This window comes from Coregonus clupeaformis, chromosome 9 (assembly GCF_020615455.1).
Source record: "Coregonus clupeaformis isolate EN_2021a chromosome 9, ASM2061545v1, whole genome shotgun sequence".
Taxonomy (NCBI): domain Eukaryota; kingdom Metazoa; phylum Chordata; class Actinopteri; order Salmoniformes; family Salmonidae; genus Coregonus; species Coregonus clupeaformis.
Window position 1 is genome coordinate 3,615,056 of NC_059200.1, and position 61,965 is coordinate 3,677,020.

The following is a 61,965-nucleotide window of genomic DNA, read 5'->3' on the forward strand; positions in this document are numbered from 1 at the left end:
ATCACCACTTTATTTTAAGAATTTGAAATGTCAGAATAATAGTAGAGAGAATGATTTATTTCAGCTTTTATTTCTTTCATCACATTCCCAGTGCGTCAGAAGTTTACATACACTCAAGTAGTATTTGGTAGCATTGCCTTTAAATTGTTTCACTTGGGTCAAATGTTTCGGGTAGCCTTCCACAAGCTTCCCACAATAAGTTGGGTGAATCTTGGCCCATTCCTCCTGACAGAGATGGTGTAATTGAGTCAGGTTTGTAGGCCTCCTTGCTTGCACACACTTTTTCAGTTCTGCCCACACATTTTCTATAGGATTGAGGTCAGGGCTTTGTGATGGCCACTCCAATACCTTGACTTTGTTGTCCTTACGCCATTTTGCCACAACTTTGGAAGTATGCTTGGGGTCATTGCCCATTTGGAAGACCCATTTGCAACCAAGCTTTAACTTCCTGACTGATGTCTTGAGATGTTGCTTCAATATATCCACATAATTTTCCTTCCTCTATTTTGTGATGTGCACCAGTCCCTCCTGCAGCAAAGCACCCCCACAGCATTATGCTGCCACCCCCGTGCTTCACGGTTGGGATGGTGTTCTCCGGCTTGCAAGCTTCCCCCTTTTTCCTCCAAACATAACGATGGTCATTATGGCCAAACAGTTCTATTTTTGTTTCATCAGACCAGAGGACATTTCTCCAAAAAGTACGATCTTTGTCCCCATGTGCAGTTGCAAACAGTAGTCTGGCTTTTTTATGGCGGTTTTGGAGCAGTGGCTTCTTCCTTGCTGAGCGGCCTTTCAGGTTATGTCGATATAGGACTTGTTTTACTGTGGATATAGATACTTTTGTACCTGTTTCCTCCAGCATCTTCACAAGGTCCTTTGCTGTTGTTCTGGGATTGATTTGCACTTTTCGCACCAAAGTACATTCATCTCTAGGAGACAGAACGCATCTCCTTCCTGAGCGGTATGACGGCTGCGTGGTCCCATGGTGTTTATACTTGCATACTATTGTTTGTACAGATGAACGTAGTACCTTCAGGCGTTTGGAAATTGCTCCCAAGGATTAACCAGATTTGTGGAGGTCTACAATGTTTTTTCTGAGGTCTTGGCTGATTTCTTTTGATTTTCCCATGATGTCAAGCAAAGAGGCATTGAGTTTGAAGGTAGGCCTTGAAATACATCCACAAGTACACCTCAAATTGACTCAAATGATGTCAATTAGCCTATCAGAAGCTTCTAAAGCCATGACATCATTTTCTGGAATTTTCCAAGCTGTTTAAAGGCACAGTCAACTTAGTGTATGTAAACTTCTGACCTACTGGAATTGTGATACAGTGAATTATAAGTAAAAGAATCTGTCCGTAAACAATTGTTGGAAAAATGACTTGTGTCATGCACAAAGTAGATGTCCTAACCGACCTGCCAAAACTATAATTTGTTAACAAGAAATGTGTGGAGTGGTTGAAAAACGAGTTTTAATGACTCCAACCTAAGTGTATGTAAACCTCCGACTTCAACTGTAATTCCAGCCATTTCTGACTGAAAAGTTGTTACCGAAATCCCTCATTTGTTTAGGAAAAACTTTCCCTATTCCCTCAACCCTTGCTCTCTTTACGTGGCACATGTATGCATCACATGCATGTGACCAATAAGGCCTGACCTATAGCATTTCATAATCACATCAATAAATTGGTTATAACAAACTCTGAACACAGTAACACATGTGACTGCAAAATGGATGCACAGGACTTGACAAATAAACTTGAAAAGGGGCAAAACGGGTTGCTCAGGAAGTAAAGGGGAAGTCAGATGTGTGGAATAAATTTGACTAGTGGAAAATACTGTAGATCAAGAAAAGGTAAGGAGCAACCGCTACCTGCATATTATGTGTACCAAACAGGTGCTGTTAGATTACAATATAATTTTTCTGACCTTTTGGAACAATATAAACAACACTAAATAAATTATAAGAGTACCAGAGAGTATTTTTGTAAAGCCTTTATTACAGCAAAGACTAAAAACAGTCGCATTCTGTCATGCCTACTCCCGCTATCCCACTCCGGTGCTCGACTTCCACCTGTCCTGGCAACCCACATTATGCACACCTGGCAACCATCATTGCGCACATCTGCTGCCCATCGTTACGCACACCTGGATTTCATAATCACCCTGATTACCCTCCCTTTATTTACGCCCTCAGTAGCCTCAGTCTTCAGGCAGTATTGGTTTTGTTTACGTTCAGTACACTACTCCTGTTTTGATTATCTTCATGTTTCTTATTATTAAACTCACCTTCTGCACCTGCTTCCTGACTCCCTGTGTATACGTTACACATTCATTCGTGAATGCAATTTCTGAAATGGAACGGTTTAGGCCTATTTATTGTTTACGCAAATTATTCAATGGTCGCTTTGTTATGCTTGATTGCAGTTAAATTGCAGTTAACATCATGAATGACTTGTATACTGTGTGATGACATGAACAAATCAATTATTGATTTATACAGTAGCCTATATAAGTAAGGAAATATAGGCCTAAATAAATTATGGTATTAAGACTAAACAGGATGCGCTCTTAGGCCTACAGCTCGATTGTGGTTACACAAGGCTGCTATACTAAGCCTACTAATGATAATTACATTCCTTATTATTATAATGATCATCATAATAATAATAGTATTAATAACAATAACAAGGAGATAAAGGAAAAAGGAGGGTTATTATTGTAAATACCTTATTTACATAACTATTCAGACCCTTTGCTATGAGACTGGAAATTGAGCTCAGGTGCATCCTGTTTCCATTGATCATCCTTGAGATGTTTCTACAACTTGATTAGAGTCCACCTGTGGTAAATTCAATTGATTGGACATGATTTGGAAAGGCACACACCTGTCTATATAAGGTCCCACAGTTGACAGTGCATGTCAGAGAAAAAACCAAGCCATGAGGTCGAAGGAATTGTCCGTAGAGCTCCGAGACAGGATTGTGTCGAGGCACAGATCTGAGAAAGGTACCAAAAAACCTCTGCAGCATTGAACATAGTGGCCTCCATCATTCTTAAATGGAAGAAGTTTGGATCCACCAAGACTCTTCCTAGAGTTGGCCGCCCGGCCAAACTGAGCAATCGGGGGAGAAGGGCCATGGTCAGGGAGGTGACCAAGAACCCAATGGTCACTCTGACAGAGCTCTAGAGTTCCTCTGTGGAGATGAGAGAACCTTCTAGAAGGACAACCATCTCTGTAGCACTCCACCAATCAGGCCTTTATGGTAGAGTGGCCAGACGGAAGCCACTCCTCAGTAAAAGGCACATGACAGTACGCTTGGAGTTTGCCAAAAGGCACCTAAAGACTGTCAGACCATGAGAAACAAGATTCTCTGGTCTGATGAAACCAAGATTGAACTCTTTGGCCTGAATGCCAAGCGTCACGTCTGAAGGAAACCTGGCACCATCCCTACGGTGAAGCATGGTGGTGGCAGCATCATGCTGTGGGGGTGTTTTTCAGAGGCAGGGACTGGGAGGCTAGTCAGGATCGAGGGAAAGATGAACGGAGCAAAGTACATAGAGATCCTTCATGAAAACCTGCTCCAGAGCACTCAGGACCTCAGACTGGGGCAAAGGTTCACCTTCCAACAGGACAACGACCCTGAGCACACAGCTAAGACAACGCAGGAGTAGCTTCGGGACAAGTCTTTGAATGTCCTTGAGTGGCCCAGCCAGAGCCTGGACTTGAACCTGATCGAACATCTCTGGAGAGACCTGAAAATAGCTGTGCAGCGACGCTCCCCATCCAACCTCACAGAGCTTGAGAGGATCTGCAGAGAAGAATGGGAGAAACTCCCCAAATACAGTTGTGACAAGCTTGTAGCGTCATACCCAAGAAGACTCAAAGCTGTAATAGCTGCCAAAGGTGCTTCAACAAAGTACTGAGTAAAGGGAATATTTATGTAAACGTGATATCAGTTTTATTTATTTTGGAAGGCTTATATTTAGCCTATGTATAATTTCACAAGCCCTGAATTCATTAGATTATTATTGACTGCTTGAAATGCAGTGTATTTGACCTTCAAATTGTACAACAAAGCTTATTTAGAAAAAACATAGGTAACACTTTACTTGACACCATAACCATATGTCATAACAGCTGACAACTTGTCATAACCTGTCATAATATGGTCATAACACTGTCATGACATATCTTTAGACCTATTGTGACATACACTACCGTTCAAAAGTTTGGGGTCACTTAGAAATGTCCTTGTTTTCCATGAAAACATACATGAAACGAGTTTGAATAGGAAATATAGCAAAATCTTCTTACGTACCATACGGTCAAGCTGCTCCCACAACAGCTCAATATGGTTGAGATCCAGTGACTGTGCTGGCCACTCCAGTATAGACAGAATACCATCTGACTGCTTCTTCCCTAAATAGTTATTGCATAGTTTGGATCTGTGCTTTGGGTCATTGTCCTGTTGTAGGAGGAAATTGGCTCCAATCAAGCGCCGTCCACAGGGTATGGCATGGCGTTGCAAAATGGAGTGATAGCCTTCCTTCTTCAAGATCCCTTTTACCCTGCACAAATCTCCCACTTTACCACCAACAAAGCACCCTCAGACCATCACATTGCCTCCACCATGCTTGACAGATGGCATCAAGCACTCCTCCAGCATCTTTTCATTTGGTCTGCGTCTCACAAATGTTCTTCTTTTTTGTGATCCGAACACCTCAGACTTCGATTTGTCTGTCCATAACACTTTTTTTCCAATCTTCCTCTGTCCAGTGTCTGTGTTATTTTGCCCATCTTAATCTTTTCTTTTTATTGGCCAGTCTGAGATATGGCTTTTTCTTTGCAACTCTGCCTAGAAGGTCAGCATCCCGGAGTTGCCTCTTCACTGTTGACGTTGAGACTGGTGTTTTGCGGGTACTATTTAATGAAGCTGCCAGTTGAGGACCTGTGAGGCATCTGTTCTGTGAAGGGAGTAGTGCACAGCGTTGTACGAGATCTTCAGTTTCTTGGCAATTTCGTGCATGGAATAGCCTTCATTTCTCAGAACAAGAACAAACTGACGAGTTTCAGAAGAAAGTTATTTGTTTCTGGCTATTTTGAGCCTGTAATCGAACCCACAATTGCTGATGCTCCAGATACTCAACTAGTCTCAAGAAGGCCAATTGTATTGCTTCTTTAATCAGCACAACAGTTTTCAGCTGTGCTAACATAATTGCAAAAGGGATTTCTAATGATCAATTAGCCTTTTAAAATGATAAACTTGGATTAGCAAACACAACGTGCCATTGGAACCCAGGACTGATGGTTGCTGATAATGGGCCTCTGTACGCCTATGTAGATATTCCATTAAAAATCAGCCGTTTCCAGTTACAATAGCCATTTACAACATTAACAATGTTTCCACTGTATTTCTGATCAAGTTGATGTTATTTTAATGGACAAAAAAAATGCTTTTCTTTTTCGAAAACAAGGACATTTCTAAGTGACCCCAAACTTTTGAACGGTAGTGTACATAAATACATGCATACATACAAACTTTTGACTGGTACTGTGTGTATGTATGTACAGTGTCTTGCGAAAGTATTCACCCCCCTTGGCATTATTCCTATTTTGTTGCCTTACAACTTTACAACTCTTTACAACTCTTTACAACTGCCTTACAACTCCGTTGTGTCCTCCTCCCAGAGTGCAAAGAACCTTGGCGTGACCCTGGACAACACCCTGTCGTTCTCCGCTAACATCAAAGCGGTGACCCGATCCTGTAGGTTCATGCTCTACAACATTCGCAGAGTACGACCCTACCTTACACAGGAAGCGGCACAGGTCCTAATCCAGGCACTTGTCATCTCCCGTCTGGATTACTGCAACTCGCTGTTGGCTGGGCTCCCTGCCTGTGCCATTAAACCCCTACAACTCATCCAGAATGCTGCAGCCCGTCTGGTGTTCAACCTTCTCAAGTTCTCTCACGTCACCCCGCTCCTCCATACACTCCACTGGCTTCCAGTTGAAGCTCGCATCTGCTACAAGACCATGGTGCTTGCCTACGGAGCAGTGAGGGGAACGGCACCTCCTTACCTTCAGGCTCTGATCAGTCCCTACACCCAAACGAGGGCATTGCGTTCTTCCACCTCTGGCCTGCTGGTCCCCCTACCTCTGCGGAAGCACAGTTCCCGCTCAGCCCAGTCAAAACTGTTCGCTGCTCTGGCACCCCAATGGTGGAACAAGCTCCCTCACGACGTCAGGACAGCGGAGATACTGACCACCTTCTGGAGACACTTGAAACCCTACCTCTTTAAGGAATACCTGGGACAGTATAAAAGTAATCCTTCTACCCCACCCAACCCCCACAACAACAACAACAACAAAAAAAAATATATATATATATACAGTGGGGGAAAAAAGTATTTAGTCAGCCACCAATTGTGCAAGTTCTCCCACTTAAAAAGATGAGAGAGGCCTGTAATTTTCATCATTGGTACACGTCAACTATGACAGACAAAATGAGGAAAAAAAATCCAGAAAATCACATTGTAGGATTTTTTATGAATTTATTTGCAAATTATGGTGGAAAATAAGTATTTGGTCAATAACAAAAGTTTCTCAATACTTTGTTATATACCCTTTGTTGGCAATGACACAGGTCAAACGTTTTCTGTAAGTCTTCACAAGGTTTTCACACACTGTTGCTGGTATTTTGGCCCATTCCTCCATGCAGATCTCCTCTAGAGCAGTGATGTTTTGGGGCTGTCGCTGGGCAACACGGACTTTCAACTCCCTCCAAAGATTTTCTATGGGGTTGAGATCTGGAGACTGGCTAGGCCACTCCAGGACCTTGAAATGCTTCTTACGAAGCCACTCCTTCGTTGCCCGGGCGGTGTGTTTGGGATCATTGTCATGCTGAAAGACCCAGCCACGTTTCATCTTCAATGCCCTTGCTGATGGAAGGAGGTTTTCACTCAAAATCTCATGATACATGGCCCCATTCATTCTTTCCTTTACACGGATCAGTCGTCCTGGTCCCTTTGCAGAAAAACAGCCCCAAAGCATGATGTTTCCACCCCCATGCTTCACAGTAGGTATGGTGTTCTTTGGATGCAACTCAGCATTCTTTGTCCTCCAAACACGACGAGTTTAGTTTTTACCAAAAAGTTCTATTTTGGTTTCATCTGACCATATGACATTCTCCCAATCCTCTTCTGGATCATCCAAATGCACTCTAGCAAACTGCAGACGGGCCTGGACATGTACTGGCTTAAGCAGGGGGACACATCTGGCACTGCAGGATTTGAGTCCCTGGCGGCGTAGTGTGTTACTGATGGTAGGCTTTGTTACTTTGGTCCCAGCTCTCTGCAGGTCATTCACTAGGTCCCCCCGTGTGGTTCTGGGATTTTTGCTCACCGTTCTTGTGATCATTTTGACCCCACGGGGTGAGATCTTGCGTGGAGCCTCAGATCGAGGGAAATTATCAGTGGTCTTGTATGTCTTCCATTTCCTAATAATTGCTCCCACAGTTGATTTCTTCAAACCAAGCTGCTTACCTATTGCATATTCAGTCTTCCCAGCCTGGTGCAGGTCTACAATTTTGTTTCTGGTGTCCTTTGACAGCTCTTTGGTCTTGGCCATAGTGGAGTTTGGAGTGTGACTGTTTGAGGTTGTGGACAGGTGTCTTTTATACTGATAACAAGTTCCAACAGGTGCCATTAATACAGGTAACGAGTGGAGGAAAGAGGAGCCTCTTAAAGAAGAAGTTACAGGTCTGTGAGAGCCAGAAATGTTGTTTGTTTGTAGGTGACCAAATACTTATTTACCACCATAATTTGCAAATAAATACATTAAAAATCCTACAATGTGATTTTCTGGAGAAACAAAATCTCAATTTGTCTGTCCTAGTTGACGTGTACCTATGATGAAATTTACAGGCCTCTCTCATATTTTTAAGTGGGAGAACTTGCACAATTGGTGGCTGACTAAATACTTTTTTTCCCCACTGTATATATTTTTAAATACAATAAAAAATCATGATATGTAGAAATATACTCTAAAAATAAATTGTAAAGCGGTTGTCCCACTGGCTATCATAAGGTGAATGCACCAATTTGTAAGTTGCTCTGGATAAGAGCGTCTGCTAAATGACGTAAATGTAAATGTAAATGTAAACAACCTGGAATTAAATTAGAGGGGGTTTGTATCATTTGATTTACACAACATGCCTACCACTTTGAAGATGCAAAATAAAAAAATGTGTGAAACAAACAAGAAATAAGACAAAAAAACAGAAAACTTGAGCGTGCATAACTATTCACCCCCCCCAAAGTCAATACTTTGTAGAGCCACCTTTTGCAGCAATTAGCTGTAGGTCAGCTGGTAGAGCACGGCGCTTGTAACGCCAAGGTAGTGGGTTCGATCCCCGGGACCACCCATACACAAAAAATGTATGCACGCATGACTGTAAGTTGCTTTGGATAAAAGTGTCTGCTAAATGGCATGTTATTATTATAAGTCTCTTGGGGTATGTCTCTATAAGCTTGGCACATCTAGCCACTGGGATTTTTGCCCATTCTTCAAGGCAAAACTGCTCCAGCTCCTTCAAGTTGGATGGGTTCCGCTGGTGTACAGCAATCTTTAAGTCATACCACAGATTCTCAATTGGATTGAGGTTTGGGCTTTGACTAGGCCTTTCCAAGACATTTAAATGTTTCCCCTTAAACCACTCGATTGTTGCTTTAGCAGTATGCTTAGGGTCATTGTTCTGCTGGAAGGTGAACCTCCGTCCCAGTCTCAAATCTCTGGAAGACTGAAACAGGTTTCCCTCAAGAATTTCCCTGTATTTAGCGCCATCCATCATTCCTTCAATTCTGACCAGTTTCCCAGTCCCTGCTGATGAAAAACATCCCCACAGCATGATGCTGCCACCACCATGCTTCACTGTGGGGATGGTGTTCTCGGGGTGATGAGAGGTGATGGGTTTGTGCCAGACATAGCGTTTTCCTTGATGGCCAAAAAGCTAAATTTTAGTCTCAACTGAGCAGAGTACCTTCTTCCATATGTTTGGGGAGTCTCCCACATGCCTTTTGGCGAACACCAAACGTGTTTGCTTATTTTTTTCTTTAAGCAATGGCTTTTTTCTGGCCACTCTTCCGTAAAGCCCAGCTCTGTGGAGTGTACGGTTTAAAGTGGTCCTATGGACAGATACTCCAATCTCTGCTGTGGAGCTTTGCAGCTCCTTCAGGGTTATCTTTGGTCTCTTTGTTGCCTCTCTGATTAATGGCCTCCTTGCCTGGTCCGTGAGTTTTGGTGGGTGGCCCTCTCTTGGCAGGTTTGTTGTGGTGCCATATTCTTTCCATTTTTTAAATAATGGATTTAATGGTGCTCCGTGGGATGTTCAAAGTTTCTGATATTAGTCAGAAGAGCAAATGAAATGGTAGGAGGGACATCCCAGCTTCAAGTGGTTTCAGATTTCACATCCTACATCACTCAGAAAAAATACTACATGTCCGTGGGAACCCTAAAAAGGGGACCTTATAGCTAAGAGGTTTTAATGATTCAAACAGCTGACCAATCAGCCTGTTACTGGTGCTTAGCAAACTTTTGAAAACAAATGGTGTTTGACCAAACACAGTGTTATTTTACAGAAAACAAATTAACAACAGACTTTCAGCATGCTTATAGGGAAGGGCACTCAACATCCTCGGCACTGTACACAAATGACTGATGATTGGCTGAAAGAAATTGATATTGATTGTGGGAGCTGTTTTGTTAGATTTCAGTGCAGCTTTTGATATCATTGATCATAAACTATTGCTGAAAAAACGTAGGTGTTATGGATTTACATACTCTGCCTTATTATGGATTGAGAGTTACCTATCTAATAGAACACAGAGTGTTTTCTTTAATGGAAGCCTCTCTAATGCAAATTCGGTTGTGTGTGGTGTACCGCAGGGCAGCCAGCCCTTCGACTGACCTCGAATAAAGCCTGTGTGTCTATGTAGCTGACGACCCAACCATATACACGTCAGCTACGATAGTAAAATAAATAACTGACACCCTTAACATAGAGATCCAGTCACTTTTAGAGTGGGTAACTAAAAATTCAAAAGGCACTTGTACATCTGAGCTATCATTTTTGCAGGTGCATGGTAACAGTTGAATAAGATGAGAAAAAAAGAAGAAACTCGCACACTGCTCTTGATAATGAGGACGTCGACCCACTAAGCAAGTTTTCATAAATCATTGGGTACAGCGCAAGAAAAACGTCAGAGTAATCTGAAATGGGGGCATTAATTCATATTCACATTTACAACATAACATACATAGGCATTTCATCATTAAGTCCTTTAGGAAATAATGTCTGGAGGGTGAAAATCCAAAAACATTCTGAGTATTATTTATATCACCTCCCCTGTCTGATATTTTAACTTTCTCTATGCCACAAAATCTAAAGGTAGAAATGTCATGTTTTAGGTCATTAAAATGTACTGCAACTGGATAATCCCTGTAGTTTCTCCTGATTTAATTTTTATGTTCACTAATTCTCTGTTTGAGAGAACGAGAGGTTTAACCTACATAACAAAGCCCACATGGACATTTAATCATGTAGATAACATGGGTGGTGGACCACGTAATAATGTCATTTATTTGGAACCGTTTTCCTGTATGTGGGTGGCAGAAATATTCACACTTCATCATATTGTTGCACTGTGCGCAACCTCTGCATTTATAACTACCATTCGGAACAAGGCGTAAAAGAGCCTGGATTATTTTCTTTTGTGGCTGGCAATTGGAATGGACCAATTTATCGCGTAAATTGCGACCTCTCCTATATAAAATAAGTGGTGGATTCTTCAATTCAGCTGGCAAAGCTGGGTACGACGATAAAACATGCCAGTGTTTCTTGACAGCATCTCCCACTTTTCGCGAGTTCAAAGTATATGTGGCGGTAAACATTACAGATTGTTCTTTTGCTCTAGTGGGTCTTTTATGTAGGTAGTTCATCTCGTGTTTTGTGTTTTCCCCAATGCCAAATTAAGAGCTTCAGCCACACATTGTGGAGAGTAGCCTCTTCTTAGAAACCAATTGCGCATCTCCGCTGCTTTTTCTAGATAGTCCTCTGTGGAGTGGCATATACGGCGCAGTCTGAAAAACTGGCTTCTTGGAAGTCCTCTTTTTAATGACTCAGGGTGGAAGCTTGTAATAGAGTATTTCTGTCCGTTTCTTTTCTATACAGAGTTGTAAACAGGGTTCCATTTGATTTCTCAATCCACATATCGAGGTAATGAACACATTTAGAGTGGGTAACTAGCAATAGGCTGGAGCTAAATAAAATAAAAACTAAAAGCATAGTTTTTGGGACAAATCACTCACTCAACCCTAAACCTCATCTAGATCTAATACTGAATAATGTGGCAATTGAGCAAGTTGAGGAAACTAAACTGCTGGGTGTAACCCTAGATAGCAAGCTGTCATGGTCAAAACATATAGACTCAATGGTTGCTAAAATGGGAAGAGGTCTGTCCATGATAAGGCATTGCTCTGCTTTCTTGAAATTTAAATCAACCAGGCAGGTCCTACAGGCCCTAGTTTTGTCGCACCTGGACTACTGCCCAGTTGTTGTGGTCATGTGCTTCAACGAAGGACATAGGAAAATTTCAGTTGGTCTAGAACAGAGCAGCACGTATTGCACTTAGACGTACCCAGAGGGCGAATGTCAGTGGTATGCATGTCAATCTCTCATGGCTCAAAGTTTAGGAGAGATTCACTGCATCACTATTGGTCTTTGTGCGAGGTGTTGATGGGATAAAGGTACCAAACTGTCTGTTCAAGCAGTTGGCGCACAGTTCTGACACTCATCGGTACCACACAAGACATGTAGCCAGAGGTCTCTTCACAGTCCCCAGGTCCAGAACAGAGGCTGGGAAATGCACAGTATTAAATTGAGCAATGATTACATGGAACTCTTTGCCACCCCACATAACTCAAGCTAGCAATAAAACCAGATTTAAAAACCAGATAAAAGAACACCTTAAGGCACAACGGGGACTGTGAAGAAACACAGACATTTTTATATATTTTGCATTGTATTTAGCATTGTATTATGTAGAGTTATGTATATTATGTATTTTATGTATTTTATTTGTTGTGTTTTGTTTCCTGTTTGGACCACAGGAAGAGTAATTGGGGGTCCTAATAAAATACAAAAAAACTAATGTCAAATCTTTTCAGCGTTCTGAGGGGAAAAAGGTGTTGTCGTGCCCTCTTCACGACTGTGTTGGTGTGTTTGGGCCATGATAGATCCTTAGTGATGTGGACACTGAGGAACTTGAAGCTCTCGACCCGCTCCACTACAGACCTGTAGTCCACGATCAGCTCCTTTGTCTTGCTGACATTGAGGGAGAGGTTGTTGTCCTGGCACCACCCTGCCAGGTCTCTGACCTCCTCCCTATAGGCTGTCTCATCATCGTCGGTGATCAGGCCTACCACCGTCGTGTCGTCGGCAAACTTAATGATGGTGTTGGAGTCGTGTGCTGCCACGCGGTCGTGGGTGAACAGGGAGTACAAGAGGGGACTAAGTACGCACCCCTGAGGGGCCCCCATGTTGAGGGTCAGCGTGGCGGATGTGTTGTTGTCTTCCCTCACCAAATGGGGGTGTCCCATCAGGAATTCCAGGATCCAGTTGCAGAGGGAGATTTTCAGTCCAAGGGTTCTTAGCTTAGTGATGAGCTTGGAGGGCACTATGGTGTTGAATGTTGAGCTACAGTCAATGAACAGCATTCTCACATAGGTGTTCCTTTTGTCCAAGTGGGAAAGGGCAGTGTATAGCGCAATAGAGATTGCATCATCTGTGGATCTGTTGGGGCAGTATGTGGATTCAGGGTGTCTGGGATGATGGTGTTGATGTGAGCTATGACCAGCCTTTCAAAGCATTTCATGTCTACAGATTTCAGTGCTACGGGGCGATAGTCATTAAGACAGGTTACCTTGGCATTCTTGGGCACAGGTACTATGGTGGTCTGCTTGAAACACGTAGGTATTACAGACTGGATCAGGGAGAGGTTGAAAATGTCACTGAAGACACTTGCCAGCTGGTCAGCGCATGCTCTGACTACGTGTCCTGGTAATCCATCTGGCCGTGCGGCCTTGTGAATATTAACCTGTTTAAAGGGCTGCTATGGTGACCGCCACACCGGCAGTCAAGAGTCATGACCGCAGTCAAATTACACTTGACCGTAGTCACGGTAACTAGGCTTCTCCAAGCTCTGATGCTGCTGATGGTTATTAGTAGCCTACCAAACTTGCTAAATGCCAGGTACTCAGCACTCTATTGTCCCTCTAATCACTCTGACATCAATGCAAATGTTTTCGAAAATCAAATCAAACACTTCATGAGTGCTCATGTTGCGCAACATTTCTATAGGCTTTGCAATTGTGTGAGGAAACAGAGTTTTGATGGCCTCTATTAAAAAGAGGATCACAAACAGCTTTCTATAGGTTAGGCCTACTATATTTATTTATCAAATGTCCTAATATTAAGCACATTGCTTTTCTTTACAAGAGGAGTATAGCCTACCTGGCTGGCATAAAAAGGAACCACGGAAAAAGCGCCCTCCATTCGCTATTTAAGTGCATAGATGACATGTATTTTCTTCCCCATACCCCTGTTCTGAGATAGGTCAAGTGAAGGGCATTGTCTAATAAGAATTGAAATATCTGAGAGAGCCATGTGAGTGAGAGATGCTTTCCCTTCTCCCGGTGGCAGCCGTGAGAAGTGAATTATAATAATTATATTCAAAGCCTAACACAACGAAATGGACAGTGCTTTCTAAGGTGATGTGTCACGGTCGTCGACAGATGAAGCGGACCAAGGCGCAGCGTGATAAGCGTACATACTTTATTTGTGTACACACACGAACCAAAACAATAAACCAAACGATACGTGAAGTCCTAGGTTATACACAAAACCCTACGGAACAAGATCCTACAAAACTAACATGCCAAAAGGCTGCCTAAGTATGGTCCCCAATCAGAGACAACGAGCTACAGCTAGGACTTCACGTATCGTTTGGTTGATTGTTTTGGTTCGTGTGTGTACACAAATAAAGTATGTACGCTTATCACGCTGCGCCTTGGTCCGCTTCATCTGTCGACGACCGTGACAGAAGATCCCACCATCAGAGGACCAAGCAGCGTGCCCAGGAGGAGAAGTTGGCGATGTCCCAGGTGGGCGAATGGTGGTCTTGGGAGGACATATTCGCGGGCAGAGGGCCATGGGCAAAAGTGAATGCCCAGGCAGGAGAGGAGAAACGGCGCCAACCGTGCCAACGACGGACACGCGAGAGGCAACCCCAAGTAATTTTTTTGGGGGGGCACACGCCGTGGACGACGGGGCTGCTGGAGGCAGCTACAGGGCGAATCGGCGGACTAGGAGAGGAGGCCACCAGGTTTGGGGGGCTGGAAGGGTGGTTGGCGGAGCCTAGAGGTAGAGCAGAGCCAACTCTCCGTACTCAGGCTAGGCAGCGTGAGACTGGGCAGGTTCCGTGTTATGCGGAGCCACGTACTGTGCCGTGAGTGTTCCGGCACAGTCCTGTACGTCCTGTGCTAGCACCACGCACGTGTCGTGCTAAGGTGGGCATGCAGCCAGGACGGAGTGTGCCGGCTCAACGCTCGTGGCCTCCAGTACCCCTCCTCGGTCCCGGATATCCTGCGCCAGTGCCACGTGCTGTAGTGCCAGTATGAGTGCACAGCCCTGTACGTCCTGTGCTGATGCCTCACACAGATTGTGTGGAAATAGGCATTCAGCCAGGACGGGTTGTGTCAGCTCTCCGCTCCAGACCTCCAGTCCGTCTCCACAGTCCAGCCCGGCCTGTTCCTGTCCCTCGCACCAAGCCTGTGGTGCGCGTCGCCAGCCCGGTCCGGCCTGTTCCTGTCCCTCGCACCAACCCAGTGGTGCGCGTCGCCAGCCCGGTCCGGCCCGTTCCTGCTCCCCGCACCAAGCCAGTGGTGCGTGTGGCCAGCCCGGTCCGGCCTGTTCCTGTCCCTCGCACCAAGCCTGTGGTGCGCGTCGCCAGCCCGGTCCGGCCCGTTCCTGCTCCCCGCACCAAGCCAGTGGTGCGCGTCGCCAGCCCGGTCCGGCCTGTTCCTGCTCCCCGCATCAAGCCAGTGATGCGCGTCGCCAGCCCGGTCCGGCCTGTTCCTGTCCCTCGCACCAAGCCTGTGGTGCGCGTCGCCAGCCCGGTCCGGCCTGTTCCTGTCCCTCACACCAAACCAGTGGTGCGCGTCGCCAGCCCGGTCCGGCCTGTTCCTGTCCCTCGCACCAAGCCTGTGGTGCGCGTCGCCAGCCCGGTCCGGCCTGTTCCTGCTTCCCGCACCAAACCAGTGGTGCGCGTCGCCAGCCCGGTCCGGCCCGTTCCTGCTCCCCGCACCAAGCCAGTGGTGCGCGTCGCCAGCCCGGTCCAGCCTGTTCCTGCTCCCCGCACCAAGCCAGTGGTGCGCGTCGCCAGCCCGGTCCGGCCTGTTCCTGTCCCTCACACCAAACCAGTGGTGCGCGTCGCCAGCCCGGTCCGGCCTGTTCCTGTCCCTCGCACCAAGCCTGTGGTGCGCGTCGCCAGCCCGGTCCGGCCTGTTCCTGCTTCCCGCACCAAACCAGTGGTGCGCGTCGCCAGCCCGGTCCGGCCCGTTCCTGCTCCCCGCACCAAGCCAGTGGTGCGCGTCGCCAGCCCGGTCCAGCCTGTTCCTGCTCCCCGCACCAAGCCAGTGGTGCGGCGTCGCCAGCCCGGTCCGGCCTGTTCCTGTCCCTCACACCAAACCAGTGGTGCGGCGTCGCCAGCCCGGTCCGGCCTGTTCCTGTCCCTCGCACCAAGCCTGTGGTGCGCGTCGCCAGCCCGGTCCGGCCTGTTCCTGCTTCCCGCACCAAACCAGTGGTGCGCGTCGCCAGCCCGGTCCGGCCCGTTCCTGCTCCCCGCACCAAGCCAGTGGTGCGCGTCGCCAGCCCGGTCCAGCCTGTTCCTGCTCCCCGCACCAAGCCAGTGGTGCGCGTCGCCAGCCCGGTCCGGCCTGTTCCTGTCCCTCGCACCAAGCCTGTGGTGCGCGTCGCCAGCCCGGTCCGGCCTGTTCCTGCTCCCCGCACCAAGCCAGTGGTGCGCGTCGCCAGCCCGGTCCAGCCTGTTCCTGCTCCCCGCACCAAGCCAGTGGTGTGCGTCGCCAGCCCGGTCCGGCCCGTTCCTGCTCCCCGGCCAGCGGGGCCAGACCAGACCAGGGGCGCTACGGGGGGGGTAGAGAGAGAGTGGTGGTCACGCCCGGAGCCGGATCCGCCTCCGAGGCGGAATGCCCACCCGGCCCCTCCCCTGTTGTGTTTGGTTGGCGCGGTCGCAGTCCGCGCCTTTGGGGGGTACTGTCACGCCCTGGCTCTGGGGACTCTTAAATGTTGAGCCAGGGTGTGGACTTGTTATGTTTAGTTTTCTATGGGTTTTCTTCTAGATCGTTTATTTCTATGTTGGCCAGGGTGGTTCCCAATCAGAGACAGCTGTAGCTCGTTGTCTCTGATTGGGGACCATACTTAGGCAGCCTGTGTTCACTAGTTTATTGTGGGATCTTGTTCCGTATGGTTTGTTGTTATTACCTAGGACTTCACGTATCGTTTTGTTGTTTTTGTTCGTGTTGTTTACACTTAATAAAAGTATGTTCGCCTATCACGCTGCGCCTTGGTCCGCTTCTCATAACGATCGTGACATGATGATTAATTCAAAACAAGCATATGCATATTAGAGGTTATGCATAGGCTTATGAGCCCAAGCCCGAAAAAAAAACCTGAATTAAAATTATGATTGTGCAGTTATACAACACATAGCCTACCAGCATATTACCCGAGGCATAGAAACGTGAAAGAAAACTGATTTAAGATGTAATTGGTACATAATTGGTCTAGCCTTTGAGTATGGACTGTATTATTATGCATACTGGATGGGCCATTCTAAATCGAAAGACAAGATTAAAATGAGAATAGTCTGATGGGTGAAAATATGATCACTTGATGAGAGAACAGCTGTGCAGCCTGAGGCAAGGAACAGAGCACACAGCCTTTTTTGGCTACTTTCTCAAATCATCAATAGCCTAGTCGCACCATGCAGCCCATATATGTTTTGATTTCTAAGACATTCTAAGGTTTGTAACATTCACAACTAAAGTTGCCAAATAATTCTAAATCTAGCATATAGGACCTGTTTCAAATGATCACTTTTACACTCAACATAGCCACTTCATATGTGCACTCGCTCCTTAATGGGAAAAATATCCTTTCTATTTTATTCAGCTAAGTTCAATTATATTCTTCTTACTATAAAATCATATAAAATAAAATAATGGTAAGGGACTTATAAGCATATCTTGTCAGCTAAATGAACAAGCCTACAGCCTATGGCATGGAGCATAGTCAGATAACTAACATACAGTAGGCCAACTCATATTCTGTTCTTCTGAAATACATTTTCTTCATATCATAATGTTTCTTTAGACTTGACTAAAATAAATAATGGATTTATTGTGATGGTGTATATTCAAGTGATTTTATTAGACTTTTTGAAATGTAGATGTTCCAAAATCACGCATCAGCGGCTGGAATGCATGGAGGCCTGGACATGCTAAATGTGTTTATGTTCATTGACGGTCAATTACCATGAGACCGGCATGCTTTTGCATGACAATAACCGGCTGACAAAATGTAATGAACACCACAGCCTTAGGATAGCGTTATGGTCAAATTTGACAAATGCAGGGCGAGGGAGAGCTTTGTATGTGTCTCTGTGTGTGGAGTAAAGGTGCTCTAGAGTTTTTTCACCTCTAGTTGCACAGGTGACATGCTGGTAGAAATTAGGTAAAAAGGATTTCAGTTTTCCTGCATAAAAATCACTGGGCACTAGGAGCACCGCCTCTGGATGAGCATTTTCTTGTTTGCTTATGGCCCTATACAGCTTGTTGAGTACGGTCTTAGTGCCAGCATCAGTTTGTGGTGGTAAATAGACAGCTATGAAAAATATAGATATAGAACTCTCTTTTGGTAAATAGTATGGTCTACAGCTTATCATGAAGTATTCTAACTCAGGCGAGCAGAACCTCGAGACTTCCTTAATATTAGAGATCGCGCACCAGCTGTTGTTAACAAAGAGACACACACCACCCCCTTGAGCTTACCTGACGCTGCTGTTCTGTCCTGCCAATGCATAGAAAAACCAGGTAGAATATTATCCATGTCCTTGTTCAGCCAAGTTTCAGAGAAACATAGGATATTACAGTTCTTCAGGTTCTGTTGATAGGATAGTCTCGACCGGAGCTTGTCCAGTTTGTTCTCCAGTGATTGTACATTTGCCAATAGAACAGAGGGTAGAGGCATATTAAAAAAAAAACACAATTTAATCAATTTTAGAATAAACAACAAAATAACAAAATGTGGAAAAAGCAGAGGGGTGTGAATACTTTCCAAATGCACTGTATCCCCCCCAAAAATGTTTTGATCCCGTATGCATTTATAAGACACTGATGTTCTCTTTGCATGGAGATTTACATTCCCTTTTCAAGTTTAATCATAGCACTGTCAAATAGAGGTATTATATAAGGAGGCAATATATCCTTGTCAATTCTAGTTAGCTTTGCGTAATGAAAATCTACAGCTGAATGCAATTGGAATAAGTATCTGAAGACATCAATTAACCTCTATGGGATCGGTGTCCCGTATACGGCACGGTTGAGCTAAGGTGCGCTAATGTGATTAGCATGACTGTTGTAAGTAACAGCAAACTTTCCAGGACATAGACATGTCTTATATAGGCAGAAAGCTTAAATTCCTGTTAATCTAACTGCACTGTCCAATTTACAGTAGCTATTACAGTGAAAAAATACCATGCTATTGTTTGAGGAGAGTGCACAACAACAAAAAACTTATCACGGCAATTGGTTTGATACATTCTCTGAAGGTAAATAATGTACTTACATTCAGTAATCTTGCTCTGATTTGTCATCCTGAGGTCCCAGAGATAAAATATAGCATAGTTTTGTTTGATAAAATCCATTTTTATATTCAAATGTAGGAACTGGGTTCTACAGTTTGAACCCTTGCTGTCTCAGGCTCCACACCCACCCCGCCCAGCCATCTAGATGTGTGAAAGTTAGTGTATAAGCTAATGATCCATCATGTATGACATTCCTGGGAGTGTGTAAACTTACATTTTGAATTACCATATCATTTTTGTATGTTCTCTATAGTTATGTACTTGAAAATGTATCAATTGACCAATTCGGCACATTTGGGCAGACTTGATTCAAACTGGTCCAGTCTTGCAATGCTTCACTGGATCAATCTGAAACTTTGCACACACACACTGCTGCCATCTAGTGGCCAAAATCTAAATTGTGCCTAAACTGCATTTGTGGCCTTTCTCTTGCATTTCAAAGGTGATGGAACAAAACAAAAAATAGAAAACGCATGTTTTTTTGTTTGTATTATCTTTTACCAGATCTAATGTGTTATATTCTCCTACATTAATTTCACATTTCCACAAACTTCAAAGTGTTTCCTTTCAAATGGTATCAAGAATATGCATATCCTTGCTTCAGGTCCTGAGCTACAGGCAGTTAGATTTGGGTATGTCATTTTAGGCGAAAACTGAAAAAAAGGTTCTGATCCTTAAGAGGTTCACATGAATGGTTGCCTTTTATCTAAAACACATGGCATGTTTCGTGTCTCCTATTACGGTAACTGTTTTTATACTTCTTTTAGTGCTGAGTCACTCTCAATAATGAGTGCTCTCTATGCCAAGAGTCTTGATCTTCAATAATATGAGAGCATCTGTACCGTATCTATGACGATGTTTGACTGACTTGATTTTGAGGGAAAGCGCCATAGAATTACCTGTAATTTTATTTTTCTGGAAAGCACCCGTAATTTATACATATTTCTCCACTCAACCACCTTCCATAACCTCCCTTCACCAGTTCCCCTGATCACCCATCTCACCCATCTTACAAGTTAGTCTTTATCTGGGATGTTGCTGCAGTGCATGCCTCTGCTATCTCCCAGGCAACATGTCTCAGGACACATTCTAACTGCCCCGGAGCGCCGGCCCAGGCACCTGCTCCCAGCAAACAACAAAAACAGCATTTAACAGCACATTATGCTGGGCCCTATTTACAAAGGGCAGGAGGGTGGGGAGTGGCTCACAAAAGTCCATTTAAGGTACGGGTCAGTACATCTCAAAGCCTTTACCACTCCAGTCAAATTCTTTGTCTCCCTCATTCACAGCGAGTATCTAGACCAGAGGGCACACAAAGGCGATTGTCATTATATGGTCTCGGCTGACATTAACCCCCGAAGATTTTCACTGCTGTCCATTAAACTCTCCTTTACCCTCTCGATTACAGGCCAACTCCCACAGAGCCACCCTGGCTAAACAGATACTTTTGGAAAATACATGGAAACGTAAACGTCAGTGACAATTAGTTCCGGGTTGTTTTGTTATTTTTAGAGGACAATGATTTTTAGCGGCCTTGGACTATGGTGTTCTAAAGCTGCTGTATGTGGTGGTGTTAGGCTGAGCAACAAAGCTGCCTGGACATTCTGTTCACATTAGCTCACAGCTCCTCCTCTGCTTCTCTCTGTGCTTTGTGTGGAGAGAGAAAGAAAAAAGCCAGAATGCGCAACAAGTTTATTTGCATTCCTTTAGCTACTAGTGGTCCGCTCTAAAAATGGATAGAATTGACTATGCTTTCATGGCTTATCTGAATTGTTTCGGAAAGTGAAAGTGTTAGTTAAACCTTCTTTGTTTCTGTGCTTCTGTGAGATATTTCAAGCTCATTGTTCAATCAGATGTTTTAGAGAGGTCAGAAAGAGGTCAGTGGAATTGTAGCATGCAGACAAAACTCAGAACTAAATTATTCTAAAGGCATTGTAGATCTCTGGTAGTAAATTTCAGTGAATGAATTTCAACAAGACTATTATCATAATAATTCAGTATTGTGTTCACGTTGTTGTTTTTTATATTGAGCATACATTTAGGGGATTTATAGACTTATACAAGTAAATATTTAATTACGTTGGTAAATGGTTCATGTCACTGTTAGCAAAGGGGCAATGTCTTTAGCTTTGTGTTCAAGAGGTCAAGTGGAGGCCCTGTGAAAGTTTGACATTTACTATTGTTGTCAAGAGTCACCATACGGCCATACACCGTCCCTTCACATCAAACCCACACACGCACTCTATGACAGCATGGCTTTGATGGCCTCATAAGCTCTTTGACAGCCATAGTTGTCAGATCCAGGGTTTGTAACCCTTGGCGTGTCACTGGCCCTTAGGTTTGGCCTGCTACATGGAGGGCAGCTTGTGTGTCCTCACTCATCAGGTTAGCCTCACTTATGTGTTGGCAGTGGCCCCACCGACAGACAACAGACGGCACACATGCACAAGTGCAAGCGCACGTGCACACACACACACACACACACATATCCTCCTTCCCCCTCCCATCCAGCTGCCAGCCTAGGGAATGCCACTGACTGAAGGGTCCTTGAGGCTGTCGACAGGCTAGGCTGTGTGGAGCGAGACCTCCACTCACCTGCACAGAGTGCTCCCCATTCTTTCCCTCAGACCTCTAACCTTTCAACCCCACCCTCCTCCTCCTCCAACCCCCATTTACCTCCCACACCTATTCCTCATCATGACAGATTGTGTCCATCCTCACACACTGGCACTGCATTTAGAAGGCTGACAGATAGGTTCACAGGACAGCCTTTGAAGGTCCTAAGTAGATAGTGTCCATTGTTGAACCCTTCTACACTTTTTCTATGTATGTACTACCTGTTGTTTTCATTGGCTGATGTAACACAGCATGAAAAGGGGGTTATGTATCCATGAGACTGGCTTGTATCTGGAATTCATTTTGCAGTGTATTTCTCATAATTCCTAAAATATAACTATTTTAATCAGTTAAAACATGCCTATCAACCAATTGTTAGCAGTAGTTGAAGGCTGCAAACAAAAACCAAGCTCATAAAAGGCCTCCAAACAGCTAATGTAACAATGATTGAAAAGTTTTAGAACACCTACTCATTCAAGGGTTTTTCTTTATTTTTACTATTTTCTACATTGTAGAATAATAGTGAAGACATCAAAACTATGTCTTCATTTTCAATGCCCTGGCTGAGGTAAGGAGGTTCTCACCCAAGATTTGACGGTACATGGCCCCGTCCATCGTCCCTTTGATGCGGTGAAGTTGTCCTGTCCCCTTAGCAGAAAAACACCCCCAAAGCATAATGTTTCCACCTCCATGTTTGACGGTGAAGATGGTGTTCTTGGGGTCATAGGCAGCATTCCTCCTCCTCCAAACACGGCGAGTTGAGTTGATGACAAAGAGCTCGATTTTGGCCTCATCTGACCACAACACTTTCACCCAGTTCTCCTTTGAATCATTCAGATGTTAATTGGCAAACTTCAGACGGGCCTGTATATGTGCTTTCTTGAGCAGGGGGACCTTGCGGGCGCTGCAGGATTTCAGTCCTTCACGGCGTAGTGTGTTACCAATTGTTTTCTTGGTGACTATGGACCCAGCTGCCTTGAGATCATTGACAAGATCCTCCCGTGTAGTTCTGGGCTGATTCCTCACCGTTCTCATGATCATTGCAACTCCACGAGGTGAGATCTTGCATGGAGCCCCAGGCCGAGGGAGCTTGACAGGTCTTTTGTGTTTCTTCCATTTGCGAATAATCGCACCAACTGTTGTCACCTTCTCACCAAGCTGCTTGGCGATGGTCTTGTAGCCCATTCCAGCCTTGTGTAGGTCTACAATCTTGTCCCTGAAATCCTTGGAGAGCTCTTTGGTCTTGGCCATGGTGGAGAGTTTGGAATCTGATTGATTGATTGCTTCTGTGGACAGGTGTCTTTTATACAGGTAACAAGCTGATATTAGGAGCACTCCCTTTAAGAGTGTGCTCCTAATTTCAGCTCGTTACCTGTATAAAAGACACCTGGGAGCCAGAAATCTTTCTGATTGAGAGGGGGTCAAATACTTATTTCCCTCATTAAAATGCAAATCAATTTATAACATTTTTTACATGCGTTTTTCTGGATTTTTTTGTTGTTTTTCTGTCTCTCACTGTTCAAATAAACCTACCATAAAAATTATAGACTGATCATTTCTTTGTCAGTGGGCAAACGTACAAAATCAGCAGGGGATCAAATTCTTTTTTCCCTCACTGTATGCTCCGCTTGTGTAGGTTGGAGCCTCAATGTGTCCAAGCTCAGCATGGACCAAGATGCTTAGCTTCAAGCCCTCCATAGTTATTTCTGTCTGTTTAGAATCATGAAAACTACAAAGCAACACAAGGCTTGGTCAAAGGGTTATATTTCTGCCTTATAGTGTGCCAACTGCCAAGATCTGTTCCTTTGACTAACAACCTAACCCTTTGTATCAAAATAAATTAGAAGTATTTTTGTTGTCCCCCACAATGAAATCAGGGAGAGGATTGAAGTTCTGTCTCCGTCCATCTGTCATCTGTCCGTCCGTTCGTATGTTAGTCACACGCGATATCTCAGACAACACTGGCCCGATTTTAACGAAACTTGGGTGAATTATGCATTTTACCATAGAGATCCGGCATTTACAAAATTACACTGATTGGTCAGTGGCACTATAACAAGAGATTGAAAATGCAAACTCTGAAAGGTCACACCCCTCACCCCGTTTGACCTAAAGTCATGAAATTCGGTACATAGGTACCTCTCCTCACAACAAACAAATTTTCCTCAGTGATCCATAAGGTCTGCCATGATGGATTTTCCGCCATTTTGAATTTTGTGAAAAACATTTAAAACTTGACTCTTCTGGCACCGAATGACTGATCCGCATGAAACTTGATATGTGGCAATATGGACAAAGGTCTGTCAACGCAATATTTTCCAGACTAGTACCTGGGTGAATGATGTGTCTTGCCATAGAGCTCTGTCATTTACAAAATTACACTGATTGGCCCAAGGGGGAGCTGAATCATACACCCAGCAGTCATACGAGACAAAACTTACTTAACAAGCTGTCACCAAGCTCTCTCTCTCTCTTAAGACTGATTGGGAGGGCTCTGTCCTTTTTCTTTTGCTTATTTCTTTCTAAAACATCGTTATTGTCCCCCATGATGAAATTGGAGGGGGGACTATGGATCTGTCGCCGTCCGTTCGTACGTTAGTCACACGCAATATCTCAGACACCAGCGTTTACAAAATTACACTAATAAGCCCAAGGGGGGCGCTATAGTAATCAACTGAAATTCCGAACTTAGAACAAGCATATCTCCTGCATCATTCGTGGGGCACAACATGTTTACTGTTGCCTTGTTTTTTAATAGGAGGTTTAGCCCAATCCAAGATCTCTCATCATCCAGATGAACGTTTGAGGGTTAGGCTAGAATCATAATGAATAGCCCATGTGACATCGAGGAATGTCCAAACAAACACTTGTAATCGAGAGGTTGATCCAATTGGCCTTCTGATTGAACACTAAAACACATTACAAATGTGCTAATTTATCTCACAGTCACAGGTCATTGTGTGAAATTGTTATTTTCTTAACACTTTGAGATGTTATTAATTACAGTAAAGCTTCGGTCGGAAGAAATATAGCTAGTCTATTTCAAAAACATCAGCTTGTGAGGTTATGTATTTCTCTTGCCAAGTTTCTTCTAAATTAGACCAAAAAAATGTGCCATGATGATGATGATGAGTTGTGGTCTTGGGAAAGGAAAAATGTGTAATTTCCATCTAAAGAGCTTGTTAACGATTCTTTAATTAGTTTATAAATATTTATTTATTTAATTCAGCATACAAAAAGACAGTATGTACAGCCACACAAGAGTGGTTCATCATAACACGGCATTATAGGAGACCCATGTGTTCTGTTCACATGCTCTGAGTGTTAGGCTTTGGACTACCTGCATGTCAGACATTATAGGGATAATGTGCTGTTTCTAACAATGGGAGTTCTTTGTCCTTATCCTGAGGATGCACACGGAACTGTCTGTCTGCAGGTGAGTCCCCAGTCAAGCTCCAGTGCTCAAGTGTCCAGAGTTCAACACCAGTTACTAAAAAAGTTCCACGACTAAAAGTACTTTAAGTTCCCTTTGTGTGTTGAGCACCCTTTTCCTCACTTTCTCTTTCTCTGTTGAAAAAAGGACTACCATTTGAGGAAAAACACGATGGATCCTTCAGAACCCTTTGAATTCCGTGGAATGGTTCTGAAGTAAACAGTGAATGTCAACATCAGAACGAGGTTGGAAGTACACCCCCAACAGCAAACGAGGAGACTACCGTCCCTCTCCTCAAAAAACCCAAATCCAATATCATTTATTTTAATAAAAGTATACGAAAATAGACATTTGATATCCGAGTACGGCAAGTGTAATGCACATTTATGAAAGGAAAGAAAAAAGAAAAAACCCTCGAGGACGGTGGTCTTCACGTAAACCGATAGGCATTGTCACAACACCCATGTGTCTGCGTTCGTAAAATGGAAAACGTTTTAAGTCCAGCTTGTGAGTCAGAGTTTAATTAAAAATAATGAACAAAAATAAACAGTTTCTTGTCAAAATATACATGCTAAAGCTTAAGACAAAAGTAAGCCTTCTTGGTAACGTAGTGCTTTGGTTATCTGTGGCCCCAGCCCAGAGACGTGGGGCAGTTAGGTGGGTGGGTGGATGAAGTAGACAAAATGGACTCATTTGCAGACGTATCTCTCCACGATCCTCTCACACTTTTTACATGTGACATAGCAGCACCAGTGGTACTTGCAGTGGCAGCGCTCCACCAGCTTCTCTGTGTAGGGGTTGTAGCCACGCCCACAGCACATCATGTCACAGCTGTCGCTGCCGATGGACGTCTTGTTGCATTGCCTGGAATTAACAGACAGAAAGAAAGGGATAAAAGTTACAACTATGTTTGAGAACTTTTTGCATTCCTAAATGACACTCATTCTGCTCCCAAACAAATGAAAGAAAAACAAACCATTCTACACATTGTGGTTTATGGAAAGACCTCAAGGTCCCCAAAACATTTACACACACATGAACCCGGTCTCCCCAATAGATTCCCCCCTCAAACAACCCCGTTGACCTTAGAAGAGTTCCTCTCTCAAAGATCAACCCCAAAACGTATTGTCCAATGTTTTGGACAACTCCGAGACCATCTCAAGCCTCACAAAGGTCTCTAAAAGGGGGAGCTTGACGAATGCTTATTGTGCATTCACCCAAACATTTTCCCCTTGTGTTTTGTCTTAGGGCACCGAATGCTTTGCTTGGGACCCTTTCTTAAGCCTGGGGGCATCTTAAGTGAGCAGAGAATAGACCTATCATAAATCACAGTGAATACACACGGGAGCCCTCCCTCTATTTAACCCACTCTCGCTCCACATAATTGCATTGTTTTATAATACCAGAGTGTTAATGGCCAGCTTGGTGAGAGACAGAGACACTGAGAGGATGGCTGAAGCCTGCTGACAGAGAAGGGATGAGGAGGGAAGGGGTGGAGGGGCGGGAGGGAAGGTAGAGTCATTGGGAAAAGTAGGACAGACTCATTACAATAGTGGCCTTTGGAACAGGCCAATTAACAATAGCTCTACACAGATATGTTTTGTCAGGGAAAATCTGCCCTTTCAGTCTGGTGCCTGGTGTAAAGTTAATGGATCAAAAGGACATGACCATCTGTAAACTCCACATCGCTCTCACACAGCTGTGTCTCACAGTCAGAGCTACTAATCCAATTCTGAACTAAAACACATCCTTCGATGGTGCCGTCCCTCGTGAGACCCACAGCGCTTGTTGCCTTTGAGATACTGATCATCCCTCAGCTCTGGGGATGTTATTGAGATTTAACTTGTTATGCATTTCTTATTAATACAGAACACATTTTAACCCCACAATGAACATTGCTACAAGGCTCACAGTGGCACAAGTGTATATCACTGGACAGCTTTCTACAGAAGGAGGCTTCCAACATTTATATCCTTTACTAAGGAGGAGGCTACATATGTTTGCTGCTATTACACTCCAGGTATTATCAACGGGGTCAAAGCTATCCATGGCGAGGAGTAGTGAGATTAGAACTCACTTGAAGGGTAAACACAGATAAGGCCACCCTGAAGTGTGTACCATTGAACACGGCTCCGTCAGGGTCACCCAAAGTGCACTATCCCTTATGGAGTGGCTAGGGATCGTGGGAGTGAGGTGGATGGTGCTGAGGCCATGTGATGGGGAGGAGGTGGTGTGGGATGGAGCGGTTAAAACATCCCCCAGACCCCTGGGACCCTCTTGGAAACACACACCACACGGCACACATAGCCACGCAGACGGCCACCAACAATTGCAGGAGCCTGATGGTGCCTTGTGACTCAGCGTAAAGCACTGAATATATGCTATAGACCACGTGTGACGGGCCCCTTATCAGGTTGGGGACAATAGATGCATGGAGCACAGTGACTGCACCTGACACAGAGCATGTCTTCAGGTTATCTGTTAAGTGTCCTAAAGAGACATTTGCATGAATTGTTTTCAATGTTCCGCATTTCCAGCTACAAGAGCCCTAAACCCTATTCCTTATTGAAATTCGTCATACATCTTCTGCAGTCCAAAACCAAATAGCAGAGATTTAGCTACACTACTAAAATGAATATCCATGGCAAAAGATACAAAAGGCTGAAAATCCACTAGGCTGCCAAAGATGGCTAGCACATTTTTGTAGAAGGGGGGTGGTCAGACCTCTTTATATCTGGCCCTTACCTCAGACAAAGAAAATACCCCTTACTTCCCACTAAGTTCTCACAGTGGTCCGACCGACAACATGCAACATATATTTCCTAATAAAAACCTTCAGATGAATAGAGAGAGTCTTGTGTTATCTTTCGGGACCATTACCCATTTCCCCTCTGTGTCGTGCTCTCAAATCGATATCAGCTGAATGCACTCAGGCTCTAAGAATAACCACATTACTCACCCCTGTCTGATAGCAACACAAGGGCACCAGTCACAATGGGCATGTCAGTGACACGTGCTCAGACATACCACAGACAGGCCAATCTCAGGGACCACTTGCTTTATCAGGGATTCTCAAAACAAAATGGTGCCTGCCACCAGGGAGGGCAGCAGCTAATTAAATCAACATCCTGGACGAACTCCCTGCTTGAGAAAACAAACAGGATTGGTAATTTCCTAAATGTCAGCTGGATGGGCTGTGGAGCGGGAACCAGGCAGAGCCAGGCCAGCATACTGAGTATGTAGAGCTTTCACAAAAGAGTATCAATGTTTTTGTAAGGTCCTATATTCCAACCTGGATTCAGGGGTAGACGTAACATAGTAAATGTATATTTGGGACACTCCAACTAGTATGATATGTTACATTTCGCATGGTATGTATTAATTTATGGACGTCCGTCATCCATTTCGTATGTATGTTACGAATTACAATTCGTATGATATGTTCCAAATTGCAATTCATACAATATGTTACGAATTGCAATTCTTACAATATGTTACGAATTTGCAAAACATATGATATGTTACAGATTCTAATTTGTTGTGGGTAACGTTAGCTAGGTGGCTAATGCTAACGTTAGCTAGATGGCTAACATTAGCTTGGCTAGGGTTTAGGGTTAGGGGTTAAGGTTAGGGTTAGGTTAGGGTTAATGTTAGGTTTAGGAGTTATGTTAAAGGGTTAATGTTAGGTTTAGGGAAAGGGTTAGCTAACATGCTAAGTAGTTGCAAAGTAGCTAAAAAGTAGTAAATAGTTGCAAACTTGTTAATTAGCTAAAATGCTAAAATTGTCCGTGATGAGATTCGAACATGCAACCTTTGGTTTGCTAGACATTCACGTTATACGTCTACCTATCCACCCTGACCAACCACCCTACTTTCGTTTTGCTTAAGTAACATTCTGTCTTATGTAACCATGCCAAACGTAACATATCATAGTCATTTGAGTGTCCCGGATTTACGTTAACTATGTTACGTCTAGTCTATAAGATCAGGCTGACTATTCCTCCACAATGCACCACCCATGACACTAGGGCTGTGGCGGTCACGAAATTTAGTCAGCCGGTGATTGTCAAGCAAGTAACTGTCGGTCTCACTGTAATTGACTGTTAATTAACATAAACACATTTTGCATCTCCTGGCTTCCACACATAGCCTACAAGCCACTGATGCAGACCTTTGGAACATCTACATTTAAAAAAGTCTAATAAATCCATGTAATATAGCCTACACCTTCACAATAAATCCATTATTTATTTTAGACAGGTCTAAAGAAACATGATATGAAGAAAATGTAGTCTATTTCAGAAGAACAGAATAGCGTACTCTGAGTTGTCCTTATATTAGGTCCTGATCTGGCTATGCCATATGGCTGTGGGCTACACTAGTTCATTTAGCAGACAAGATTTGCTTAGAATTCCATGGCATTATTTTATATTATTTTATAGTATGAAGAATACAATTGAACAAAGCTGAATAAAATATAAAGGATATTTTCTCCAAACGATTTGAGGGAGTGCGCACATGTGGCTATTCTGTGTTGAGCGGTTAACAAATAAATAGGTACTCCTATATGCTTAATTTAGAGTTGTTAATGTAACTTTAGTTGTTCTACAAACATTGGGCTATATGTTTTGATTTTTAATACATTGTAAGGCTGCGTGATGCGACTCTAATGATGATTTGAAAAAAGTTGCTTGAAAGGCATCAGCTCTGCTTTGTTTTTTGCGCAGGCTGTATGCACTTCATCAGTCTCCCATTCACAATTTGAGAAGCACTTGATAATGCCTTGAATTTCCCGGCGGCATCCCCTTTGTGTGGCCATAAAAATCCATGCCTTTTGCAGCCCTTCTCCCTGAGTGCTGCCTGCTCAGAAGCACCTCTCAGCTCACTCACACGGCTCTCCATCACGTGATCGGGTCTTTCTCACAGGCTACAAGTGAAGACAGACACATCGGGGACGCAACTGCGTGCGTCCTTATCCAATTCCGAGGTGCTTATTGAAGATATTGGAAGAACTGTGCACATTTACATTTCATCAGCCAACAAGATGAGTAGGCCTAACGAACAGCAAAAGCACTAGCCTATGTCAATCTACTATCCCCCATAGTACAAAAGTTGACCTATTCTATTCTGTGCGAGAAATACATATTCCAAACATAGTCTGGGACAGTTGTGGGATGCGATAGATCCCAAATTAATACAACCACTAGCATCAAATAAACTTTTTTACGTAATGAGGCTGACGCAACAGATCAGAACATTTAGCTTAAAATGTTGATAAACTATTAGGCTATTTCTTCACATTACAGTGAGGGAAAAAAGTATTTGATCCCCTGCTGATTTTGTACATTTGCCCACTGACAAAGAAATGATCAGTCTATAATTTTAATGGTACGTTTATTTGAACAGTGAGAGACAGAATAACAACAAAACACTCCAGAAAAACGCATGTCAAAAATGTTATAAATTGATTTGCATTTTAATGAGGGAAATAAGTATTTGACCCCCTCTCAATCAGAAAGATTTCTGGCTCCCAGGTGTCTTTTATACAGGTAACGAGCTGAGATTAGGAGCACACTCTTAAAGGGAGTGCTCCTAATCTCAGCTTGTTACCTGTATAAAAGACACCTGTCCACAGAAGCAATCAATCAATCAGATTCCAAACTCTCCACCATGGCCAAGACCAAAGAGCTCTCCAAGGATGTCAGGGAGAAGATTGTAGACCTACACAAGGCTGGAATGGGCTACAAGACCATCGGCAAGCAGCTTGATGAGAAGGTGACAACAGTTGGTGCGATTATTCGCAAATGGAAGAAACACAAAAGACCTGTCAATCTCCCTCTGCCTGGGGCTCCATGAAAGATCTCACCTCGTGGAGTTGCAATGATCATTAGAACGGTGAGGAATCAGCCCAGAACTACACAGGAGGATCTTGTCAATGATCTCAAGGCAGCTGGGACCATAGTCACCAAGAAAACAATTGGTAACACACTACGCCGTGAAGGACTGAAATCCTGCACCGCCCGCAAGGTCCCCCTGCTCAAGAAAGCACATATACAGGCCCGTCTGAAGTTTGCCAATGAACATCTGAATGATTCAGAGGAGAACTGGGTGAAAGTGTTGTGGTCAGATGAGGCCAAAATGTTTTTCTGCTAAGGGGACAGGACAACTTCACCGCATCAAAGGGACGATGGACGGGGCCATGTACCGTCAAATCTTGGGTGAGAACCTCCTTTCCTCAGCCAGGGCATTGAAAATAGGTCGTGGATGGGTATTCCAGCATGACAATGACCCAAAACACACGGCCAAGGCAACAAAGGAGTGGCTCAAGAAGAAGCACATTAAGGTCCTGGATGGCCTAGCCAGTCTCCAGACCTTAATCCCATAGAAAATCTGTGGAGGGAGCTGAAGGTTCGAGTTGCCAAACGTCAGCCTTGAAACCTTAATGACTTGGAGAAGATCTGCAAAGAGGAGTGGAACAAAATCCCTCCTGAGATGTGTGCAAACCTGGTGGCCGACTACAAGAAACGTCTGACCTCTGTGATTGCCAACAAGAGTTTTTGCCACCAAGTACTAAGTCATGTTTTGCAGAGGGGTCAAATACTTATTTCCCTAATTAAAATGCAAATCAATTTATAACATTTTTGACATGCGTTTTTCTGGATATTTTAGTTGTTATCCTGTCTCTCACTGTTCAAATAAACCTACCATTAAAATTATAGACTGATCATGTCTTTGTCAGTGGGCAAACGTACAAAATCAGCAGGGGATCAAATACTTTTTTCCCTCACTGTATAAGCGCAGCAATGCGCACACGGCAGTAGGCTATAAGCGCAAATGTTCCATTAGCGGGAAAACACCATTATCAAAAGTGACCACAAATACGATTATGCATGTAATGCTTTATTATAAAGGTGCATTTTAATGGTGAAAATACTCTTGCCAGTTAGGCTCTACACCTATTGTAAAGCGGATTAATGTGCTTCATTTTAAGAAGTTATTTGGCCACTTTAGTTGTGATACAAACCTTATATACATATAGGCCTATGGGCTAGGTTACATGAGGTGTGCGACTATGATTTGAAAAAGTCACACAAAAAGGCATTGTTTCTTGCATTAAGCTGGGCATCATTCACAAGTGATAATATATAATTCACAAGTGAGAGGCTAATATTGTCACCCATCAGACTATTCTTGATTTAATCTTTTCTTTACATATACTAAATAATATACACTGCTCAAAAAAATAAAGGGAACACTTAAACAACACAATGTAACTCCAAGTCAATCACACTTCTGTGAAATCAAACTGTCCACTTAGGAAGCAACACTGATTGACAATACATTTCACATGCTGTTGTGCAAATGGAATAGACAACAGGTGGAAATTATAGGCAATTAGCAAGACACCTGCAATAAAGGACTGGTTTTGCAGGTGGTGACCACAGACCACTTCTCAGTTCCTATGCTTCCTGGCTGATGTTTTGGTCACTGTTGAATGCTGGCGGTGCTTTCACTCTAGTGGTAGCATGAGACGGAGTCTACAACCCACACAAGTGGCTCAGGTAGTGCAGCTCATCCAGGATGGCACATCAATGCGAGCTGTGGCAAGAAGGTTTGCTGTGTCTGTCAGCATAGTGTCCAGAGCATGGCGGCGCTACCAGGAGACGTGGAGGAGGCCGTAGGAGGGCAACAACCCAGCAGCAGGACCGCTACCTCCGCCTTTGTGCAAGGAGGAGCAGGAGGAGCACTGCCAGAGCCCTGCAAAATGACCTCCAGCAGGCCACAAATGTGCATGTGTCTGCTCAAACGGTCAGAAACAGACTCCATGAGGGTGGTATGAGGGCCCGACGTCCACAGGTGGGGGTTGTGCTTACAGCCCAACACCGTGCAGGACGTTTGGCATTTGCCAGAGAACACCAAGATTGGCAAATTCGCCACTGGCGCCCTGTGCTCTTCACAGATGAAAGCAGGTTCACACTGAGCACATGTGACAGACGTGACAGAGTCTGGAGACGCCATGGAGAACGTTCTGCTGCCTGCAACATCCTCCAGCATGACCGGTTTGGCGGTGGGTCAGTCATGGTGTGGGGTGGCATTTCTTTGGGGGGCCGCACAGGCCTCCATGTGCTCGCCAGAGGTAGCCTGACTGCCATTAGGTACCGAGATGAGATCCTCAGACCCCTTGTGAGACCATATGCTGGTGCGGTTGGCCCTGGGTTCCTCCTAATGCAAGACAATGCTAGACCTCATGTGGCTGGAGTGTGTCAGCAGTTCCTGCAAGAGGAAGGCATTGATGCTATTCGACTGGCCCGCCCGTTCCCCAGACCTGAATCCAATTGAGCACATCTGGGACATCATGTCTCGCTCCATCCACCAACGCCACGTTGCACCACAGACTGTCCAGGAGTTGGCGGATGCTTTAGTCCAGGTCTGGGAGGAGATCCCTCAGGAGACCATCCGCCACCTCATCAGGAGCATGCCCAGGCATTGTAGGGAGGTCATACAGGCACATGGAGGCCACACACACTACTGAGCCTCATTTTGACTTGTTTTAAGGACATTACATCAAAGTTGGATCAGCCTGTAGTGTGGTTTTCCACTTTAAATTTGAAGGTGACTCCAAATCCAGACCTCCATGGGTTGATACATTTGATTTCTATTGATAATATTTGTGTGATTTTGTTGTCAGTACATTCAACTATGTAAAGAAAAAAGTATTTAATAAGATTATTTCATTCATTCAGATCTAGGATGTGTTATTTTAGTGTTCCCTTTATTTTTTTGAGCAGTGTATATGTGAAATTCGTTTTGATTTACAATGGACCATTATCATGCACCTGTCTCGAAACAGGGGCATGGGAAAAAATTAATGTAATCTCTGCACTTAAATAGCGAATGGAGGACGCTATTCCTGTGGTTCATTTTCATGCCAGCCAGGTAGGCTATACTCCTGTTGTAAAGATAAGCAATGTGCTTAATATTTGCTTAATATTAGGAAAGTTGATAAATAAATATAGTAGGCCTAGCCTATAGAAAGCTGATGGGATCCTCCTCTTTTTAATAGAGGTCATCACTCTGTTTTCTCGCTCAATTGCATAGCCTATAGAAATATTGCGCAACATGACCTCATGGGCTCTCATGAAGTGTTTGATTAGATTTTCGATTACATTTGCATTGATGTCAGAGTGATTAGAGGGACAATAGAGTGCTGAGTACCAGACAGTTAGCAAGTTTGGTAGGCTACTAATGACCATCAGCAGCATCAGAGCTTGGAGAAGCCTAATTACGGTGACTAAACGGTCACATGGAATTTGACTGCCTTCATGACTCGTGACCACCGGTGTGGCGGTAATACAGTCACCGCAACAGCCCTACATGACACCATGCTTTTATGAACATAAAGCACATAGTGCGCGCGCGCACACACTCTCTCACACACACACACACACACACACACAGTGAGTGTGGAAAGTGAGTGTGGAAGAGGTGAACATTGTTGTTGTTATTTATCAGGGGGTCTGACAATTTGGATGGAAAATTACTGAGGATAATAGTGGACGATATTGCCACATCTTCAATCTAAGCCTACTCGAAAGTATGTGCCCTCAGGCCTGGAGGGAAGCAAAAGTAATTCCGCTACCAGAGAATAGTAAAGCCCCCTTTACTGGCTCAAATAGCAGACCAATCAGCCTGTTAGCAACCCTTAGTAAACTTTTGATAAAAATAGTGTTAGTCCAGATACATTGCTATTTTACTATAAACAAATTGACAACAGACTTTCAGCACGGTTATAGGGAAGGACATTCAAAAAGCACGGCACTTACACAAATGACTGATTGGCTGAGAGAAATTAATGATAAAAAGTGAGAGTTGTTTTGTTAGACTTCAGTGCGGCTTTTGACATTATCGATCATAGTCTGCTGCTGGAGAAACGTATGTGTTATGGCTTTACACCCCCTGCTATATTGTGGATAAAGAGTTACCTGTCTAACAGAAAATTGAGGGTATTCTTTAATGGAAGCCTCTCCAACATAATCCAGGTAGAATCAGGAATTCCCCAGGGCAGCTGTCTAGACCCCTTACATTTTTCAATCTTTACTAATGACATGCCACTGGCTTTGAGTAAAGCCAGTGTGTCTATGCATGCGGATGACTCAACACTATACACGGCAGCTACTACAGCGAGTGAAATCACTGCAACACTTAACAAAGAGCTGCAGTTAGTTTCAGAATGGGTGGCAAGGAATAAGTTAGTCCTAAATATTTGTAAAACTAAAAGCATTGTATTTGGAACAAATCATTCACTAAACCCTAAACCTCAACTAAATCTTGTAATAAATAATGTGGAAATTGAGCAAGTTGAGGTGATTAAACTGCTTGGAGTAACCCTGGATGTTAACTGTCATGGTCAAAACAGATGGGGAGAAGTCTGTCCATAATAAACGTCATTTTAACAACACTATCAATAACGCAGGTCCTACAGGCCCTACTTTTGTCGCACCTGGACTACTGTTCAGACGTGTGGTCAGGTGCCACAAAGAGGGACCTCAGAAAATTTAAATTGGCTCAGAACAGGGAACATACACATGGATTTTGTATTGTAGATATAGTGGGGAGAACAAGTATTTGATACACTGCCGATTTTGCAGGTTTTCCTACTTACAAAGCATGTAGAGGTCTGTAATTTTTATCATAGGTACACTTCAACTGTGAGAGATGGAATCTAAAACAAAAATCCAGAAAATCACATTGTATGATTTTTAAGTAATTCATTTGCATTTTATTGCATGACATAAGTATTTGATACATCAGAAAAGCAGAACTTAATATTTGGTACAGAAACCTTTGTTTGCAATAACAGAGATAATACGTTTCCTGTAGGTCTTGACCAGGTTTGCACACACTGCAGCAGGGATTTTGGCCCACTCCTCCATACAGACCTTCTCCAGATCCTTCAGGTTTTGGGGCTGTCGTTGGGCAATACGGACTTTCAGCTCCCTCCAAAGATGTTCTATTGGGTTCAGGTCTGGAGACTGGCTAGGCCACTCCAGGACCTTGAGATGCTTCTTACGGAGCCACTCCTTAGTTGCCCTGGCTGTGTGTTTCGGGTCGTTGTCATGCTGGAAGACCCAGCCATGACCCATCTTCAATGCTCTTACTGAGGGAAGGAGGTTGTTGGCCAAGATCTCGCGATACATGGCCCCATCCATCCTCCCCTCAATACGGTGCAGTCGTCCTCTCCCCTTTGCAGAAAAGCATCCCCAAAGAATGATGTTTCCACCTCCATGCTTCACGGTTGGGATGCTGTTCTTGGGGTTGTACTCATCCTTCTTCTTCCTCCAAACACGGCGAGTGGAGTTTAGACCAAAAAGCTCTATTTTTGTCTCATCAGACCACATGACCTTCTCCCATTCCTCCTCTGGATCATCCAGATGGTCATTGGCAAACTTCAGAAGGGCCTGGACATGCGCTGGCTTGAGCAGGGGGACCTTGCGTGCGCTGCAGGATTTTAATCCATGACGGCGTAGTGTGTTACTAATGGTTTTCTTTGAGACTGAGGTCCCAGCTCTCTTCAGGTCATTGACCAGGTCCTGCCGTGTAGTTCTGGGCTGATCCCTCACCTTCCTCATGATCATTGATGCCCCACAAGGTGAGATCTTGCATGGAGCCCCAGACCGAGGGTGATTGACCGTCATCTTGAACTTCTTCCATTTTCTAATAATTGCGCCAACAGTTGTTGCCTTCTCACCAAGCTGCTTGCCTATTGTCCTGTAGCCCATCCCAGCCTTGTGCAGGTCTACAATTTTATCCCATATGTCCTTACACAGCTCTCTAGTCTTGGCCATTGTGGAGAGGTTGGAGTCTGTTTGATTGAGTGTGTGGACAGGTGTCTTTTATACAGGTAACGAGTTCAAACAGGTGAAGTTAATACAGGTAATGAGTGGAGAACAGGAGGGCTTCTTAAAGAAAAACTAACAGGTCTGTGAGAGCCAGAATTCTTACTGGTTGGTAGGTGATCAAATACTTATGTCATGCAATAAAATGCAAATTAATTACTTAAAGATCATACAATGTGATTTTCTGGATTTTTGTTTTAGATTCCGTTGAAGTGTACCTATGATAAAAATTACAGACCTCTACATGCTTTGTAAGTAGGAAAACCTGCAAAATCGGCAGTGTATCAAATACTTGTTCTCCCCACTGTATGTGGTAGTAGAGTAGTGGCATGAGGGCACACACTTAATGTGTTATGAAAAGTGTTATGAAATGTAATGTCATGTAATATTTTTAATTTAATGTTGCTGGCAGCAGCTAATGGGGATCCTTAATAAATACAAATGCACACACACATACACACAATTCCTGTAACAGTCTCACCTGTCCTGGGTGCCGACGGAACCCAGCTTGTCGTTCTTGGCACAGAAGTCCGGAGAGCTCTGCAGGTAGACCAGCTCGTTCTCTCTGACGGGCCTGATGTCGATGTCCTTGGGGACCAGCTGCTTGCGCGTACCCATGGGTCTGTGCACCACCTTGGTGGCTGACAAGTACTTGGTCTTCAGGTCCATGGCGATGTCCTTCAGGTCCTGCAGGCCTCTCCAGCAGGTCCGTATGGAGCAGGAGCCAGACACACCGTGACACTTACACTTCATCACCAGCGCATCTCTCAGCGCCTGGAAGAAAGATGGAGGACGTGAACGTAAAACACTGTTCCTATTGAGGCTAATGCTATAGCAGAAAATATGTCAAAGATTGCACAAAGGGATTGATTTACAGTAATAGGCCCTGACAAGAGCTATATACAGCATTCGGAAAGTATTCAGACCCCTTTACTTTTTCCATATTTTGTTACATTACAGCCTTATTCTAAAATTGATTAAAAAAATTAAAAAATCTCAGCAATCTACACACAATACCCCTGTGGTAAATTCAATTGATTGGACATGATTTGGAAAGGCACACACCTGTCTGTATAAGGTCCCACAGTTGACAGGGCATGTCAGAGCAAAAACCAAGCCATGAGGTCAAAGGAATTGGCCGTAGAGCTCCGAGACAAGATTGTGTCGAGGCACAGATCTGGGGAAGGGTACCAAAATATTTCTGCAGAATTGAAGGTCCCCAAGAACACAGTGGCCTCCATCATTCTTAAATGGAAGAAGTTTGGAAGCACAAAGACTCTTCCTAGAGCTGGCCGCCTGGCCAAACTGAGCAATCGGGGGAGAAGGGCTTTTGTCAGGGAGGTGACCAAGAACCCGATGGTCACTCTGACAGAGCTCCAGAGTTCCTCTGTGGAGATGGGAGAACCTTCCAGAAGGACAAACCACTCTGCAGCACTCCACCAATCAGGCCTTTATGGTAGAGTGGCCATACGGAAGCCACTCCTCAGTAAAAGGCACATGACAGCGCGCTTGGAGTTTGCCAAAAGACACATACAGGACTCTCAGACCATGAGAAACAAGATTCTCTGGTCTGATGAAACCAAGATTGAACTCTTTGGCCTGAATGCCAAGCGTCACATCTGGAGGAAACCTGGCACCATCCCTAGGGTGAAGCATGGTAGTGGCAGCATCATGCTGTGGGGATGTTTTGCAGCAGGGACTGGGGGACTAGTCAGGATCGAGGGAAAGATGAACGGAGCAAAGTACAGAGAGATCCTTGATGAAAACCTGCTCCAGTGCGCTCAGGACCTCAGACTGGGGCGAAGGTTCACCTTCCAACAGGAAGACAAGTCTCTGAATGTCCTTGAGTGGCCCAGCCAGAGCTAGGACTTGAACCCGATCGAACATCTCTGGAGAGCCCTGAAAATAGGTGTGCAGCGACGTTCCCCATCCAACCTGACAGAGCTTGAGAGGATCTGCAGAGAAGAATAGGAGAAACTCCCCAAATACAAGTGTGCCAAGCTTGTAGCGTCATACCCAAGAAGACTCGAGGCTGTAATCGCTGCCAAAGGTGCTTCAACAAAGTACTGAGTAAAGGGTCGGAATACTTACTGTATGTATTCTATTTTTAATACATTTGCACAAATTCAAAAAAATCTGTTTTTGCTTTGTCATGATGGGGTATTGTGTGTAGAGTTGATGAGGGGAAAAAACAATTTAATCAATTTTAGAATAAGGCTGTAACGTAACAAAATGTGGAAAAAGTAAAGGGGTCTGAATACTTTCAGAATGCACTGTATGCCCAAATAGTCATCCATATATCCATCTTTCAAGCCAAACTACTACTGCTACTCCTACTGCGACTACTACTACTACTACTAGCCTCAAGACTCGTGACTCGACGTTGACTTGAGACTGATGCCTTGAAATGATCTGGCTAGGTTTTGTAAAATGTTTTCAGTCATTGTGTGGCACAGAGTCTCTGTGGATTACTCTCCACGTTTTGGGGGGTCGCGAGTATGAAACTGAATGGGAAAAATACATATTCTTCATACATATTTTAATAGGCTACATATAGCCTACCATTTGTATTTTATATATAGTGTATATACCTTTGCCTACTTGATCTGGTTTCTAATATAGGCCTACCCTACGGTATTATACCAAATTATTGTCTCAAAAACATCTAATCTGTGCTTCAGAACCAAAAAGTTGCAGGTCTTGATTGTTGACCAATGACCAGTCATCAGCATTGGCACGTAAAGACGAGCAAGTATATCCAGAGATTAGTGACCAGAAAGCACCTGCATTATTTTCTCCAGTTTTGCAAAAACTGAGTGGGCATACGTTTATATTATTTATCCATATAATATACAGTTTAGAAATCAACTACGGAGGCATCTTTGCCAGAACAATAGGCTACCTGGCGATTTCATTGATAATTTCATATTTCAGATAGGCCTAGTTTGGGTGGCTACTGGCTATATCATGTCTAAGGATAGCTGTAACATTGCACTGCCTTCAATATTATGGGATGAAAATGTAACATATTCTGGTGAATTAATTACGGTATTTGTGAGGAAGAAAAGGGCTACCCAGTTCAGTTGGCAACGAGCATTCGGCAGGCAGGCGACCCTCCAAAGTGATAGTGCTAAGCGTGCTGTGCAGACAGACAATGCTTTCCAGTCGATCCTGCAACCTCCGCTGCATACAGGTCGGCCGTATGTTTTTGCTTGCTCTGGACTCAAAGAAGTGACATGATATCCCTAGTTGTTATTGGCTGCTAACAGGAATGGCTGTAATGGCTGTAATGACAGGCTACATTTGCGCAGCGATTGTGTGCGCGTGTTAGCGTACAGTGAGCGAAAAAAGTATTTGATCCCCTGCTGATTTTGTACGTTTGCTCACTGACAAAGACATGATCAGTCTATAATTTTAATGGTAGGTTTATTTGAACAGTGAGAGACAGAATAACAACAAAAAAATCCAGAAAAATGCATGTCAAAAATGTTATAAATGTATTTGCATTATAATGAGGGAAATACGTATTTGACACCTCTGCAAAACATGACTTAGTACTTGGTGGCAAAACCCTTGTTGGCAATCACAGAGGTCAGACGTTTCTTGTAGTTGGCCACCAGGTTTGCACACATCTCAGGAGGGATTTTGTCCCACTCCTCTTTGCAGATCTTCTCCAAGTCATTAAGGTTTCGAGGCTGACGTTTGGCAACTCGAACCTTCAGTTCCCTCCACAGATTTTCTATGGGATTAAGGTCTGGAGACTGGCTAGGCCACTCCAGGACCTTAATGTGCTTCTTCTTGAGCCACTCCTTTGTTGCCTTGGCCGTGTGTTTTGGGTCATTGTCATGCTGGAATACCCATCCACGACCCATTTTTAATGCCCTGGCTGAGGGAAGGAGGTTCTCACGCAACATTTGACGGTACATGGCCCCGTCCATCGTCCCTTTGATGGGGTGAAGTTGTCCTGTCCCCTTAGCAGAAAAACACCCCCAAAGCATAATGTTTCCACCTCCATGTTTGACGGTGGGGATGGTATTCTTGGGGTCATAGGCAGCATTCCTCCTCCTCCAAACACGGCGAGTTGAGTTGATGGCAAAGAGCTCCATTTTGGTCTCATCTGACCACAACACTTTCACCCAGTTCTCCTCTGAATCATTCAGATGTTAATTGGCAAACTTCAGACGGGCCTGTATATGTGCTTTCTTGAGCAGGGGGACCTTGCAGGCGCTGCAGGATTTCAGTCCTTCACGGCATAGTGTGTTACCAATTGTTTTCTTGGTGACAATGGTCCCAGCTGCCTTGAGATCATTGACAAGATCCTCCCGTGTAGTTCTGGGCTGATTCCTCACCGTTCTCATGATCATTGCAACTCCACGAGGTGAGATCTTGCATGGCGCCCCAGGCCGAGGGAGATTGACAGTTATTTTGTGTTTCTTCCATTTGCGAATAATCGCACCAACTGTTGTCACCTTCTCACCAAGCTGCTTGGTGATGGTCTTGTAGCCCATTCCAGCCTTGTGTAGGTCTACAATCTTGTCCCTGACATCCTTGGAGATATCTTGGGTCTTGGCCATTGTGGAGAGTTTGGAATCTGATTGATTGATTGCTTCTGTGGACAGGTGTCTTTTATACAGGTAACAAACTGAGATTAGGAGAACTCCCTTTAAGAGTGTGCTCCTAATCTCAGCTCGTTACCTGTATAAAAGACACCTGGGAGCCAGAAATCTTTCTGATTGAGAGGGGGTCAAATACTTTTTTGACATGCATTTTTCTGGATTATTTTGTTGTTATTATGTCTCTCACTGTTCAAATAAACCTACCATTAAAATTATAGACTGATCATGTCTTTGTCAGTGGGCAAACATACAAAATCAGCAGGGGATCAAATACCTTTTTACCTCACTGTATGTGCATCAGGCATGTGTGTGTGTGTGTGGGTCGCAAGCTTTCAACCACTTCTTTTTGGGGCTTTTGGGTCAAAAAGTTTGAGAACCACTGAGCTAGCTAGGGAGAGAGGATTACCATAAATAAATATCTAGCTCCATAATTTGTTTGGTGATCAAGAATATTAACTGTTTACTTTGCAAGCTCACCAGCAATGGGGCATCAATCAACAATTACTAGCATAGGCCTAGCTACTGGTATTTTGGTGTGTCAAAACTGCTTGAAATGTATACATTTGGAATTAGTTGCAAAAATATATTATAAAATAATCTAAATGTGTTATAGACAAAATAATGAAAAGGGCTATCTGGAAGCCTCAATAAACAGTCATTGCATGTATAGATTTTTTTTAAAACTTGACTTGAGACTTGACTTGAAAAAACTTAGATTTGACTCGAGACTCGGCTCGTTCTACTTGGGACTCGACTTGAGACTCGGACCTTGTGACTTGAGACTTGCTTGTGACTCGAATAATAGTGACTTGGTCCCACCTCTGAATACTACTACATAGAATGAACAGTAAGTCATCAGTGATCTGTGATAATAAGATGACTTTGTACCTGTCTCCCCACTTCACTGTTGTGCAGGTGCATCAGCTTGTTGGCGTGGGAGCCTGCCTTCTTCATCTTCATGGGGGCGTCAGAGAACTTGGAGCCCATGACCAGGCCGTAGTGCAGGTTGTCTGCACAGCCACCCCAGCGGTAGCCCGGCTCAGGGATCTCCCCGGGGATGGGGCCACACGAACACAGCCGCAGGTCCCCCGACGTGCACGCCTGCGCTATGGTGTGGCTGATGGCCGCCGCAGACAGGGCATACACGAATGCTGACTCCCTCGTGCCTGTTGGGAACAAGACAAGGCCTTTTGAGTGAGGGAAAAGACATCAGTGAGTATAATTTTTGTTTTCCATTCATCTAACCTTTATCTATTGTATCATCGAACAGTTTTCCAAGTGAAACCTCAGTAAGGGTAACATGAGAGAGTCACTAGACAGATATGGTTATACAGCCGGAGTGGATCATATGGATGTAATATAGGTGATGAAGTGTGTACACACAGAGGGCAGATATGTCAATGCTGGACGATGGAGGTAGGAGACAGGAAGAACCAGCCAGACCACAAAAACATCCCTGTATGAAGAAGACCACTAGTCTATAGTCGGCCAGGGGCTTCTTAAGACTGGTCTAACAGTTGACAGATGGAGCTTGTCTTTTCCTGAGTCGTATCATCGTGGAGCTATCTCCTTAAACCTTTGATTAGGAGCCAGCTCTTTGTTGTGTTTTTTTAATATATATATATACAGTGGGGAGAACAAGTATTTGATACACTGCCGATTTTGCAGGTTTTCCTACTTACAAAGCATGTAGAGGTCTGCAATCTTTATCATAGGTACACTTCAACTGTGAGAGACGGAATCTAAAACAAAAATCCAGAAAATCACGTTGTATGATTTTTAAGTAATTAATTGGCATTTTATTGCATGACATAAGTATTTGATACATCAGAAAAGCAGAACTTAATATTTGGTACAGAAACCTTTGTTTGCAATTACAGAGATCATACGTTTCCTGTAGGTCTTGACCAGGTTTGCACACACTGCAGCAGGGATTTTGGCCCACTCCTCCATACAGACCTTCTCCAGATCCTTCAGGTTTTGGGGCTGTCGCTGGGCAATACGGACTTTCAGCTCACTCCAAAGATTTTCTATTGGGTTCAGGTCTGGAGACTGGCTAGGCCACTCCAGGACCTTGAGATGCTTCTTACGGAGCCACTCCTTAGTTGCCCTGGCTGTGTGTTTCGGGTCGTTGTCATGCTGGAAGACCCAGCCACGACCCATCTTCAATGCTCTTTCTGAGGGAAGGAGGTTGTTGGCCAAGATCTCGCGATACATGGCCCCATCCATCCTCCCCTCAATACGGTGCAGTCGTCCTGTCCCCTTTGCAGAAAAGCATCCCCAAAGAATGATGTTTCCACCTCCATGCTTCATGGTTGGGATGCTATTCTTGGGGTTGTACTCATCCTTCTTCTTCCTCCAAACACGCCGAGTGGAGTTTAGACCAAAAAGCTCTATTTTTGTCTCATCAGACCACATGACCTTCTCCCATTCCTCCTCTGGATCATCCAGATGGTCATTGGCAAACTTCAGACGGGCCTGGACATGCGCTGGCTTGAGCAGGGGGACCTTGCGTGCGCTGCAGGATTTTAATCCATGACGGCATAGTGTGTTACTAATGGTTTTATTTGAGACTGTGGTCCCAGCTCTCTTCAGGTCATTGACCAGGTTCTGCCGTGTAGTTCTGGGCTGATCCCTCACCTTCCTCATGATCATTGATGCCCCACGAGGTGAGATCTTGTATGGAGCCCCAGACCGAGGGTGATTGACCGTCATCTTGAACTTCTTAAATTTTCTAATAATTGCGCCAACAGTTTTTGCCTTCTCACCAAGCTGCTTGCCTATTGTCCTGTAGCCCATCCCAGCCTTGTGCAGGTCTACAATTTTATCCCTGATGTCCTTACACAGCTCTCTGGTCTTGGCCATTGTGGAGAGGTTGGAGTCTGTTTGATTGAGTGTGTGGCAGGTGTCTTTTATACAGGTAACGAGTTCAAACAGGTGTAGTTAATACAGGTAATGAGTGGAGAACAGGAGGGCTTCTTAAAGAAAAACTAACAGGTCTGTGAGAGCTGGAATTCTTACTGGTTGGTAGGTGATCAAATACTTATGTCATGCAATAAAATGCAAATTAATTACTTAAAAATCATACAATGTGATTTTCTGGATTTTTGTTTTAGATTCCGTCTCTCACAGTTGAAGTGTACCTATGATAAAAATTACAGACCTCTACATGCTTTGTAAGTAGGAAAACCTGCAAAATCGGCAGTGTATCAAATACTTGTTCTCCCCACTGTATATCTTCACCCAAACTCAGTAAAACTGGAACTAACATTGGCTCTGTCTGGCTCAGCAAAGATCCTTTTGGCAATGGAAATAAACCCATCAAAGTAGAAGTCCAGAACACGGAAAGACTCTCAGACAAGTCACTGAAAGGAGTGTGCATATAATGAGACGATGATCGAGCAAAATCTGTAGGCACGTACTGTATACATTACTAATGCTTTGTACTGGAGGGAGCAACTAAGAGCCTGCCTATTCATAAGACGTATGTTCAGTTGAGTTTGCTGATAATATTTAACATCTTGCATTACTATAGAAAACCAGATGCGTGTAGGTAATGTATCACGTAAAAGGAATTTAAAACTGAGAAGGATGAGATGCCACAAAAAAGATGTCTAGATCACTTCTAATAGTCACTGTCAAACTCAATACTATCTCTCACATGAAGAATGGAATATATTGTGCCACAGAAGTGAGTCAAGGCACTGTTAAGATATGAAGAAAACCACACCAAGTACTTGGAACATAAAGAGAAGGACTTTGTAGCACGGATATTAGGGAGGTGGGTGGCTAGGGTGATAGAGGACAATTTTCTTTCTTTCAAGGCAACACAAAGAAGAAGGGTAGCCTTTGCTTGGCACAGTCTGCTCTGCCCTCAGAGCACAAAAGACCACCAAGGACGATGATTAAGGCTTTAAACTCTCTCTTGTAAATGATCTGCTGCAACACTTGGATTAGCTTTTTGAATCCCACCAAGGACACAGAGTTTCTACTGTGCTGATAATTTGGTCTGAGATGATCACTCCTAGTGATCTATTGAAAAAAACGTATAGGTTGCACACCTAGCACAATGGATCTTACACCACCATTTCAATCAATCGATCTTCATGTAGTTTACTGCAGTGTGCTAGAGTTTTTCCCCCTTATTCTCCTCCTAGTTTTAACCACCATAAACAGTAGGGGAGACTGTGGTTTGTTGTCTCATGGGTTTTGGTATTTGGCATTTTATTAATATCCCCATTAGTTACTGCTAAAGCAGCAGCTACTCTTCCTGGGGTCCACACAAAACATAAAACATGACATAATACAGAACATTAATAGACATGAACAGCTCAAGGACAGAACTACATACATTTAAAAATAAGAATACACGCAGTCATACACTTATACTTTAACATTCCATGCATCATATACTCATAATCATCATCAATACTTCAGCCATTCATTTTTGATCACCTACCAACCAGTAAGAATTCCGGCTCTCACAGACCTGTTAGTTTTTCTTTAAGAAGCCCTCCTGTTCTCCACTCATTACCTGTATTAACTGCACCTGTTTGAACTCGTTACCTGTATAAAAGACACCTGTCCACACACTCAGTCAAACAGACTCCAACCTCTCCACAATGGCCAAGACCAGAGATCTGTGTAAGGACATCAGGGATAAAATTGTAGATCTGCACAAGGCTGGGATGGGCTACAGGACAATAGGCAAGCAGCTTGGTGAGAAGGCAACAACTGTTGGCGCAATTATTAGAAAATGGAAGAGGTTCAAGATGACCGTCAATCACCCTCGGTCTGGGGCTCCATGCAAGATCTCACCTCGTGGGGCATCAATGATCATGAGGAAGGTGAGGGATCAGCCCAGAACTACACGGCAGGACCTGGTCAATGACCTGAAGAGAGCTGGGACCACAGTCTCAAAGAAAACCATTAGTAACACACTACGCCGTCATGGATTAAAATCCTGCAGCGCACGCAAGGTCCCCCTGCTCAAGCCAGCGCATGTCCAGGCCCATCTGAAGTTTGCCAATGACCATCTGGATGATCCAGAGGAGGAATGGGAGAAGGTCATGTGGTCTGATGAGACAGAAATAGAGCTTTTTGGTCTAAACTCCACTCGCCGTGTTTGGAGGAAGAAGAAGGATGAGTACAACCCCAAGAACACCATCCCAACCGTGAAGCATGGAGGTGGAAACATCATTCTTTGGGGGGATGCTTTTCTGCAAAGGGGACAGGACGACTGCACCGTATTGAGGAGAGGATGGATGGGGCCATGTATCGCGAGATCTTGGCCAACAACCTCCTTCCCTCAGTAAGAGCATTGAAGATGGTTCGTGGCTGGGTCTTCCAGCATTACAATGACCCGAAACACACAGCCAGGGCAACTAAGGAGTGGCTCCGTAAGAGGCATCTCAAGGTCCTGGAGTGGCCTAGCCAGTCTCCAGACCTGAACCCAATAGAAAATCTTTGGAGGGAGCTGAAAGTCCGTATTGCCCAGCGACAGCCCCGAAACCTGAAGGATCTGGAGAAGGCCTGTATGGAGGAGTGGGCCAAAATCCCTGCTGCAGTGTCTGCAAACCTGGTCAAGACCTACAAGAAACGTATGATCTCTGTAATTGCAATCAAAGGTTTCTGTACCAAATATTATGTTCTGCTTTTCTGATGTATCAAATACTTATGTCATGCAATAAAATGCAAATTAATTATTAAAAAATCATACAATGTGATTTTCAGGATTTTTGTTTTAGATTCCGTCTCTCACAGTTGAAGTGTACCTATGATAAAAATTACAGACCTCTACATGCTTTGTAAGTAGGAAAACCTGCAAAATCGGCAGTGTATCAAATACTTGTTCTCCCCACTGTATATACCTGTTATGAAAGGCCCCAGAGTCTGCAACACTACTAAGCAAGGGGCACCACCAAGCAAGCGGCACCATGAAGACCAAGGAGCTCTCCAAACAGGTCAGGGACAAAGTTCTGGAGAAGTACAGATCAGGGTTGGGTTATTAAAAAATATCTGAAACTTTGAACATCCCACAGAGCACCATTAAATCCATTATTAAAAGATTTATAGAATATGGCACCACAACAAACCAGCCAAGAGAGGGTTGCCCACCAAAACTCACGGACCAGGCAAGGAGGGCATTAATCAGAGCGGCAACAAAGAAACCAAAGATAACCCTGAAGGAGCTGCAATGCTCCACAGCGGAGATTGGAGTATCTGTCCATAGGACCACTTTAAGCCGTACACTCCACAGAGCTGGGTTTTACGGAAGAGTGGCCAGAAAAAAGCCATTGCTTAAAGAAAAAAAGAAGCAAACACGTTTGGTGTTCGACAAAAAGGCATGTGGGAGACTCCCCAAACGTATGGAAGAAGGTACTCTGGTCAGATGAGACTAAAATTGAGCTTTTTGGCCATCAAGGAAAACGCTATGTCTGGCGCAAACCCAGCACCTCTCATCACCCAGAGAACACCATCCCCACAGTGAAGCATGGTGGTGTCAGCATCATGCTGTGGGGATGTTTTTCTTCGGCAGGGACTGGGAAACTGGTCAGAATTGAAGGAATGATGGATGGCGCTAAATCCAGGGAAATTCTTGAGGGAAACCTGTTTCAGTCTTCCAGAGATTTGAGACTGGGACGGAGGTTCACCTTCCAGCAGGACAATGACCTTACGCATACTGCTAAAGCAACACTTGAGTGGTTTAATGGGAAACATTTAAATGTCTTGGAATGGCCTAGTCAAAGCCCAGACCTCAATCCAATTGAGAATCTGTGGTATGACTTAAAGATTGCTGTACACCAGCGGAACCCATCCAACTTGAAGGAGCGGGAGCAGTTTTGCCTTGAAGAATGGGCAAAAATCCCAGTGGCTAGATGTGCCAAGCTTATAGAGACATACCCCAAGAGACATGCAGCTATAATTTCTGCAAAAGGTGGCTTTACAAACTTATTTCTTGTTTGTTTCACCCCAAAAATTATTTTGCATCTTCAAAGTGGTAGGCATGTTGTGTAAATCAAATGATGCAACCCCCCCCCAAAATCCATTTTAATTCCAGGTTGTAAGGCAACAAAATAGGAAAAATGCCAAGGGGGGTGAATAGTTTCGCAAGCCACTCTATCCTAATGTCACAGCACCAATGTTCTGTAAACACCAGAGAGAATCTTGGGTTGGTTGTTATTACTCCCAATTTAAATAGCACTGCGTTTAATATTTGTAAGGTTAACATGTGTGAATTCTTTAAAATAACTTATCCACCTGGTCAATTCATGTCAGCATGACAAACATTGAGGTGAGGGGAATTTGTGTTTTTCATAGGTGAGGGGGGATTTTCTTTACTTTTTTGTTTTAATTATGAGAGTATCCATGAACAATTATGTTTGTTGAAAAGAGGAAAGGGAGAGCTATATTTCAAACCTATTTTCTGAGATCTTAGGTCCAACCATATGGTAACTAGCATCTTTATTAGCATTAGGGTTGGTTGTCACTCAACTCCATTATAATAAATCCCAAGCTCTTTTGTGCTTGTGCTATAAAAAGCTCCCTTCGTTGCCGCTCTCTCACACACATATTTATTCCGTCACACACCCACACACGCACACATGCTTGTGCAAACACACGCATACACACACATTTACTCAAAATGTCACATGTTTTTCTCACAGCATAAAATGTTGAATTTGTTAGGAATATCTTTCGATCAAAGAAAGGCTATTTCTAAGACTCTGTATGCTATATTGCTTCATTTCCTGTTACAAACAAATAAGCTACTAGCAAACATTGTGACAACCAACAACGTACTGTGTGACATCCAATCCCGCGATAGGGCTGGTTGTCACAAGTGGACATAGTGTGTTTGAAGGCGTATAACTCCATGTTGGAATAAGATATGAGGGTCCCCATTTCAACCCAAGACCTTGGTCTTTCTCCTAATATTGAAAAGGCTTGTAAGATATACTGGTGCTGAGAAATACACACAAGAGTAAAATGTGTGATAACCAACCCGTCTCCCCTAGATTGTGACTAGTAGGCCTACCTCTGTCAAGGTCCGGACGATACCTCAAGGAGTCACTGGGGATATCAATAGAGGAACAGTTCCAACGCATGTCAGCGAAGGTCTTCTGGCAGGTCTTCTTGACCTCGCGGGCTGCAGCGATGATGGTCTGCATGAGCTCCAGGTTGCTCCGACACAGTTGGGCTTGTGATGACACCAGGCCGGGCAGCAGCTTGCAGTGCTGGGTCTGGTTGATGTGTAAGGACGTGGGTGTGTGTGATAGGGCCCTGGAACAGAAACAGATGTAATTATAAGTACTTAATTATGATGGCTTCAACTCAGAGGTTTCTATACTGCAAAAATGTAATCATCAAAATTCCAAGATGAAAATATTTTAAGTTTATGATTTGAAATATGACATTATTTTATGAATGCAAAAGCCGATGCCATTGCTGAAAGTCATTTTCTCACTTCTAACATACATTAACTTTTTAGGCCCATATGTCACGATCGTCGTTAAGAGAGGAGGACCAAGGCGCAGCGTGATGAACGAACATGTTTATTTATCATTAGCGATAAACACGGACAGTAAACAAAAACAACAAACGACTCGTAACGTCCTAGGTAACATAGACCAACACGGAACAAGAACCCACAAACACAAAGGGAAAAACAGACAGTTTAAATATGGCTCCCAATCAGAGACAACCAGCCAACAGCTGACACTCGTTGCCTCTGATTGGGAGTCACTCAGGCCAACATAGAAATAAACAAACTAGAACTCCCAACATAGAAATACACCACATAGAAAGAACACACCCTGGCTCAACATATAGAGTCCCAGAGCCAGGGTGTTACAGTACCCCCCCCTAAAGGCGCGGACTGCGACCGCGCCTCAACTAGAGCAAAACAGGGGAGGGCTGGGTGGGCATTCCTCCTCGGCGGCGGTTCTGGCTCCGGCCTTTCCCACCACCCTCCAATAAACCCCCCATAGCGCCCCTGGTCCGGTCTGGCCCCGCTGGCTGGAGCTGAACTGGACGTAGCTGGAGCGGTTAGCTGTGGTTGTGCTGGACTGACGACGCGCACCCCTGGCTTGGTGCGTGGAGCCGGAACGGGCCGAACCGGGCTGACGACTCGCACCCCTGGCTTGGTGCGTGGAGTAGGAACGGGCCGAACCGGGCTGACGATGCGCACCCCTGGCTTGGTGCGTGGGTAGGAACGGGCCGGACCGGGCTGACGATGCGCACCCCTGGCTTGTGCGTGGAGCCGAACGGGCCGGACCGGGCTGACGACTTCGCAACCCTGGCTTGTGCGTGGAGTAGGAATGGGCCGGACCGGGCTGACGATGCGCACCCCTGGCTTGGTGCGTGAGTAGGAACAGGCCGGACCGGGCTGGCGACGCACACCGTAGGCTTGGTGCGAGGAGCAGGGACAGGCCGGACCGGGCTGGCGACGCACACCGTAGGCTTGGTGCGTGGAGCAGGAACAGGCCGGACCGGGCTGGCGACGCACACCGTAGGCTTGGTGCGTGGAGCAGGGACAGGCCGGACCGGGCTGGCGACGCACACCGTAGGCTTGGTGCGAGGAGCAGGGACAGGCCGGACCGGGCTGGCGACGCACACCGTAGGCTTGGTGCGTGGAGCAGGGACAGGCCAGGCCGGGCTGTGGAGACGGATAGGAGACCTGGAGTGAAGAGCTGCCACAACCCGTCCTGGCTGAATGCCTACCTTCACACACTCTGTGTGAGGCATCAGCACAGGACGTACAGGGCTGTGTACCCGTACTGGCATAACAGCACGTGACACTGGCGCAGGATATCCGGGACCGAGGAGAGGCACTGGAGACCACGAGCGCTGAGCCGGCACACTCCGTCCTGGCTGCATGCCCACCTTCGCACAACACGTGCGGGGTGCTCGCACAGGACGTACCGGACTATGCCGGACCACTCGTGGCACAGTACGCAGCTCCGCATACCCCGGAACCTGACCAGTCTCATGCTGCCATGCCTGAGTACGGGAGTTGGCTCTGCTCTCCATCCAGGCTCCGCCAACCTGCCTTCTGGCCCCCAAACCCGGTGGCCTCCTCTCCAATCGCCCTGTGGCAGCCTCCTGCTGCCCAGCCGCCCATGCCGTGTGCCCCCCCCCAAAAAATGTTTGGGGTTGCCTCTCGTCCGTCCGACGATGACACTGCTGACGCCGCTGCTCCTCTCTCGCCAGGGCCTTAATCCTAGCCCATGGCCCTTTGCCCCCGAGCATGTCCTCCCAGGACCACGATTTGCCCACCTGGGCCATCGCCAACCTCTCCATCTCCTTTCCCGGCGCTTCCTCCCATGTCCAGTCTGCCTGCTCCTGGACACGCTGCTTGGTCCTTGTATGGTGGGTTCTTCTCCTCGATCGTCGTTAAGAGAGGAGGACCAAGGCACAGCGTGATGAACGAACATGTTTATTTATCATTAGCGATAAACACGGACAGTAAACAAAAACAACAAACGACTCGTAACGTCCTAGGTAACATAGACCAACACGGAACAAGAACCCACAAACACAAAGGGAAAAACAGACAGTTTAAATATGGCTCCCAATCAGAGACAACCAGCCAACAGCTGACACTCGTTGCCTCTGATTGGGAGTCACTCAGGCCAACATAGAAATAAACAAACTAGAACTCCCAACATAGAAATACACCACATAGAAAGAACACACCCTGGCTCAACATATAGAGTCCCAGAGCCAGGGTGTTACACCATAACTATAGTTATGCCATATACTGAACTATTGTGCCTCACACATGTTTTGAACCAATCAACTGTTGGAACTTTTTTAAATGTTGGCATTCGTACCACTTGACTTGGAAGATACCAAAATACCAAAGAGAGGATGCCAATGGAAATCTCTCAAGAAGTCACGAACAGGTAAAACATAACAGACCACAGCTTGGCATAAGACTACTCTCCTGATTTACTTCAGCAGAGGTTCCAGAACATGCCAAATGATTAATTCATCATAGGCAAAAAGCCTGACCCAGATCTAACTGACAGCACTACATCTATCCATCTATCATCATTTACATTCTTCATTGTTAAAGGATTGCATTCTACCGAGACTTTAGTTTGACATAAATCATCTGATTACGGAAATCTAAAAGGGTGGCACACATACTTGATTTGCACTTAGACAGAACAGAAGATTAGTTAATAGAAAAACCACCAGAGAACCTGGTCAGTCAGTCAGTCAGTCAGTGTCTGATCTCTGCTTTCTATGTCTTGCTGCAGCACTGCGAGGGAGAGAGAGTTCCGTGAGAACCAGCCAGTGCCTCCTGCACTTTGGCCTGTTTCGGATTAGGAGCTAGAGGAGCGGCCACTCCATGCCCAACGATAAGTTGTGACAGACTCCGCTGTGCTCATGGTAACCCAGAGCTCACAGGTGTTTATGGCCCCATCTGGTTCACATCCAGGCCCCGTAGCAATATCAAGGTTGGGAGAGACCCTTTCTACTATAGGATTTAGCACAATGTCATGCAATCTCCATCTCACTCTCTCTGAGGCACATTTACTGTTCGACTGTTATAGCCTATAGAAATCTTACAACAACTCACTCATAGGTTTCAGATGCTACAGATGGTAAATAACCATCCCAAATCATGTGCAGGCCTAAAATGTCCATCAATCTATGAACGGAATAGAAATATGTACCAAAATCAATAAGGAATTTGTATATCTAAGGGGAAAACTTCCAAATTATGTCACTCTTGGTTATAATGATGTTTAACACACAAGCTGCCTGTTGCTTTCGAGTACTCTGTTCCAACAGATTCACTTTTTACCCCATAATTCCCGTTCAAATCTTCTCATTAACATTCATCATGAGACAAATGGAGAACCTGGACTGACATAATGCACAGCCTTTCTTTTAGTTTACCAACAGAAAATGTGGCAAATGTTCATCCTCAGATGGACAATAAAGTTAAATTATATTCTATTTTTCTGCAGGTTTAGATTAAATACAGTAGGAAACAAGAAGGACTTGGAGAGCCCCAGCTTCTGTTTTACTGCCTATGCACAATATAGGCCACAATAAACAGTAAAGCAAAAGGAAAAATGCACACACATAAAATACAAAATAAAAGGTCCTTACAGCCATTTGATGCCGGAGCAGATCTGGGACAGCAGCAGAATGGTAAGCAGACAGAGTGGGAGGGTGTTAGGCGTTTTCTTCATAATGATAATGTTCCAACTTAGAGATGACAGTAATGCAGGTGGCTGTTGGCTTTTAGGCTCTTATAGGTGCAATCACAAGTCAACTGCCATGGCACCGTCTCTCCCTCTTTCCCCTGTTTGGTGGAATAGAAATATACACCATTAAAAGAACACTCCACACTATTCAAAACAAAATGGCAAAAGATAATTTTATAATCTATGCTATAATGGTTTTGTTCACTGCCACATTTCATATGTATAGTGGAAAAGTAATAGAGAAATCTAAAACCCTATTTCAAGAAATTGATTAATTGTGGAACTCTTGTGCACATCCTTCCCACTGTGCAACAACACTCACTGCAGGGGCTATTGAGCCTGCATTTCATAAACTAGCAGCACATCAACTTTTCTGAGTATGCTCATAAATTCGAATTATACATTTGGGAAACACTAATCATATGTTACAGAAACCCTTGCGAAAGTTGATAGATTCTCACAAATTCTCACAATTGAGTTACAATATATAAAAAAATCCATTACAGGGCATTACCTCCATCAGATAGGGCTTTTTATTGTCATGTGATGATAAGGAACAGAACTTTAATTCTATACCTCAAACAAAACACTAATCTCACTGATTATAGTGATATTTAAAGTGGAAATAATAGTTGCTTAAATATGTCTCATCACCACAAATAATAAGACAGTATAATAGCACTATTATTTCAATTTATTTTCACCCTGTTACAAATCTTCCTAAGCATCTCTAACCATGTGTGTAATACAAACCTATAGCCTAATTTATAGACCTTTTGCGAATTGTGATCTAAATTGGGTACGCTGTACAGGAGAGCTACATAAGACCCTTTGGACATTTCAGCTACAGCGCATGTGGTATAACGGTTAGCAAGTAATCAACTATCAGCAAGCAATCCGTTTAGATAAGAAAATCAGATTTTACATTAATAACATTTCTTCAACACTTAAACATTTAAAGACATTTAACATTTCTTTACAAAACCTTAAAGTTGTGGTAGTTCCATTTGTCCCGATCTCCCATTTTATATAAGGTGCATTGGGTTTATGCGAGGGAAACCGCTCTGTGCATGCAGAGGTTACATTGGGATTTTGTGTGGGGTGGAACTGTCAACTAAATTAATAGTTTTCCCTATGATCACCTTCAACAAATATCTATTAAATTCCCTTTGTATACTATAGCCATATCAGCCACTCAACCTAAACAGTGGAACTTTATTCCACATCGTTCTCTTTCAATTTCCCCTCTATCTGCATGTTTGGAGCTGTCTCCTTGTTATTATAGCCTTCTACCTCTATTCAGTCGCAGTGGGAACAAGAGGAAAATAAAGTTACACTTTAAATGTAGTTTGAGGCACGTTCAACGTAATAAGATAGCCTACACTCGAGTCTTTATTCGAAAATATCTAGGATATTATCTATCCAAACTAAAATCACGAGTAAAACTATAAGATATAGCCTAATCTTTAAATATCCTAACTCGTGTTCAACCAATTAAAAGCTTTAAAACTCTGAAAATAAGCATGTCATCGATAACTTTAGACTTTGATAGCCATGTCATGAAACTAGACCATTGCTCCTCACCTTTAATGATGATTCGTGTCAGTATAAATTCCGTGTAATATCCTTTTGAATTCAATATCCTCCACAAATTCGTATAAATCCACAATTTCGCAATTCAAATGAATCCAAAGAAGAGGTAAGCATCGTTTACTCCCCAGCAACAGTGGCTATCTCTTCTCTCTCGCAGCTTATTCAGCGTTGTGTGTCTCGCGCTGCGGAATGTGTCGGACTCATGGCAGTGGGGCAGCCTCAACTCATAAGTACTCCTGCGCGGCTTTGATCTCACTGGTGATGTCAGGCTTAATTAGCATAACAAAGCGGGTTGAATTTGGACTTCCAAGGAGAGAGGTAAGATACCCACCCTGTCATTGTCCAATCTTGCTCTACATGTTAGACAATTTTAACCAATTGTGTTATAGTTTATGTTATATATGTTCGCTGTTTTATTTTCTAGGTTGCCCCCAACACTAATGTTCACAAAAATGATGATAATTGGCTAATACATCATGGAAACCACGAATAGTTTCACGTTTTAATGTCAAATACACAAGTACAGTGAAATGCCTTTCTTGCAAACTCAAAACCCAACAATTCAATAATCAATAACAATGTAATACTAGAAAACAAACACATAAGAAATAAGAAGAAATATGAAAAACACAATAAGTAAGTAAGCATACTGCAGGGTCTGTTCCAATACCATATTTACAATGTGCAGGGATACTGCAGTGATGGAGGTAGATAATGTATGTACAGGGGTAAGGTGTGCGTGGGTGTAGAGTCAGTATAAATGTATGTGCATGTTATGTGTGAGTGAGAAGATGTTGGAGTGAGTGTGAGTGTGAGTGTGTAGGGCCCTGTGAGTGTGCTAGGTTAACTCAGATAGTCATTGTAGCTATTTTGTTAGCTATTTGTCAGTCTTATTTCTGGGGGATAGAAGCTGTTCAAGAGCCTGTTGGTGCCAGACTTGATGCACCGGTATCGCTTTCCGTGCAGAAGCAGAGAGAATAGTCTATGTCTTGGGTGGTCGGATTCTTTAACGATTTTCTGGTCCTTCCTAACACACCGCCTTATAAGATGTCCTGGATGGCAAGTAGCTCGGCCTAATAGGCCCAATAATATATTATTATTATTATGCAATTACCTTAATGGGCCTATTGTTTTATTATCAGCATCATCAATGTAATAAAAAAACTGACATTTAATTTAAACTCAATGTGGACAATTTGAATATGCTGAGTTTTCTTAAATATATTCGATAATAATAAACAAAAACATAGGCATAGGAAAATGTTTAACGCACATAATGATTCCACCATGGTCACCTTGTTAATAATTTTACAACAAGGCAGGTAACTATTTCCTTATAATTTCTTTGTTTTAATATTAGTGAATGTTCCCATGCATCGCCAAATGCATTTTGTATAAACCAATCACCTGGCTTTCTTTGCTCACTTCGCCTCCTGCAGAGAATTCCGTAACGCTCAGTGCTCTCCCCTCAGTAAAACAACCACACACCCAAGCTCTGTAATAACCATGCAATTAAGACACGTTCATTAAGAATGTTTTCCCACTGTTAACACGGTTCCAGTGTGTTGTTGTCTGACTGAGACGGAACTCCGTCGGTAATTTGAGCGGGTGTTTTGCCTTTTTATTTTATGGGGACAAACTTAATGAGAGAAAGGAGCACACAACAATGTAGGCAACAATTCAATTTCAGAAAGCATAGACCTATAGTTGTAGGCTACAATTCAATTTCAGAAAGCATAGACCTATAGGACCATTACCTATGAGTGTAATGTATGTGCATTGGATTACTAGTGTAAAAATGCATATGACAGAACAAAAAGTAGGATGGCATTTTATTTTACTGGCTTAGCCAGCCCAGAATGAAATTCAATCAGTTATAAATGAAAATGTAGAAAGAAAACGTTTATTAATTTGGGAAATGTTTCATGAACAGTCCTACTGTAATGTTATGTTTTGGAACACTTTGCCAGTATAGGCCTAAAACAAATTTGAAACCCTGATGCAGTCTTTGCAAAAACAAAAGACAAACTGGAAAAGCTATTTAGTGATATATTAAAACAACACCACAATTCATCAGATTTTACAATGATGGGCTAGGAACATAAATCAACTGTAATAGAAGGTAGCTTAGTGGTTAAGAGTGTTGTGCCAGTAAACGAAAGGTTGCTGGTTCTAATCCCAGAGCCGACTAGGTGAAAGATCTGTCGATGTGCCCTTGAGCAAAGCACTTGGCATACTATACACATTTTAGAAAGATATCTGAATATGTATAAACATTTACATTTCAGAGCTAAGGCATTGAAAGGTGATGAACGTTTTCACAATAACTGAAAGTGCCCTTGAGCAAAGCACAGTGTCTGCTAAATGACTAAAATGTAATGTAATATTCATGTAAAACATTTTCTTACCTTTAATGACAGTTCAACATTCATTGTCCAATGACAGCCTTTTTCTTCTGTTTGGAAATTGTATGATAGCAGAAATTATATGTCCACTGAATATAACTGGTTTAAAAACTATCCAGGGAGGCTCCAGTTGCTAACTGGTGGAATACACGGATTAGAAATAGAATCATGACATTATACAAAAATATGATGGGTATTCAGCGTAAAGGAAATGATATTGTCAACGGAAACTAGTAACACTATCACAGCCACTCTTTCTCACACCATGTGTTTTTACTCAACAGGGGTCCTCTACCAAACAGCATTATTTTTCTGGTCGGGTATCATGAAACTTGCTTGAAACGCAATTATGGGAATGCCAAATTAACACGCACGCACGCACGCACGCACACACACACACGTCCACCAACTCCACCACCACCACCAGTAAGATCCAGTGTAGAGTGGGCTGGGCTCCAGACTGGCCTGCAGGCATGGTTTAAACCACTGACCTTGCTACCCTCCCCGCGCCCAACATGCTAGCAGATCCTCTACTGGCTGCTCCAGAGGGAAGGATTAAGAGCTGTCACAGTTTCTTACTGCCGGTTTGATCATGTGGGGTAGACACATTTACGAACCAGGACATGCCAACTTCCCCTCTGCACAGGGGGATTCTGTGGCCCAAATCTCTTTGGAAAACATGGTACAATCCAAGGTTGTTATTTGACAGTAACATGTGTCTAGGGAATGCTTGGAGTTTGAGTTAACCTTTTGCTGCAGTGGGCTAAATCAGGGTCACACAGAGGGTTTCTTGGTAGTCTTAAACAAATCCTATTTGTAGTGTGCCATGTTTCTGGTTCCGGCGGAGTGGGTGAAAGGTGTTTTATGGTAGTAAACTGTGAATGGACATGGGTTGTACTGTGTGTGGGGAAGGAGGGGGCTGCAGCAGAGCTTACTGTAGCTGGAGCACTATAGCACAGTCTCAGGGTTGTCCGTTTTACACAGAGGCTCTCCATTCCTGTCTGAGCCAGGATCAACACACAGGCCTTTGATCTCCCATCTCACCTTTCAACCAACACACAGGGGAAAGGAAACCTTTTGGCTGTTCTGACTGGACAGCAAAGCCACATGACTTTATAAAAATGAAAAACCTCATAGTTGTTTTACCCGATAACAGCCAAACCTTCATCAAAACTTTGTTAGATTTAGCACGTGCAATTATTCTCTGTATATGTACAACAAACTCACAATGCCTTGTTCTACCCCACAGAAAGAGCCTGAAGAGGTCTGAATACAGTTCTTAAACGTTTGGGAGGGAAACATGCTTAAACGTTCAGGAGGAATGGCTCTTCCAGCTCACAATGATGTCCCATTGTCTCCCCAATCTCAAGAGTACCAGAGGTATATCAAGAGGAGATAAGACCACTCACCTTTCGCCTCCTGGGATACAGGCCTGAATAGGCCCTGAGTCACAGCTACCCAGCAACTACCCCCTGAAAAGACTAACCTGTCTGGCATCCATTCAACCCTTTCCCTTTATTCCTCTATCCCTCCTGTTCCGTGTTTCTAAGCACCACCACCAGACTGGCAAGTTTCATCATGGTGTTGCAACTTGTTTTAGCGCTCACATACTCCCATCTACAGGCACAGAAGATTGTTGTTACTTCAATCAAGTAACTAATGTGAATGCCATTGCATTATTGTGAGAAAGATCTGAAAGTTGATAAAGTTGAAGTCGGAAGTTTACATAGACTTAGGTTGGAGTCATTAAAACTTGTTTTTCAACCACTCCACAAATTTCTTGTTAACAAACTATAGTTTTGGCAAGTTGGTTAGGACATCTACAGTGGGGAAAAAAAGTATTTAGTCAGCCACCAATTGTGCAAGTTCTCCCACTTAAAAAGATGAGAGAGGCCTGTAATTTTCATCATAGGTACACGTCAACTATGACAGACAAAATGAGGAATAAAAATCCAGAAAATCACATTGTAGGATTTTTAATGAATTTATTTGCAAATTATGGTGGAAAATAAGTATTTGGTCACCTACAAACAAGCAGGATTTCTGGCTCTCACAGACCTGTAACTTCTTCTTTAAGAGGCTCCTCTGTCCTCCACTCGTTACCTGTATTAATGGCACCTGTTTGAACTTGTTATCAGTATAAAAGACACCTGTCCACAACCTCAAACAGTCACACTCCAAACTCCACTATGGCCAAGACCAAAGAGCTGTCAAAGGACACCAGAAACAAAATTGTAGACCTGCACCAGGCTGGGAAGACTGAATCTGCAATAGGTAAGCAGCTTGGTTTGAAGAAATCAACTGTGGGAGCAATTATTAGGAAATGGAAGACATACAAGACCACTGATAATCTCCCTCGATCTGGGGCTCCACGCAAGATCTCACCCCGTGGGGTCAAAATGATCACAAGAACGGTGAGCAAAAATCCCAGAACCACACGGGGGGACCTAGTGAATGACCTGCAGAGAGCTGGGACCAAAGTAACAAAGCCTACCATCAGTAACACATTACGCCGCCAGGGACTCAAATCCTGCAGTGCCAGACGTGTCCCCCTGCTTAAGCCAGTACATGTCCAGGCCCGTCTGAAGTTTGCTAGAGTGCATTTGGATGATCCAGAAGAGGATTGGGAGAATGTCATATGGTCAGATGAAACCAAAATAGAACTTTTTGGTAAAAACTCAACTCGTCGTGTTTGGAGGACAAAGAATGCTGAGTTGCATCCAAAGAACACCATACCTACTGTGAAGCATGGGGGTGGAGACATCATGCTTTGGGGCTGTTTTTCTGCAAAGGGACCAGGACGACTGATCCGTGTAAAGGAAAGAATGAATGGGGCCATGTATCGTGAGATTTTGAGTGAAAACCTCCTTCCATCAGCAAGGGCATTGAAGATGAAACGTGGCTGGGTCTTTCAGCATGACAATGATCCCAAACACACCGCCCGGGCAACGAAGGAGTGGCTTCGTAAGAAGCATTTCAAGGTCCTGGAGTGGCCTAGCCAGTCTCCAGATCTCAACCCCATAGAAAATCTTTGGAGGGAGTTGAAAGTCTGTGTTGCCCAGCAACAGCCCCAAAACATCACTGCTCTAGAGGAGATCTGCATGGAGGAATGGGCCAAAATACCAGCAACAGTGTGTGAAAACCTTGTGAAGACTTACAGAAAACGTTTGACCTGTGTCATTGCCAACAAAGGGTATATAACAAAGTATTGAGAAACATTTGTTATTGACCAAATACTTATTTTCCACCATAATTTGCAAATAAATTCATAAAAAATCCTACAATGTGATTTTCTGGATTTTTTTTCCTCATTTTGTCTGTCATAGTTGACGTGTACCTATGATGAAAATTACAGGCCTCTCTCATCTTTTTAAGTGGGAGAACTTGCACAATTGGTGGCTGACTAAATAATTTTTCCCCCCACTGTACTTTGTGCATGACACAAGTAATTTTTCCAACAATTGTTTACAGACAGATTATTTCACTTATAATTCACTGTATCACAATTCCAGTGGGTCAGAAGTTTACATACACTAAATTCACTGTGCCTTTAAACAGCTTGGAAAATTCCAGAAAATGATGTCATGGCTTTAGAAGCTTCTGATAGGCTAATTGACATCATTTGAGTCAATTGGAGGTGTACCTGTGGATGTATTTCAAGGCCTACCTTCAAACTCAGTGCCTCTTTGCTTGACATCATGGGAAAATCAAAATAAATCAGCCAAGACCTCAGAATAAAAATTGTAGACCTCCACAAGTCTGGTTCATCCTTGGGAGCAATTTCCAAATGCCTGAAGGTACCACGTTCATCTGTACAAACAATAGTACACAAGTATAAACACCATGGGACCACGCAGCCGTCATACCGCTCAGGAAGGAGATGCGTTCTGTCTCCTAGAGATGAACGTACTTTGGTGCAAAAAGTGCAACTCCATCCCAGAACAACAGCAAAGGACCTTGTGAAGATGTTGGAGGAAACAGGTACAAAAGTATCTATATCCACAGTAAAACAAGTCCTATATCGACATAACTTGAAAGGCCGCTCAGCAAGGAAGAAGCCACTGCTCCAAAACTGCCATAAAAAAGCCAGACTACGGTTTGCAACTGCACATGGGGACAAAGATCGTAGTTTTTGGAGAAATGTCCTCTGGTCTGATGAAACAAAAATAGAACTGT

At 44.0% G+C, this 61,965-nt stretch overlaps 1 protein-coding gene across 1 annotated transcript; it reads right to left on the reverse strand.

Moving 5' to 3' along the window:
• Nucleotides 1-24,821: 24,821 nt before the first annotated feature.
• Nucleotides 24,822-55,573, reverse strand: LOC121573581 (protein Wnt-11). The gene is made up of 6 exons (XM_041885672.2): nucleotides 55,376-55,573; nucleotides 53,694-53,889; nucleotides 49,603-49,847; nucleotides 42,453-42,730; nucleotides 37,430-37,722; nucleotides 24,822-25,915 (listed from the first exon to the last, which is right to left on the reverse strand). The coding sequence occupies exons 2-6, from the start codon at nucleotides 53,774-53,776 to the stop codon at nucleotides 25,741-25,743; spliced, it is 1,074 nt and encodes a 357-aa protein (XP_041741606.1). The 5' UTR covers nucleotides 53,777-53,889; nucleotides 55,376-55,573; the 3' UTR covers nucleotides 24,822-25,740.
• Between the last annotated feature and the right edge of the window lie 6,392 nt (nucleotides 55,574-61,965).

Coding starts and splice junctions, on each gene's coding strand:
- LOC121573581 (XM_041885672.2), bottom strand. CDS start 53,776: ATGAAGAAAACGCCTAACACCCTCCCACTCTGTCTGCTTACCATTCTG. Junction 37,723..42,452: donor ACAGTGAAGTGGGGAGACAG/GTACAAAGTCAT, acceptor TCTTTCTTCCAG/GCGCTGAGAGATGCGCTGGT. Junction 25,916..37,429: donor TCCGTCGGCACCCAGGACAG/GTGAGACTGTTA, acceptor TGTTAATTCCAG/GCAATGCAACAAGACGTCCA.